Source organism: Geotrypetes seraphini, chromosome 1, assembly GCF_902459505.1.
Source record: "Geotrypetes seraphini chromosome 1, aGeoSer1.1, whole genome shotgun sequence".
In the NCBI taxonomy this organism is placed as follows: domain Eukaryota; kingdom Metazoa; phylum Chordata; class Amphibia; order Gymnophiona; family Dermophiidae; genus Geotrypetes; species Geotrypetes seraphini.
In genome coordinates this window covers 87,759,730-87,823,910 of record NC_047084.1, presented here as the reverse complement: position 1 = coordinate 87,823,910, position 64,181 = coordinate 87,759,730, and the positions used below count along the sequence as shown (strand labels likewise).

General features: G+C 44.4%; 2 protein-coding genes and 4 non-coding genes across 6 annotated transcripts; 5 read left to right on the top strand and 1 right to left on the bottom strand.

Annotated features, from left to right (window-relative positions):
* Positions 1 to 15,153: 15,153 nt before the first annotated feature.
* On the bottom strand, positions 15,154 to 20,627 carry C1H18orf32 (chromosome 1 C18orf32 homolog). Its single transcript, XM_033934726.1, has 3 exons — positions 20,479 to 20,627; positions 18,979 to 19,184; positions 15,154 to 15,631 (listed from the first exon to the last, which is right to left on the bottom strand). Exons 2-3 carry the CDS (start codon positions 19,156 to 19,158, stop codon positions 15,557 to 15,559), a joined length of 255 nt encoding a protein of 84 aa, XP_033790617.1. The 5' UTR covers positions 19,159 to 19,184; positions 20,479 to 20,627; the 3' UTR covers positions 15,154 to 15,556.
* A 3,533-nt stretch (positions 20,628 to 24,160) lies between these two features.
* Positions 24,161 to 24,226, top strand: LOC117352821. Its single transcript, XR_004537873.1, has one exon. It is a non-coding gene; the product is annotated as a small nucleolar RNA SNORD58 (small nucleolar RNA).
* Positions 24,227 to 29,256: 5,030 nt separating this feature from the next.
* Positions 29,257 to 43,766, top strand: LOC117355738 (60S ribosomal protein L17). The gene is made up of 6 exons (XM_033934715.1): positions 29,257 to 29,371; positions 29,472 to 29,512; positions 31,446 to 31,580; positions 39,876 to 39,974; positions 42,923 to 43,114; positions 43,672 to 43,766. Exons 1-6 carry the CDS (start codon positions 29,332 to 29,334, stop codon positions 43,717 to 43,719), a joined length of 555 nt encoding a protein of 184 aa, XP_033790606.1. The 5' UTR covers positions 29,257 to 29,331; the 3' UTR covers positions 43,720 to 43,766.
* LOC117352824 lies at positions 39,744 to 39,803 on the top strand. Its single transcript, XR_004537876.1, has one exon. It is a non-coding gene; the product is annotated as a small nucleolar RNA SNORD58 (small nucleolar RNA).
* LOC117352822 lies at positions 42,741 to 42,806 on the top strand. Its single transcript, XR_004537874.1, has one exon. It is a non-coding gene; the product is annotated as a small nucleolar RNA SNORD58 (small nucleolar RNA).
* Positions 43,186 to 43,253, top strand: LOC117352823. The gene has a single exon (XR_004537875.1). It is a non-coding gene; the product is annotated as a small nucleolar RNA SNORD58 (small nucleolar RNA).
* Positions 43,767 to 64,181: the final 20,415 nt, after the last annotated feature.

The window sequence follows — 64,181 nt, the reverse complement described above, 5'->3', positions numbered from 1 at the left end:
AGCAGATGACTAATAGCTCAGCAGATGACAAGCAGATGACATGTGTACTAACTTATTCAAAGAACAGCCATCAAATTGCACGTTCACTCAGGAAGCACTGGGCGATGTTAAGAATAGCTGGGACATTTAAGGATTACTCTTTAAGAATTGCCTATCGCCGCACCAGGAATTTAAAAGAAATGCTTTGCCCGTCTCAACTTCCTCAGCAACAAACTACAGAAATTGTAAACTATTCGGGCCATCATGAGTGTGGGGAGTGCTCTTTGTGTAGTATAATGGAATGTACTAATCGATTTATTAACCCAAAAGATAAAAAAGAATATATCCTTAAACATAATTCAAACTGTAAAACTCAGGGTGTGGTTTACGTTCTAAGATGTCCGTGCGATTTAATATATGTTGGTCAGACATCTCGTAAATTTTGTGTCCGACTGACCGAACATAAAAGCACCATTAAAAATCACAATCTAGGTGCTCCACTGGCGAGGCATTGCATAGCCAAACAGCATGAATTTTCAACTTTAAAAGCATTGATCATTGAAGTATTGAAACCAAATATACGAGGGGGAGATTTTAGTAGGATTCTTGCTCAGCATGAGCAAAGATGGATCAATCGTCTGAACACCTTATATCCCAATGGATTAAATAAACATATTGAGTGGCAACATTTTTATTGAATGTTATGAATGAAACAATGGGGAATGTTAATAGGCTAGCTATGGCCATTGGTTACGTTGTGACGCTAGTGATTTGTTGCCTGACGTCATCACGTAGCCGTGTTAAATAGAGGCTGTCGCCATTTCAAGTGTGACTGAGTTGACTGATAGTGTGTGTTAAACAAGTAAGTAGAATTTTTAGCCTTTAAGATTCGTAAGGGCTAACTTATAATTTTAAAAACTAATTTTAATATACAACATTTTCTTTTTGTTGTAGTAGCTTGTTGTACGTGAGAAACAGCCCTGAAGCAGTAGACAAACATTGAAGTCTACGAAACGCTGGCCACGTTGGTATCACAAGATATACGAGCTCTACTAAAAAATGAAAACCAAAAGTTAAAAAACGAAAGCTAAGTACTTGTTTCACAAAGACTAATGTTTAACAACAATTTGAAATTAGAAATGTTTAACAACAATTTGAAATTAGTAATGTATGAGTGATGTCAGTTTGGTCTCCAATGAGTGAGTGTAGACACCTGACGTATATTAGATAAATTAGGAGTAATTTTAAAATTAAAAAAAGGATTAAAAAATAAATATTAAGAATAAATAATGATACTCCATTTATAAAATAGTTAGAATATAGGGTAGAAGATATATAGGAAGGAGACCGATGATTGGAGCAAAGGAGCATACAACCGCGCTGAAATTTCGGTCTATGAAAAGCGACTGTGCGTGGGCTCCGTTACTGAGGTCTCTTCCTAAGTATAATTGAATGATTAGTGGTTTACACTTTCTCTTAAATATATGGGAATATTTAGACAATATATATTAGTTTTTTCCCATTGGGGGTTCTACTATAGTGTAGTCAATAAACCATTCCCCCCAGACAGCCAACTGTGGGTAACACTATTGAACCAATAATCACCCCCCCCCCCTTCTTTAACTACAATAAATCCCAAAAGTTGTTTCAATTCACAGAAAATACAATTTTTTCCTTCTGAGACAGCATTTAGAAGGAAATTTCAAAACAAAAGATGCACCCAAAGCTAGGACCCTTGGTCTATATGCCAAGAAGTCCTTTCTTCTTTTTTGTGTCTCTAGATATGTCAGAAAACACTCGAATTGTGGAAGCGAAAAAGGTATCATTCATACTTCTAAAGTAGAGAGTTGCGTGGGGACAGAAATCCCACCCATCCCTGCCCATCCCCGCCCGGATCCTTTCTGTCCCCACCTGTCCCCGCCAGGATCCTCTCCATCCCCACCCTTCCCCGCAAAGAATTACCTCCATCCCCGCCCGTCCCCATAAAAAGCAGCAATTACTTCTGACAGGATCATCAATTCCAGTTTCTTGTGTGTTTGCACTGCTGTTTTCCTTGTGGAATCTCTTTGGTGGAACTCTTTTTTTGTTTTCTGTTCAGGTAATTAACTTATAAACCCCCTCTTTTACTAAGGCTGACATGTCCATTATATTATATGGATGAACCCTGCTTCCAAAGCCTTCCATCCCCGTGGGAGTCCTGTTGGCTAGAGGGGAGTCCCCGTGGGCCAGAAGGGGGTCCCCGTGGGAGTCCTGTGGGTTAGGGGGGATTCCCATTCCCATGCAGACCTCTAGTCTAAAGTAAGTTCAAAGTATGGCTATTCTTATGTTCTTATAATATAATCATTCTGGATATCCTGAAAAGCAGGTTGCCTGATTGTGAGGCCACATAATAGGTTAGGAAAGCAGGGCCTGTAGAGGAGGAAAACTGTCAGACACAACCCCAAGCCCGGAGGGACTGAGCTTATATTGCATCCTTCCACAGACAGCCAAAGTCATTTATCTCAACCTTTGTTTCCATCCACAGAGCCAGCCAACAATCTAGTTATTCCTCTTTAGTCTTGCTTTATCTGTTTTCTTCAGCAATTTCCTATGTGGCACCATATCAAATGTTTTACTGACATTTTAGATGGATGATATTCATTCCTTCTACTTATCATATAAAATTATTGAATGAGTTTGGCTTGAATTTTCTTCTTCAAAGCCATGACAGCCTATCTCTGTTAGTTCAAATTGTTTTCATGAGTTTTTGTTACCTTATCCCAGTGCTTTGCTGAATATGTTGATGAGATTTTCTGGCGTCTACAAAGTCCTACAGTTTGTTAAATGGCATGCTTGCAGCTCCCAAAGATTCATAGAATTTATTTATTTATTTATTATTCGCTTATTTCCTTACATTCAAATCTCACTTAAGTATCCAGCCGGAATTCAACAACTAGCTTCTCATTCCATGTACCCCACTTCGCTCAGTCACACATAACCTCCTCACTATCCCATTTCTAAAACATATTAATATGATGCATTCTAATATCTTCTCTGTTACCGCATAAAAGAATGTTAGCTATACTTAATGCTGTAGTAATTCAAACCATTTTGAAAACTTAGAAAAATGCATCCTAGTTATCTTTCCAATTTTGGTGGAATTAAGTGTGTTTAGTTGGGAAATATGAGGTGGTCATAATGGAGAAGAGAGATAAAGAGGCCAAATTCAGATCATTAGGGAGCGCCTACACAAGGGTTTGAAGATAATAGTTGAATTATAGTGAAAGAATGGAGATGTATGCACACAGATATGGATGGATGTTGGTTTTTCATCCTCTGCAAGTGTGTGTGTGTGTGGGGGGGGGGTGTTGGAATTTAATTTCAAGGAATTCGTCTTTTAATATCCTAAGCTTTATTGTATGTTACTATATAAAATTTCAATACAATTTTGGAACTGAGGAAGTTCTTAACAGAAAAAAAATAAACAAATAAATTCAAATCAAAATTAAAAATATTCCTGTTTAATTTCTTTTGGACTGTTCAACACTTTTGGACGATAACTGTTCTTATAAGGACAAAATGACTCTCATCTACTATGGTCTTTCACTACCTCACGTTTGTCCCTTTTTGGTTTTCTTTCCTCTCATTAATGTAGTTCTATCTTACTTCGCTTCTGTCAGCGTTCGTCTTGCTTCAACTGCTTGTTGTATTAACACTCCCTAGTGATGTCCCTACTTATTAATTTTGTAACCTTGTTTTAACTTTAAATGTATCCTCTATAATAAAACCCTAAGCGCGCATGCGCACTTAGGGGTTCATAATAATAATTTTTAAAAAACGTCTAAAAAGTGGCCGAAATGGCTACTTGGACAATCAAAAAGCCTGATCGTCCAAGTACCCATAATCAAAGCTGGTTTTAGACGTATCTAAAACCAGCTTAGGCCTTTCCCCTGCCTCTAAATGGACAGAGAGAAAAGAGGCATTCTTAGAGGAGGGGAAAGGGCGGGCGGTGGCCAAGAGGTGGGCCGACCTAGACCAAGGCGTGCAGCAGGTATAACCAAAACTGTAGGTAGGTTGCCTAGTCAGCACTTATACGTTTTGACTTAGACAAAGTCAAAACAGGTCTAAGTGCCAAAAAAGGGGCCACTGAGCTGATCGTAGCTGCTACAATCAGCTGAGCAGCCCTAGCAACCTGCCTAACCCCTACAGCAATGATCGCGGCAGGAGAGTTGCCTCATCTCCCCTACTGCGATGCCATCACTCCTCTACCCGAACTGCCGTGACCTGCGGCAGGAGAGATGCTCTATCTCTCCTGCCGCGTGTTGTGGCAGTTCGGGTAGAGGAGTGATGGCATCGTGGTAGGGGAGATGAGGCATCTCTCCTGCCGCAATACATCACCCCCCCCCCCCAATAACATCGGGGCAAGAGGGAGCCCAAGCCCTCTTGCCCCACGGCCCCCCCCCCCCTCGATTACGTTCGGGGCAGGAGGGAGCCCAAGCCCTCCTGCCCCGCAATCTCTAATCCCCCCGAGTCCGATGGGGCCAGGAGGGAGCCCAAGCCCTCCTGGCCTCTCGCCCCCCCCCACCTACAAGATCGGGCATGAGGGAGCCCAACCCCTCCTGCCCAGGCGGACCCCCTACCTCCCACCACAATAAGGGCAGGAGGGATCCCAGGCCCTCCTGCCCTCGACATAACCCCCCCAACGACCACCCCCCCTGAACCCACAATCGGCCCCCCCTGCTGACCCGCAACTTCCCCCACCGACCCCACGACCCCTCCCACACCAATCACACACCCCCATACCTTTTAAATATTGGCTGGACGGACGGGTGCCAAGCCCGCCCGTCCGACAAGCCAGCCGGCTCTGGAATGGGGCCGGATTGGCCCAGGCGGCTGAAACCCTGCCCACAGGTGGGGCCTAAGGCGCCTGGGCCAACCAGAATAGCCCTGGGAGTCTTAGGCCCCTCCTGTGGGCAGGGCCTTAGGCACATGGGCCGGGTGGGTGAGGGTGGGGAGGGGGGAATAATCACAAACTAAAAATAGAAATATGTAGACAAAAGTTAAACTGAACTGCCAAGAAACCAGACTCTGCATTCAATGCAACACCACAAAAATAGTGACACATGTCCCCTAATACTGTGCAAAATATAAAGACAGTAGATGTAAATTTGAAAAAACTGATACATAACAATCACCACTTTACAAATTAACAAATAAAAATAAATCAAATAATGAGAAATATGAAAATACCATTTTATTGGACTAATCCATTTTTCAATTAGCTTTCAGAGGCCAAATCTTTCTTCAGAACAGTACAGTATACTGCTGTTATGCTATCCTGTCCTGAGGAAAGGGGTTTAGTCCAAAAAATTGCCTTATTTCCATTTCCTATTTATAAACTTTTATCAATACAATTACAATACTACTTGATTCTAAGTAAAGCAACAAAAAAAATCTTTCTACTTTTTGTCGTTTCTGCTTTAATCATCTTCTCTTTGCTCTCTTCTTTCTATACAGCACTTATCCTCTCCCTTCCATGCAACATCTGCCCTCTCTTTGCCCCTTCCACCCAGCTTCTGCCCTCTCTCTCTACCCCTTCCATCTACTGTCCACCCTCTCTCTCTTTCTATGCCCCTTCAATAAACTGTATATCTGGGGTCCCTTCTCTCCTTTGCACATGATTCATTTCAGCTTCACCCCCTCGCCCCTATGCTTTGGCATCTCTCTCTTTCTCTTCTCCTTTCCTTCCTTCCTTCCCACTCCACACCATGGTGTGGTATCTCTATTTCCTTCCCTTCCCTCCCCCCATGCCATCTCTTCCTCCCCCTCCATGGTCTGGTATCTCCTTTCATTTTTTCCTTTCCCTCCTTCCCATGGACTTGACATCTCTGGTTCCTCTCCCTTGTTTTCCTTCTCCCTTCTTTCCTCTCTCTCCCCAATTGGGTGCAGCAGCATTTCTATCACCCCCTTCCCTATGCAGCAGCAGCATTTCTCCCCCCTTCCCTCAAAATGAACATCTCCCTTGCTGTAGCTGGTGGGACATTTTGTATTTCCATCATCTTGGTCCCAGTTTCTGCTTTTGTCTATTTTCTACCAATTCTCTTTCCAGGAGTCCCATGAGCCAGGAGTCCCATGAGCCTCCATAGACCGGGGGAGCACCATGGAAGTCCCGTAGACCTGGGGGGGGGGGATCCCTGCGGGAGTCCCACAGGACCTGCAGGATTCCCACAATCCCTGTTCCCATGCAGACCTCTACCCACAACCTCAGGGCTGAACCTGTAACTTCAACCACTGCATTACACTCTGGGAGGTTTTTGGAACATTGGTTGTTGTTTTGAAATCGGGACAATTTACCAGCACCACAGTGACCCATAGGCTTTTAAGGGCGATTTTAGAGCATTTGGCCCAGAGGACATTTCACCTTTCCTCATATACCTCTGTTTCTTTGGAATCTGGTAACTCACTAATGAAGTAGAGAAAAGTAGCTCAATACTGCCACCTTTGGCCCCTATCATAGATAGCTTTTTGCTTTCCATCGCTCCTACTCAGGTTGTGTGTTTGGAAAGTTATCATTCCCTTTCATGTCAGATAGTTTAAAGACATCTGAGCTGGCCAGCAATATATAAGTTTGATTATATATAATTTTACACATTTTACTTAACCTTTCAGGCTGTTGCTGAGTAAACGTCTTAACCAGGTATATTTGTGAGTAGGATTTTCCATAAACTTTATTTGGGAGTCTTTCCTTATTCACATTCCCCATTATGCATAAAGACAGGACCAGAAGCTTTAGAAGGACTGTTTTTTGGGTGTGTTTGTTTGTTTTTGCAGGAACTGGATACCGAGCTGTAACATGTATGGCACTGTCACACTCTCTCTATTTAATAGCAGTCTTTGAATAGGAGATCTACAGCAGTGACATCTGTAATAGATTCCATATCTACTTTGAACATCAAGTTTAAGTTTATTAAAAATTTGATATACCACCTTATCATTTATTTCAAGGTGGTTATACATTTTAAAATAGGGTAAAAACAAATGATACAATTATACATAACTTTAACAAAATAAACTTACAAGATTAGACAAAACAATGACATACACGATTAGACAAACGGGTACAAGTGGAAAAAAGAGGAGAACTACAATGATTAAAGAAAAGTAAGATATAAAGGTATAAACAAAAGGGCGGGATTAAAAACAAGTAAGCCCAATACGAGTGGACTTATAAAAGATTTTTAAAAAAATGTAGAATCCTTAAAAGGACTTTTAAACTTGAAAGGCATCTTTGAAAAGGAATGTTTTTAGAAAAGATTTAAATTTCTCAAGATTGGTTATCTCTCTTAGAGCATTTGGTGCTGAATTCCAGAGAGTTAGGGGCAACTACTGAAAATATAGTGTTTCTTCTAGTGTTAATATGGTTCAAGGTTGGGATTGCTAATAAATTTTGCTCCCTAAAAAAAAAAAAATCACAATTGTAATTCAAGGCTTATGCATAGCACATGTACAAATATACATAAACAGGCAGAAAGCACTAGAAAAGAACAAAACAAAACCCAGTACAAATCCATCTAGACTGGGGGAATAAAATAAGACATGTCCAAAACATTAAAGGCATGTAATAACTTCACATTTTGAAAAGTTTTAGATTTCAAATAACAAAACAGAAACAGCCCTCTCACTCCCTACTATATAAATCCTATTTCTCAAACACCCCTCCCCAAGCCCCATGTAAACCTCCCAATATCATAAAGTAAGGATCAAACACTAGATAAAAACCTGATGCCCAGTCTTCTTAGTTATGTTTTTTTAACAAAGGATCCCAAAATCCGGCTCCATTTGGTAACAGAGCCACTCCATGCAGCCTGTAAGCGTTCCATCTCATTTAAGAATGCCGCGGCCAAACTTATTTTCGCAAAAGGCAAGTTCGATCACGTCTCCCCACTCCTCTCCAAGCTTCACTGGCTCCCAGTATACTCCAGAGTCCTCTATAAATGTGCCTGCTTAGCCTTCAAGATCCTACATGGCATCCTCCCTCCCGTTATCCCACTCTTTTGGAACTCCTCAAACCCACACCCCACTAGACCCTCACAAAAACTGAAACTGTCTTTCCCCTCTATAAAAGGTATATCCCGCGCAGGAAAACTTGGAACATCCCTCCTCTTTAGAACCACAGAACTCTGGAACAACCTCACACCCCCGCTCAGAAATTCAAGCTCCTTCCAATCCTTCCGCAAACACTTGAAAACTTGGCTCTTTTCAAAAATCTAATTACCTCCCGTTCTCTAGCATCCGGTCCCTCTCTATCTTCTTAGTCCCTCTCCCTTATCCCTTCATTGTAGTTCCTTTCCTCTTAACTTCTGTAAACCGTGCCGAGCTCTGCGCTTGCGGAGATGGCGCGGTATACAAACCTAAGATTTAGTTTAGTTTAGTTTAAGAGAAAACACATTATGGCCAAACATTGAGTGAGTTGAAGAATAGACTGGGATTTTCAATAAGCAGCCACAAGCAAGGGTTTTTTTTTTCTCTCTTGATTATTACATTATTCAACAATTTTTCTTTTATGTTCCTGGGTAATAAGTGTTCTTTCTTAATTAACTATGCCACAAAAGTATAGAAAATGCTTTGGTGACCAGGACATTGCAAAACATTCCAGATCGATTCCAAGCTGAGTAAACTTAGGGGCCCTTTTACTAAGGTGCAAACATCCAGCAGATGCATTTTGCTATATATGTGGCCAATTTAACAAGAGGAAAAAATATTCCATAGAAGCATCTGCTAAGATGTGCAATGCTTATAAGACCTATTTCAGCATGCCTGTTGGGAATCAAGACAACCTTAGGCACCTCACTGCACATGTGAGCACTGCCAAAAAAAAACTCTGGGATGGTGGGATTATCTGCTATAAAATTTCTTAGAATGTTTAATAAAAAAATAAAAAAAATATTTACATTTAAAAATTTTCAATGTTATTTGAAAATATATCATATCTGAAATATTTTGCACAAATCTCTTATATATTAATCATATGTGAAATAAATTTTCATTACCACAATTTAATTTTGTTCTTCTACAGGATGGTACAGAGGGGAAAAGAAAGCCATGAACTTTGCTATCCCACTGACCACTCAAGCAACTGCTACTTTTGCATTGTGGACCCTTCCAAACTTCAGACTGGCAAGCATGTATCTGCAATCACATATCCAATCATTCCGTCACCTATTGTCCTGAGTTCCCCTTACCCACTCTCTCAGAGAAGAGAGCAGCAGAGAATGAGGGAGATGTTGCAGATCTAGTTTACAATATCAGTGGTGCAGCTGATGAGAGAAACCCATATTATCCAAACCAAAAAGACCTCAATGACTTGATCTTGGTTTCACCAAGACCAATGCTGGGCTTTTGACTTCTACGCTCAAGCGGTGGGACTTGTTGGATGCAAATGTAAAAGTCACAGACCAAAGGAAGCGTCACCAAGCTTGTTTCACCTCCTTCACCATCAGGATGGGCTCTGCTTCTGCCACAATATGACCAGTCTGTTCGAAGCAATTGGAATTGCCTGCAAGGCTGTAACCCAAAAGAGTGGCATCTCATCCAGGAGCATCAAAGTCATGCTGTTCCATAACAGGAACAAATACCCGCTGCTTCCACTGGCTCATTCAGTGTACCTCAAAGAGGATTACAATAGCATTAAGACCTTACTAGGCACCTTGAAACATGATGAATATGACTGAGAGGTCATCGTAGACTTCAAAATGGTGGCATTCTTAATGGGTTTCCAAGGTGGTTTTACCAAGTTTCCCTGCCTTTGGGACAGCAAAGACACAAAAGCACACGACCAGAAGCAGGACTGGCCACAGCAGACCGAGTTCTCAGTGAGGAGAAACATCAAATGGGAACCACTGGTAGACCCTTGGAAAGTGCTGATACTATCATTGCATATCAATTTGGGCCCTAATGAAACAATTTATCAGAGCTCTAGATAAGTTGGCAGCCATCAAGTATCTTGAAGACATCTTCCTTAATCTGTCTTGAGGTAAAGGTCAAAGCTGATGTCTTTGTCATACCACAGATAAAGAAGATCCTATCCTGGAGTGCAAGGAATTTCCCAAGAAGCTAACTGAGAAGGAGAAAGCAGCTTGGAACAGCTTTGTCACAATGAGTCCCTGGGCAATCACAAGGCTGAAAAGTACGTGAAGGTGGATGAGAATCTGGTGAAGGATTACAGTAAAATGGGCTGTAGCATGTCTCTCAAAGTCCATTTCCTTGATGGATAATATAATGAGAACATGATGAGAGACTACTTACAATATAAGTATACAATACAAGTCACTTACAATATAATCGCTAAGCTCAAAAAACTACTCTCTGGTCATCTTCATATAACTTCAATATATCACTCTGTGATTCATATGTGCTTTTTATGACTTTATAAGAATGAAAAGATGAAATTTCAGAGTTTTCATATTTTAAATAGGTAAATTGCAAAATCTGACTATCCTAGTCACAAAACCAAAGTTTTATAGAAATAACATGTTCCATATTTTTTAGGTTTGAGCAATTAGGAAATTATACTTACTGCCCAATAACAAAACGAGGGGCATTTTCAAAACATACATCTAAGTCCGATTTGGATGTATGACGCTAGACATCCATAGTCGGCAGTAAGAAAATGCCTCTCTCTCCAACTGTCCATCTATTTTTTCTCTCATTCCATCCCTTGCTGCAAAGGGAGTGGGGAAAGAGAGATAGATCCCACGTCCAACATTTCTCCCACTCTCATCGCCCAGATCATGTGCAGCATCTTTCACCACTGCCCACTGTCAGCCTAGCTATCGCTACCATTCAGCATTTTTAGTTGGCATTACTTATGTCAGCGAAGGCCTATGGGAAATTATATCAATCTGACTCTGGCATGGGAATGCAGATAGACCCTGAGGGCAGGGAAACTGTTTTAAGTATCCCTGATATGTTTCAAGTAGCCCTGATTGAATTATGACTAGCTAAAAGATGTTAATGTCTGTTTAAGAGGGTGCTTAGGACAATGGGTCCAGGTGCACAGATCAAAAAGATAGGCTGCTTGAATGGGACAAAGAAGCCAGAGACTAATCCCATCTCCATGCCTGCAAGTATCACACCCTCCTTTATCAATTAAATTAACCATTGTTTCAAACAGTTTACAAATTCTAAACAGAAAGATACTGGGACATACAATAGTTTCTATATTCAGAATAAGATTCCAAGGTATAAAAGCCTCCTCTCTGATCTATCAAGCTATCAATCTCTGGAGGAGAGGGGTCTTGACTCTCCCTCTCTTTCTCTGTCTATCCTTCCCTTTATCTATGGAACATGAAGCTTAGACCATCCCCCTTTTCTCTCTCTCTCTCTCTCTGCCTTTCCCTGGAACTTCACGCTTCCTTCTGGACTCTGTAAGGCAGGGAAACTGCTTTGCTCTCTACTTAAATGTAAATGCTTCATTGTAATGCTTATAAATATTGCTTTTCTGTAAGACTATTTCTATAATATATTCTTTATGCAATCACCTCTGGCTGTGCCTCTTTGATTCTACTTCCTGGTGAGTAGTCAGTGAGGGAACTGAACCTGGGATCGGCGTTTGTCAGGGCGCCTCTCACTTAACCCCTACCACCATATATTGTGGGGGACACTAACAAACCTGACACCCACCAGCCCCATACCCATTTCTCCTTCTATTTTCAAAAGGCAACATAACATCGTACTTATTAAACCGCTTAACCGTAAGTTCAATGTGGTGAACAAAAGATTAAAAATAATATAACTTAAGGATGATTTAATTTAGTTCGCTAAATATTTTGAAAAAAATGATGAGTTTTCAACTGAGTTCTAAAGTGCTTGTAAGAGCAAGCACTATGCAACAGTTGCCTAAATTTTCTGTCATAGAAAGCAGCCTGAAATGCTAGTGCAAACCACCATATGTCTAGAAATAATTTTTGTTTGTTTTTTAAATCCTCGATCTGGACGTCCAAGCCATTGGGATGCCCAGATCGCCAGGACGTCTAACTTTATACCACATTTTCAACCAAAATTTCATCCAAGTCCAAAGCGCCCAGAACAAGACCATTTGGACGTGGGAGGGGCCCAGTTCTGTAATGGTCTGGCCACCCAGATATGGCGACAGAGCAATGGGACACCTTAGAAGGCACTGCTGTGATTTTCACATAAAGGGTACCAGATAAACAGAACTCCCTTCTACGTTATGGTGGTTCCCCCACAAAACCCATTATATCCATCTGTCTACAACCCCAATAGCCCTTATGGCTGAAGGTGGCACCTATATGGCAATAGGTGCCACCTATTAGAGTAGGGTTTGGGGGGGCTCACATTTTCCACCATAAATACAATGGTTAGAGTGGCTTATGGGACTTGCTAGTCTATGGCTCACTATATAATCTTATTAAGAATACATAATGGTAACCACAAAATTAAAAAACACAAAGCACACTGCACGAAGAGAAAATGTTAATTATCATTTATATTCTTTTTTTTTCCCAAAGAGGTCAAGGCAGATGACTTTAAAATATACAATTTCACCTCAGGAACAACTATTAAAATATAGACAAATATAGTACAAAATATACACAGCAGATATAAATTCTCAAAACTGACACATTTCAATCACTAAATTGAAAATAGAATCATTTTCCCTACCTTTGTTGTCTGGTGATTTTATTAGTCTCTGATTGCATTTCCTTCTGACTGAGCATCCAACGCTTTTTTCTTTCTGCCTCCTGCACGCTTCCTCTCCTCCGGACCCCATTCCCTTCCCCAAACAACATCTCTGTTCCTCCACGAATCCCAACTTTTCTTCCTCTCTCTTCCACCCCCATTGACGTCTCCCTCTCTCTCCAACTGTCCATCTGTTTTTTCTCTCTTGCTGCAAAGGGAGTGGGGAAAGAGAGATGGATCCCACGTCCAACATTTCTCCCACTCTCATCGCCCAGATCATGTGCAGCATCTTTCACCACTGCCCACAAGCCCCATACCCATTTCTCCTTCTATCACCCCTCTCCAGCACATGCCACATTTCTCTCTCCATTTCCTCCACTAATGTCCAACATTCCTCCCCTTTGCATCCCTTTCAATCTGTTCCCCTCTCCATGACCATATCCAACATTTCTCCCCCATGCATCTCTACCTCACTCTTCCATCTCTTTATGCCCAACAATTTTCCTTTCTTCCTTTCCCCATGTGCAAAGTCTTTCCTTCTCACTCACACACTCATGCCCAACAATTCTTCCTTTCTCTTCCCTCCCTTCTTTGACCCAAGTTCATGCTCCTCCCTTCTTTCAACCACATGCATCTCCTCCATTTCCTTCCATTCCACTTTATACATGTGCACCTCCTTCCTCTCTCTTCTTTTCCTCTTCATCCATGTGCATATCTTCCATTTCTCTTCAGTTTTCCTTCCCATCTATGTGCATTTCCTTTCTTCCCTTCGATGAAGCTGTCCGCGCAATGCACGGCAGCAAAACGGGTGAACAGAATGCTAGGAATGATAAAGAAGGGGATCACAAATAGATCGGAGAAGGTTATCATGTGGCTGTACCAGGCCATGGTGCGCCCTCACCTGAAGTATTGCATCCAGCACCGGTCGCCATACATGAAGGACACGGTACTACTCGAAAGGGTCCAGAGAAGAGCGACTAAAATGGTTAAGGGGCTGGAGGAGTTGCTATACAATGAGAGATTGGAGAAACTGGGCCTCTTCTCCCTTGAAAAGAGGAGACTGAGAGGGAACATGATCGAAACATTCAAGATACTGAAAGGAATAGACTTAGTAGATAAAGACAGATTGTTCACCCTCTCCAAGGTAGAGAGAACAGGAGGGTAATCTCTAAAGTTGAAAGGGGATAGATTCCGTACAAATGTAAGGAAGTTCTTCTTCACCCAGAGAGTGGTAGAAAACTGGAAAGCTCTTCCGGAGTCTGTTATAGGGGAAAACACCTTCAGGGATTCAAGACAAAGTTGGACAAGTTCCTGCTAAACTGGAACGTACGTAGGTGAGGCTGGACTCATTTAGAGCACTGGTCTTTGACCTGGGGGCCGCTGCATGAGCAGAGTTCTGGACACGATGGACCACTGGTCTGACCCAACAGCGGCAATTCTTATGTTCTCTCTATACCATAAGAAGCATATCCCTTCTCCTCAATGTCCAGCATTTCTCCACACCCATCCATCCAGCCTTACCAACCCTCTCCATTCTCCTTAACCCTCAGTCCAACATTGCTCCCTCTCCCCCCCCCTAGCAAGTCCAGCGTTTCTCCTTCTCTTACCTTCCTCCACAGGGCCCGGCGTCGGCACTAACTTCAATGAAGAGCCTTCATGTCCACGTGCTCGGAAAGTCCCGTCGGCTCCACCCACTTTGACACATTTGCGTCAGAAGGGCAATATCAATAGGGCCTCACGAGTGGATAGGCTTGAAGGCTCTGTGTCAGTTAAGCTAGCACCAGTGCTAGGCCTTGTATAGATTCCGCACTCCCTGACAGCAGCAGGAGGGTGGAAGAAGACCTGAGTTAACTTGCTGTTGCCTGGACTGTGGGGCCACCCCAGCTGACCCAGAAGGCTTCCCTCAGACATCAGCTCTGACATTGGAGGGAAGCCTTCTGGGTCAGTTTCAGCTTGAGGGGGGCATGCTGCTGGAAGAAGGGGGTTGGGAGACCCGAGCCACATACCTCCCCAAAGGGTACATTTAATGTGTGTTAAGAAACACTGCCCTAAATCATTTTTGATGATCCTTCTCTACAACTTTTCTAATCCTATTATATTTTGATATGGGGCAACCAGAATTGCACCCAAGGCTCAATGTTTGGTCACACTATGGGGCATTACATTTTTTCTGTTTTATTCTCAATTCCTTTTCTAAAAATTCCTATCATTCTGGATCAGCCTCTATGGGCTAAAGCTCTGCAAGTCTTGATTTGCAACTCTTCTTCCCCTGGCTCACTTAGCTCAGTCACTGCAGCCACAATCCTGGACTTCTTTACAGATTCTTGCAATTATGGACCTTAAACTTAGTCCCGGGTGTCATCACTGTGTCCTGACTATGAGTGTCTCCCTCTGTAGCACCTCCAGTTCTGGAAGACATGAGGCAGGAATCAAACCTTAACCTGGGGTTATCACCTTTACACGGCTATACCTAAGCCTAAGTTGTTTCTTCCCTCCCATAATCCACAGGCCATTTTATTCTCTACAACTGAATATAGATAAATCAACCTTTGGGAGCCCAGATTTTAACTGTGATACTGAAACTTAAATTACCAGAATACTTATTTAGCAGCACACATTTTAGGCACTATAAATTTGTATTTATTTTGCCAACCAAGCTCACTTAAAGATAATTATATTACTTTGAGAACTGACAACAGAGAAACAGAGAACAAGGAATGAGACAGAACTGTAGAATAAATAAGATTTTTCAAGTACTCTAACATTTTAAATAGAAAAATGCTGAACTCCTATTATCAGATGGAAGCTTGTAATATAATGACAAAGTGTTTTCATTCTCAGAATGGTATTTTTTAGTACGAAAGGGAGCAGTCTATTAAGATGTTCTTAGAACCATTTAATCAGTCTTTTTGTCTGCAACTTCTATTGGTCCATTTGTAGTTCTCCCAAAGGTTGTTCCTATGGTTTCAGGCTGAAACAAGAAACAAAACACAAATCACGGTAAGTATGTTTTTTTTTTGTTTTTTTTAATAAACTTTATTGATTTAAAAACTAAAAACAGTGCCAAACAAATAAAGAACAGCAGGTATTACATACAATGCACTATTATCTGTACAGGCAACTTATATATCATTCAAGATTTTCAAATATCATAAATTAAATAATAACATTTTAACATAATATATGATTTAAATAATTCATAGATACCTAAATGTCACCATCAGTATTTATTTATTTCCCTCCCTTCCCCCCTCCCCCATGGATGTGTATAGGAAATCAATAAAAGAAATATTATCATACCTCCATAAATTTTGTCAATGGGCTCCAAACTTTATTAAATACACCACTAAATCTCCTACATTCCGCGTTTATTCTTTCATATTTGTATGTAGTGCATACATTCACCCACCAAAAAGTGTAGCTTATTCTGTCATGGTTTTTCTAATTGCTCGTGATCAATTGCATGGCTATGCCCGTCATGATCATAAATAGACGACTTTATATTTATCTAGAGTGGGTTTCACATGTAATGTCATTCCACAAATTATAGCCTTACAGGATAGTGGAACATTTGAATCTAAAACTAAATTTATTTGTTTTTTTTACCATTTTGTTACCAGTTCAATTTTTCTGGTTATGTAAACACTTCTCCATATAATACCATTGGTTTAATTTTGCGATAATTAGTTTACTGCATCAGAAGTGTATTAACAAATGTCAGTTAAAAAAAAAAAAAGCTTATGGCAGGAAAAGTAAATATGATCCATAGTTTGTCATCCTATACAAAATTGGGCCTATGTCCTCCCAAAATAAACCAGATTCTGTAACAGACGTCCATGTTACATATACCGGTTACAGAACCGGGTTACTGTAGACGCGGCCGCTATACTTATTGCAGCAAGGGATCTCCCTGCCGTGGCTACCAATCCCACCCTCCGAACGATCACGGCAGGAGGGAGCCCAACCCCTCTTTCCCGAAGACCCGACCTCCCCACCCAAAAGATCGCTGACAAAATGGTGTCCAATCCCTCTTGCCGGACTCCCTCACCCTTCCCCGAAGATCACCATCAGGAGGGTTCCCAATCCCTCCTGCTGGACCCCTCCATGAAACCCCCCTCCCTGAAGAACATTGGCAAGAGATGGCCCAATCCCTCCTACCAGACCCCCCCAATGAAACCCCCTCTCCAGAACCTCTCCCAGGCTCACCTTGAAAGCTGGCCAGCTGGCTGGGTCTTCGCACAGTCCGGCAGGCCTGCCTTTGTTGAAATGAGGTGGGCCTGCCCCTCTCTGGCCCATCCCACAGGTTCGGGGAGGAGGGGGTTCGTTGGGGGGGTCTGGCAGGAGGGATTGGGTACCCATCTGCAGCCATTCTTTGGGAAGGAGGGGTTTTCATTGGGGGGGTGTCTGGCAAGAGGGATTGAGCACCCTCCTGCTGGCAATCTTCAGGGAGGGGTGGGGGTTTCATGGGGGGGAGGAGTTGGCAGGAGGGATTGAGCACCCTCCTGCTGGCAATCTTCAGGGAGGGGTGGGGGGTTTCATTGGGGAGGTCCGGCAGGAGGGATTGGGCACCCTCCTGCCAGTGATCTTCAAGGTGGGGGGTCAGGTCTTTGGGCAGGAGGGGTTGGGCTCCCTCCTGCTGCAATCCACATGGGTGCAGGCAGTCTTCGGGCAAGAGGGGTTGGGCTCCCTCCTGCTGCGATCGTTTGGGGGGTTAGGGGGACTGGTGGGCATAGCCGCTATACTTATCACAGCAGTGAGATCCCTTGCCGCGATAAGTGTAGTGGCCGTGTCTACTTACAATGAAGAGAGACTAAGGTAAATGTGTATAGTGAATGCTTGATCAAGGTTTCTTTGTTTTTAATAGAATTTAACTCATGCTTTTATTTCAGCATTGCTCAGCCATTTCCCTGAAGCAGCGGGGGTGCCGAGTTTACCCCGCAAAACTAAGGCATGGTCGGATATAAGTTAGAAGCAATGATGCTGACAATGGACTACTCGAGTTAAAGAGCTAAATATCTGTAAAAAGACAGATTGTTCACCCTCTCCACCCTCACTATACTACTTTATTATATTAAATGGAAAGTCAGAAGTCAAAAGCTACAATGAATTTCCTTTTTTCATATGAACTATTTTTAAATGAATTCCATTTTTGTAAATGATCTTCCTTTTTTCATATGAACTATTTTTCAAATGAACTCATTTTTTGCTAATGAACTTTTTCAAGTGAATGATTGAAGAAATGTTTAAAACACTGATAGGAATGTCATTGATGTTATAAGCTACAATGAATTTCCCTCTCTTTATATGAATTTTTAAATGAACTTTATTCTTGCAAATGAACTTCCTTCTTTTCATTTGAACTATTTTCTAAATTAACTCAATTTTTGCTAATAAACTTTTTTCAAATAAACGATTGAAGAAATGTTTAAATCTTTGATAGGAAAGTCATTGATTTAATGAATTGAATAAGAATTTGAGATGAGATATCTTGATTGAATTTGATTAGGTAATATATATAGTTTGATATGAGTTGGTCCTGAGTTTCAAAAATGGCATGCTGATCTATTTCAAGTAATATATATCCCACACCAAAATAGTTTTTGTAGTTTAAATTTAATAAGTTTTTAAGGATTCAAATTAATAACAGAGGAGACATAGTATTTAGAATTTTTGATTTATAAAAATTAATGTAATGTATTTAAAAAAAATAGAGAATTAGAATAAAATAGTTAATTTATCTATATTGGTAGGGAGGTGGGGTAATAGCCGGTGATGTTATAAGGAGAAAAGAGAGCAATGTGTTTCTCTCTTTAAGTAATCCCATTTTGGGAAACATGTTCTCCTAAGTTTGAGGCTTGTCCCCATTAGAAGTTAATTAATGTAATGTGATTAAAAGTCAACAGTCATACTATTAAATCCAATTACTTAAGTAGTAAATTTAACTAATAAGTTGGAATATAGAAGTAAAGTCCATTTTTGATATTGTGCAAATGGTTTTCAATAGTTTCTTACTTACAATGTAGGCCAGCATTTTGCTGGCCTACATTGTACGCATCTCCCGTTGACTTAGGGAGATGTGTAGGGCCGCCTAGGTTCACCTAAGACTACACAAAGCCTTAGGTGGTTTTGCGGGCCTCCCTAGGCTCCCGGAAACACCTTCAATATAGGCTGCTTGCCTGGGGAGCTTTTTTAAAAATAAAAAAAACAACAAAAACATGCGTCCTGATTGGCTGGTTAGACAGCTGTAGGACGCCTACAAACAGGATGCAGTTTACAGAATCTGGGCCTTTATGTCCATCCAGATAAAAACATCTGTACCTTGTAAATTCCATTGCAGTCCCTTTTGTCTTGGTTGCGAGTCTGCTGAACATTTTCAACAGCTTTCTTGGGCCAAATGTAGTTGATTATTGGAGCAATGAATGGGTAGAGATATGGCTCCAGGAATTTCTTATAGACCCAAAGCACAACTGGAATCACGATACAAGGAATGCACACCATGATGACAGGACTAGAAGTGATTAAGCCTACGTTTGTAAGAAGATAAAATGCATTCAAAATACAAGAGATAGTATTTGGTTCAATGTAGTACAGCAGATGTTCTTATAGTAGAAAACCACCAACATTGGTACAAAGGTCGGAAGTACATTTTCCCTGCAAACTTTGAAAGTTTGTGCACAATTTCAAGTTTGAAATTCTCACTACAGCTACTTAGAAACATCTACTGTTAATTTGTGCAGGTAGATTTTCAGAGGAAAAAAAATGCACATACGTATTTTTGAAAATTCAAATATAAACTCCAATTCCATCTCCCAAACACCTCTTTTCACTATAAGGTCCTTTTACTAAGCTACAATAAACACTAATGTGTGTTTAGAAGAATAAATGGTGTACCACAGTGTGTACTGGGGCATTTTATGTTAAATTTTGCCATGTGCTACTCACACTTCAAAAATAAAATTATTTTTTGCCGCTGTGGGCATGTCTGTGCAAATCAGTTAGTGCATCAGTATTTCTGTTCACTAAACAATTAGGGAGAAATTCTGTATAGCACACCAGTTTCTGCAGCCACCTAACAAGCAGCCGAGAATCACACACCAGCGTCCTATACAGAATTGCGTCCGGCTGAGAACTTCACACCAATGTCCTAGACAGAATCGCCTAACCACCCATGTCACAGGCGCCAGCTAGAGAATCACATTGCTGCTGAGCTGATCGCAGCAAGGGAATCTCCCTGCTGCAATCAACTGAGTGGCAGTGATATCCCCCCTGCCACAAAAATACCCCAGGAGAAGGGTCTCAGAGGCCTGAGCCAATCAGGGCCTTAGGTCCTGCCCAGTGCATCCCAGGATCCCATTTTGAGGAGGTGGCCCCAGAGACAGGAGGGAATGGGCATTCTTCCTGCTGAAAATTCTTTGGAAGGGGGGTGGGTGTTGAGGCGCCTCAGAGCATGTGAGGGCGCTTCAGAGGGTGTTGGGGGGTGTAATGGGGGCCAGACTGCCCTCTGGCAGGAGGGAGCGAGTATTTCTCCTATCATTTTTTTAAATATATATATGAGGGGTCACGGGGTAGGTCCCGACATGCCAAAACTGCTCTTCCTGCCCCGAATAACTGAGAGGCAGGACTCCCCGAAGCCGCTGGGCTGCGAGGCATCGACCGGCTCAGCTGACAGTGGCTGAGCTGGCAGAGGAAGCCGCCGGTGGCCTCGGGGAGTCCCGCCGCTCAGCTGTTCGGGACAGGACGAGCAACCAGACAGGAGTCGTGCTTAGCGTTTGTTCTTCTGAGGAAGCGCCAGGCCGTAACAGCCCCACCAAAACTCACCTCTCTACTGCGTTTTTAGCCTGTCTCCCAATAACTTCCTACGTTGGTCGGCCAGCCGCTTCTGCGCAGGCTCTAGAAGTCTGTCTTCCGGAACGAGAACCAATCGCGTGCCAGGAGGGGGGAGGGGCGCGCGCGTTCTCACGAGAGCCGCTGGTGGCAGATCCCGTTCCCAGCATGCCGTGCCCTTTCTCTTTCCTGCGCGGCCTGAGGTGAGTAAACTATGGCGTCGGGTGCCGCTCGCTCAATCTGAGGGCAATCTGCGGCATCAGCGGGCAAAGCGTTTCAGATGAGGGGGGAGTGGTGAGGCGGATGCTTCAACTATCGGGCTGTGTAAATATGGGGGGGAGGGGCGAAATATTTACGGCCGAAAAGTCTGAACAAGGCGGCGGCAGTGGAAGAAGAGAGCAGGGCCGGTGTCCGTCCGAGGTGGGAGGAGGTCTAGGATAAGTCTGACTTGGCCTAGGCGTAGGGATGTGTTTGCCCAGCTTGTTCCTTTTTACGGTTGGTTTATCTCAAGAATGGGCAGCCTAGTCGGATTTTCCAACATTTCCCACAATGAATAAGCGTGAATTGATTTGCTTGTACTGCGTCTGTTGCTTGGGAATAATTGTGCATATTCACTGTAGATATTCTGACCAAGGAAGCCCAACCCTGGTTGATTTCTTCCGATCTCTTGCTATATTATATTACAAGTGTGCTGCAAGGTATAGCGCAGGGGTGGTGGGTATCGATCATAGTGATGCAAAAAAACCCAGCCCTTAAATCTCCTTCTTTGCACCCTGAGCCTTCCTGGCAACATTTACTTCCTGGCAACATTTACTCAATAAAGAGTAGCAATTCATTACTACCACCGAGAGGTCTTCTCAGTCTTAAAGTAAAAAAATAGCGAGTTCACCAGGGTCTATCCACTATGCAAGTGTCCCCTTGAGCACACTATAGGGTTTATCCGCAAACATTATACCTTACCTATCTGGTTTTTTAGCTTTTAATTGCCTCGACTTCAAAGATATAAAAAGAGATCAATAAAGTGTTTTAATACAAATTACACAGTTCATTCAAACCCACTTTTGTTTCATAAAAGAAAGGTTCCACAACTTGATTCTTAAGTAATTTAAAGAGAAACTTAATTCATGATGTAGGCTGATATTTCATCACTTCCTTTCCAGGGGTGCCTTCACTGATTGCCCCCTTTTCCCTCTTATAATACATTAGGCTACTTAAGAGTCATTCATGACCATCATGCAAAAATCCAGTAAAATGTAGCTTGAAGTACATGCTGATTACTGAGTTTGTGTGGCTGTTACTTTGCTTTGTCTGTGGTACTACTCTTTGTTGCCTTTTAAGAAGCTATAACTACCGTATATTGCCTAAGGATTGGGCCAGCCCTGGTGCTGATCTGGAGAATGCTGTTGGTGATACCTACTCTTGGCGAAATGCTGCACACAAAACTTGTAAATTCTGGAAGCTTATTTGACAATACTTAAATAAGTTTTGCTAATTATTATCCAGGATTTTAGTACAATTTATTATTTTCACTAAATTATAATAGAGAAAACAATGAGCCTTCAAATTTTTTTTTTCGTTTACTGACTTTCTTCTAGTAGAAGATATCAAATTGAATGGTGAAAAACTCTGCATCTCAGGAGTTGGAGACTGCAATTATACAAATGAAGCCCAGGCTACATTGTGAACAACCCCCCCTCCCCCACAAAAAAAAAACAATTCACAGATACCTGTCCCCCTCCTGAGTTGGCATTTCTCTCGCCCCTGTCCCCTATCCTTTCCAGCCTGCATTTCTCTCGCCTCTGTTCCCTATCCTTCCCAGCCTGCATTTCTCTCGCCCCTGTCCCCTATTCTTCCCAGCCTGCATTTCTCTCGCCCCTGTCCACTATTCTTCCCAGCCAGCACTTCTCATTCTTTCCCCATTGTACCTCAGCAACGCTGATTCCAATTATTGAGAACCAGCTGCCGGCTCTGCAGGTTTTCCTCTTATCACAGTACCATATGTGAAGAAAGAGGAATGACCTCAAGGGTGGGAACGCAGTAGAGGGAGTCCTGTAGAGCTCATGCCAGCTGTCCGAAAATGTGCCGGTAGTGATTTGGGCTGCACAAAGGGGAGTGCCGATGTCTTGGGCCACACAGGGAATGCTGATTCTGTGTAGATCACAATAATTCATGCATGCCTATGGAATTATGCGCAAATTCTGTATTGCACAGAATTTTGCTAGAAGTAATGTTATTCATTGCTTGATTTTATTAGGTCTGGACAGGCTAGATCAGAGGTGGACAGCTTTATTGCTCAAGGGTTGTAACCCAGTTGGGGTTTCAGGAATTTCTTAATGAATATGCATGAGATCTATTTGCCCTCCCAGACTACGGTAAATGGATTTGAGAATCCTTTTTTTTTTTTTTTTTGCCTGTCCTGTTCATAGTCTTCTACTAATTTGTCCTCTGCCCCCCACCCAATCTTCAAATACAACTACTAATCTAATCTAATCTAATCCTTAAGTTTATATACCACTATTAATTTCTAGATCGCTAGCAGACACACACAGCTTTGTACAGTCACAAAGGAGACAGTCCCTTGAGTGAGCAGGAGAGGGGAGATATAGATGTTTAAATACCTATGGGGGAGTCTTATACTAAGGCGCTAGCCGATTTAGCGTGCGCTAAATGCTAATGTGCCCATTATATTCTATGGACGAAAATCGGCTAACACGCCTTAGTAAAAGACCCCCTATATGACATAAATGCGCATGAGGCGAGTCTCATTTGAAAGGAAGCTCCGGAATGAGAGGGCATAGGATGAAGTTAAGAGGTGATAGGCTCAGGAGTAATCTTAAGAAGATACTTTTTTTTTTACAGAAAGTGTGGTAGATATGTGGAACAGGCTCCTGGTAGAGGTGGTGGAGACAATGATTGTGTTGAATTCCAGAAAGCATGGGACAGGCATATGGGATCTTTTAGGGAGAGGAGGAGATAGTGGATAGGCCATTTGGCCTTTATCTGCCATCATGTTGTTATGTTTCAATCTAAACCAGGAGTGTCAAACTCAATCGCATAAGGGGCCGAAATCTAAAATATAGGCTAAGTCGAGGGCCAAATTTTCTATTAAGATACTTAGTCTTAGTAGAGGTATAGATCCTTCCTCACTGTGGCGTGGTCAGGCACTTCTGTGGAGTGCCCTGCTCCAACCTAGCTTTTACACTGGGACTGGGTCCTTCTGCTTACAATTAGTACTGAGGCAGCATGGTGAGGAGCTTGGAGCACCACTGGGACTGGGGCTGCACAGTCAGGCACTTAGATGCGACGCAGTCACCAAGGGCCACATAAAATGGCCAGGCGGGCCGGATTTGGCCCCCGGGCCTTGTGTTTGACATGTGTGATCTAAACAATCAGGCCTTACAAACAGGATGCCAGGGTAGGGGTTACAGTTAGAAGGGATGGTTAAATTGCTGGCTAGGGTGATGAGCAGAGGGGAGTAGGGTTATGAGTTGAAGGTTGTCTCAGATTTTGAAAAAGGGAAAGCATGGCCTACGCACTCGGAGAGTTTATTCCAGGCATATACAAAAGGTGGCATTTATCCAAAGTGCACATGTTGCATGGTGAATAACTTAGGACAGATGAATATATTACGTGTTGCTTAGGATTTGCATGGTGTGGGTAGGGAAATGATTTGTGGCCGCAGTGATGACTTGCTTAGGACACCTTTGGATTAATCATGAAAACAAATTGAATTCTGAGTGGCTACACTTCTCTTGAAAGAAGACTGGTAATGGGAGGTCTAGTAGTAAACCTGCATAAGTTTGACCAGTTTGAAGTATCAGGAGGTGGAGAAGACGTGGCAGTTAAGGATTAGCACAATTTGATGCGAGGAGAGTGTGGCGTAGTGGTTAGAGCTACAGTCTCAGCATCCTGAGGTTGTGTGTTCAAACCCTGTGCTGCTCCTCGAGACACTGGGCAAGTCATTTAATCCATCACTGTCCTAGGTGCATTAGATAGATTGTGAGCCCACTGGGACAGGGAAAATGCTAGAGTACCTGTATGTAAATCTTATAATGGTCAACAATATCTTGCATTCAGATACCACATGGGAAAAGAGTGCCACAGGTTTAATTTTTAAAAGTGGAGATAAGATCTCAGTGTCACAGTGGATTTAATAAAAGATTCAATCCTCCGGACAAAACAGCTTCAAAAAGAATTTTGAAGATACAGACACATCCTCGGTCTAGAAAAACTCCGCTCTATGCAATCTTTCCTTACTTGAGTAAAAATATTGAGGTCTTTTCTCCACTTTTAAAAATTAAACTCTTTTCCCATTGTTATGTGGTACCTGAATGCATGATATTGTTGAAGATTTAAGGAGCATTCTATTTGATTGTTTTCTCTACACAAGCGACCTCGGGCCGCGTGGGAGCCCTGCTCCGCCCCCCGAAACCACAGCGACTCACTGCCTTTTCAAAAGCAGCTCCTCTGCCACCGGGAGCTGCTTCTCTACACAAGCGACCTCGGGCCGCGTGGGAGCCCCGCTCCGCCCCCCGAAACCACAGCGACTCACTGCCTTTTCAAAAGCAGCTCCTCTGCCACCGGGAGCTGCTTCTCTACACAAGCGACCTCGGGCCGCGTGGGAGCCCTGCTCCGCCCCCCGAAACCACAGCGACTCACTGCCTTTTCAAAAGCAGCTCCTCTGCCACCGGGAGCTGCTTCTCTACACAAGCGACCTCGGGCCGCGTGGGAGCCCTGCTCCGCCCCCCGAGGCCTCCTGCGGCCCTATTTTTGGTTTGTTACTTTCCTCAGAACAGCTCCATTGATTCCGGAGCCGCCCCAACACAACTTGACCCTCCGGTTGCAGGGAAAAAGCTTCGGGACGCGTGGGAGTCCAGCTCCGCCTCCCGAAACCCCCTGCAACCCGAACTCTCCAGTGCTTCTCCTCAAGGCAGTCCCACCGATACTGGGAGCTGCCCCAACGTGAGATCGTCCTTCAGTTGCAGAGAGAACCTCGGGCCGCGTGGGAGCCCAACTCCGCCACCCGAGGGCCGCTGCTTCTCATCACATCTTTATTCCCGCCAAGTTTTGCTTCCCATAACTTTGAGCTCCACCCTGACTTAGACAACTATCCCTACTCAAACCTGTCCAATGACTTCTCCCTTCTCTCTTCACTGTCCAAATTTGCCAAGGTTCACCAGACCCTATCCATTTGTTTTTTGTTCTGCTACTTAATTGTATCCACCTACTGTTTCAGTCTGCCAAAGTTCCCCAGACTTTATTGACTCTACCTCAGCTCCAGTCTACTAAGGTCCCCAGACTTTCTTTTTCAGCTACTCATCCCCACTCAGGATCTCCAGACTCATCTCAACTGTCTTGTCCTTGCATATTTACCAAGACTCCCCAGATTCTATTCAACTGTTTTAGTCCTGCCCAATCACCCTGCTCTCCCCTACTCCAAACCTCCGCTTTATTTCTTACCTCCCCCCCCAAAGATCCTCAAAACCCCCACCATGAAGCCTCACCTATGGATCCTTTTTCTCCTCATCTGCTCATCCTCCAATATCTCCTTCTGCCTGCACCCACCCCCCCCCAACTTACTGAACTCCATCGCTGTCAGCCCTATCTACCCTGGTACTAAAATCCCCACACTTTTGCGCACCAGAAGTAACCCCTCCAAAAAACCCCCTCGAAGTACCAATCGCGCCTCCCTAAAGCCCATACCCCCTGCCAACCTTCCCAACCATACCTCAGACTCTCTCACCCCAGTCCCATCTCTATACTGTAACGCCAGATCCGCATGCAACAAAACCCAAATTTTGAAGGATCTTCTTGAAGATCTTAACCCCGGTTTCTTATTCATCACTGAAACTTGGATCGCAAAAGATGATATATTCTCTCAAAATGAACTCTGTCTTCACGGATACCAAGGCCTCTTCTCCCCTAGAATTAACCGAAAAGGAGGTGGCCTGGCTCTCCTCCATAAATCATTCTTCGACGTCCAGCTCCTTGAAAAGGGTTGCCATGCTTCCCTAGAATATATGCTCGCCTCTGTCAATGACGAGCTCCACCCGCACCCACTAGGCATCCTGCTTTTATACCGCCCACCTTCATCCCCCTGGAACAAATCCTCCGACCTCGTCCTCGAATCCATTACAAATGCCTTCCTCAAATTCCAAAGATTACTAATCATTGGGGACATTAATCTTCACATAAATGATACCACCAACAAAGATGCTATTGATCTCAACAACTTCCTCACCTCTTTAGGCTTCCCCCCCTTGGCTCCCTCCCCAACCCATGAAAAGGGGCATGCGTTAGACATCATCAGCTTCATTGACCTCACCGAACACAAAACTTTAATCAGCGACACTCGCTGGGACCCCGTCCCTTGGTCCGACCACTTCCTAGGGTCTTTCTGCCTCCCCATTTTCATGTCCCACCTCGAACCCCCCTCCCGTTCCCCCGATACTATCACCTTCCGAAAGAAAATTACGAGCGACCTGTTCTGGACCAAACTTCTTAACCTACTCACCACCACCCCCAACCCTTCAAGCCCTGAATCTAACTGGCACAATTGGATCACCCTCTCTAAGACCACCTACCACTCCCTCGCTCCCCTATCCACAAAAACTGTCTCCTACTCCCGCAAGGCCCCCTGGTACCTTCCCTACCACAGACAACTAAAGCAGCAATGCCGATCACTGGAACGAAAATGGAAAAAATCCAATTCCCCCACGGACAGACAATCCTGGAGGGCCTCCATTAGGTTCTATAACACCGAATTAAAAAAATCAAGGAAGAACTACTACGGCAACAAAATCTCACGCTCCAACAACCAAAGCAACACCCTGTTCAACATCTGGCGTTCCATATCCTCCAAACACGATTCCTCCCCACTCCCCTCTTCTCCATCCGCGAACGATCTAGCAAAATTTTTCAATGAGAAAGTGTCTACCTTACGAAGCTCCTTCCCCCCCACACCCGATTACAACTCTTTGATGCCCACTACCCTCTACCCCAACTTAACCGAGGTGAACCATATCCCAGCCGACAGATCCTGGACCGCCTTCGAGCCTGTTTCCGACTCTCAGGTCTCTAAGCTCTGCCTCAAGTTAAAAGCCTGCAACTGCTCCTTGGATCCTTTCCCCTCCTACCTATATGAGAACATTCCAGCCCAGGCCATCTCATCTCTCACCAAAATCTTAAACTCCGCCCTGCTCTCAGGCCTGTTTTCTACAGAAATGGGACACATTTCCCTGTCCCCACTTCTGAAAAAAGCTGATCTCGACCCCTCCATCCCTTCCAGCTATCGCCCAATAGCTAATATCCCACTCCTGACCAAAATGCTGGAATCCATCATAGCCACCCAACTCTCATCCTATCTCGAGAGATTCTCCATTCTCCTACCCTACCAACATGGATTTAGACCCAACTACAGCACTGAATCCCTTCTAGCCTCTTTAATCTCAAAGGTCCAACAACTTCACTCCTCCAACAAATTTGCTGTCCTTCTCCAATTTGACCTCTCCGCAGCTTTCGACATTGTCCACCATGACATACTAATCCTCCAACTTTCTGAAATTGGCATAAATTCCACTGTCTTAGATTGGTTCTCAACATTCTTACGGTCCCGTTCCTACCTCGTTAACATGAAGGGTTCCTCATCCTCCCCTTGGAAACCGATCTGTGGAGTCCCGCAGGGTTCACCTTTATCCCCGATTCTTTTCAATGTCTATATGTCCTCCCTGAAACTCCTCCAACTTTCCACCTCGGAGACACTTTACACCTACGCCGACGACATCCTCGTCCTTATTGAAACCGACTCTAACCTCACCAACCTCTCGGCTAACATCTCATCCTGTATAACAAGTCTACAATCCTGGGCCCTCACTGTTCAAATGAAACTAAATGAGGCCAAAACAAAACTACTTTGGCTCGGCCCAAAACTGGATCATCTACCCTCCCACATCCCACTTTCCTCTGGCACCAATCTGCAGCTTGAGCACTCTAGCAAAGTTCTGGGAATCATCATTGACTCTACACTGTCCTTTAACGACCACATCAACTCCCTAGTAAAAAAATGCTTTTTCAATCTCCATATGCTAAGAAAAGTTAGATCCTGCTTCCACCAACAACATTTCGCCGTCCTTGTCCAATCCATCATTCTATCCCGACTCGATTACTGCAACTCCATCTTTCTAAGCCTAACAAAGAAAAATCTTCTCAGACTTCAGCGGATTCAGAACACCGCAGCTAAATTAATCTTCGCAAAAGGCAAATTTGACCACGTCTCCCCGCTTCTGTCTAAGCTTCACTGGCTCCCAGTCTTCCTCAGGGTCCGCTACAAATGCGCTTGTCTTACCTTCAAATCTCTTCACGGCATCCTCCCTCCCCTCTTCCCACTATCCTGGCTCTCAAGCACTCACTCCTCCAGATCCACTCAGAAATTCAAACTATCCTTCCCTTCTCTAATTGGCATCGCCCATACAGGAAAACACGGTACATCCCTCCTCTTCAGGATCACTGAGCTGTGGAACAGCTTTACGGCCCATCTTCGGAGTTCGACCTCCCTCCAACATTTCAGAAAACATCTGAAAACCTGGCTTTTCACCAAAATGTAACCACTCCCTCCCTCTCCACTATTCTATGTTCCTCCTCCGTCCTTGTTCATTTTATCTCTCCCTCCTTCCATTGTAGTTCCTCTTCTTTATTTTTAATCCCTGTAAACCGTGTCGAGCTCCACTTCCGTGGAGATGACGCGGTATATAAACTCAAGGTTTAGTTTAGTTTAGTTTAGTTTAATCTTTCTCATCTTTAATCTTATAATGGTTACATTTTTAACTTCCTGCAGGTAATCTCTCAAAAATGGTCCGCTATTCTCTCGATCCAGAGAACCCCACTAAATGTAAGTAAAACCACTGTTACTAGCACGTTTCTGTGCACTTATATAAAATGATTGTAAGAAACAGGAACTAAACACTTTTTCTTTTGCTTAAATTTTGAAGCATGTAAAGCAAGGGGTTCCAACCTTCGAGTGCACTTCAAGGTATGCCATTGGCTTTTTTTCTTCTTTTTTTTAATTCAATAAAGTTTCTGTAGCTTGTGATTCCTTTTAAAGCAGACCAATAAGAAGTTATACTTACCTGAGGTCTTGCAACCACAACTCAGTAGAATGCTCTACAGTGTTCCCTCGCGAATTTGCGGTTCACGGACTCACTAATTTGCAGTATGCTCAGACCACCTCTTCCTGCGTTTCAAAGCAGCTCCTGATTGGTATAGCCTGACTTTAGTAACAAGAAGAGGAGGTCTGAGCACACCGTGAATGATTTTCTGCACCCGCCGGTACCCCAGCTGCCCTCTCCTTGCTTTTGACAGGCACAAAACCGCATTTGCAGGTGCTCCTGGAACAGCATCATCTTTTCCTTCCTCTCCTTCTCCCCAATTCTTCCTCTTTCCGTTCTCTCCACCACATGTACAGCATCTTTCCTCCCCTCTCACCCATCCCCTTGTGCCTTCCCTCTACAGCATCTTTCTATCCCTCCCTCCCATCCCCCTGTGCAGCAGAACCCTTATACTATGCACAACATCTTTCTATCCCTCCCTCTCATCCCTCGTGCAGCAGAACCCTTTCCCAGCTTCTATCCCTCCCTCCGATCCCTTGCCCAGCTTCTATCCTTCCCTCCATCCTAACCCTTGTGCAGCAGCCCCCACCGTGCAGCCGAACCCCCATTGACCCTCCCATCCTTCCATCTCTCCCTCCCATCCAAGCCCCGCTGACCTCGAGCCCTACATACCTCCCTCCAGAGCAGTGTCGGCAGCACTCTAAACAGGCTGCTTTGTAGCCTTCTCCTGCCGGGGCATTTCCTCTGCCACGTCACTGATGATGTAATCACTAATGCGGCACATGGAAGGCCCTGGCAGGAGAAGGCCGCGAAGCAGCCTGTTTTAGAGTGCTGCTGATGCTGCTCTGGAGAGAGGTATGTAGGGCTTGCGGTCGGCAGGGCTCTTTTGGGAGGGGGGAAGCGCTTTACCGGTGAATCCAGGGTCTAGGGTTTATTTGGTGGGTAGGGCTTTATATTAAGACCTACCCCAAAAATCATGCTAGGGCTTATTTTCGGGGTAGGGCTTGTTTTCAGGGAAACACGGTATCTCTACATTTTTGGGCTAAAAAGTGATTGTATGATGAAGTACTTTGTAGTTGTAGTCGATTTTGCTTAAAGTTTTGAATTTGGGAGGAAAATGCATTGAAAACAGAGAAGCCACATCTCCAGCAATGCTATATGTGTTCAGTAAGTGTAGTAGACTCTGGTTTGGGTAGTGTGGTTCAAAGTAGGGCTTTAAATAAATAGAAGATAGGTAGTTTGGAGTAGAAAGGACAGTGTTTCCCAGGTTGGTCCTGTGGCGTACCCCCTTTCCAGTCATGTTTTCAGGATATCCAGAATGAATATGCATACACTTCCTCCACTGTATGCAAATCTTTCATGCATTTTCATTGTGGATATCCTGAAAACATGACTGGCAAGGAGATACTCTAGGACCAACTTGGGAAACACTGGTATAGGTTACAGAGCAGAATGTAAGCAGATTAGGCTAAATATTTTGTGTTAATTTTGAACATACAGAAGGATGTGATACAGAACAGGTGTGTCAAACTTAAGACTAATAATAGGCCATTGCAGCAGTTGTGCATTCATTGATGGGCTGCACTAAAATATGTATTTGCTCTCCCTATTTCCCCATTACAATTACTTAGGAGCCAAATTCACATTTATATAATTAACCAAATGTTAAATTTAAAAGATAATATAACTCGGGTTGCACAGAACTACAGGCCATATGTTTGATACTCCTTATCATAAAAGTTACTGAATTTGAAGATAAATTATATTTAGGTTTTCCAGTTTTGTGCTGCAGCTTTTCATTGCATGTTTATGATCATTTCATGTTTGCATTTCCTATGGCTGGTCTTCCTTTTGCAGAACACTCGTGAGACTGCCCAAGCTATCAAGGGCATGCACATTCGCAAAGCTACTAAGTATCTGAAAGATGTAACCTTAAAGAAGCAATGTGTCCCTTTTCGGCGTTACAATGGAGGAGTTGGCAGGTGTGCTCAGGTAAAGTGTTAAGAGTATACGAAATCAGTTTAGTGCTTATTTCTCTAGTAGTTTTTAAGTCGAAGTAGGGAATTGGTTTTTGGGAGAGAGGTAGAATCCTTGGTTCCAGTGGTGAAAGGATCCCCTTCTGAGTGACCAATAACCCACCCCACCCACCATCAAGAACATCCAAATAGCCAAACCCATTTGCCTATATATTTTTTTTTTCTTCACCTTTAATCTACTCTACACAAATTTCTCAACCCTTGCCTCATCTCCCCACTGCTTTCCCTGTGCTCACCGTCAGCCTGCTTTCTTCCCACCTTTTTACAACCTACACCATCAATCTTAACTCACTTTGTGATCAACCCACAGAGCAGAATTGGATACTTTCTGCTCGTGAACTACCCTAGCAAGTAGAAAGGATTGTGAGGTGCTATATACATCGTCTCTCCCTTGGCTTCAGGGCAGATCTCCGCCATGACATTGTCCTTGGGCTGGCGCAAGCCAGTAGAAAGCTCATGGGAAGGCCCACTTGGTTTACATTGATGATACTTTTCCATTTCAAAGGTGGCTAGCAGGCATTCTTTAGCACTCTCCAGACCAGTAGAGGTTAACTTTACGATTGGGTATATATCTAATCATGACCAGCAGGTGGAGACTGAAAACAAAACTTTGGGACAGTATATCCTAGCCCCTCCTCTCTATTTCCCTCAGTCTTCTTTCAGTCTCCAGCAGGTGTTGAGTGATCTGTACCCATCTCCCTTGGTAGGGCTGTTGGAATTTGTTTAGAGGTTTATTGTCCCTGTTTTTAGCCGGACGGAGCTTGGACGGACTCTGTTTGGGGGTTCGTCCGACCTCGGGGGTGTCAAACCCGGCGGGTCACGAGCGGGGTCCCTCCCCCCACTTCCTCCACCTCCCCATATTTTTTTAGAGGAGCCTCAGCAGTAAGCCTTGCCCCCTAAATCAAGCAAGGCATATTGCTTCGAGAGCCTGTGGAGTCTGTTCTGTAAAAAAAAAAAAAAAAAATCCTGAGGTAGTGCTGGTCTGGAGGGTTGTATCCCTTTAAGAAAACTGTATTTTACTGTATTTTTTCAACTAACCGGCACTTTTTTACAGCTAGGTCGCGTATGGAGCAATGAGCACTTCTAAAGGGAAAAAGTGCTCATTGTGCTCCAGACGCGAGGCACTCGCGGCCGGCCTGTGCAAGCGGTGTTCAGGCCGGTGCGGTGGAGGAGCTCCGTCGGCAGCGGCTGCAGGCGCCCAGAGCTCCCCGCCGATGGTGCCTCGCGAGTCGGCAGGGAACGGTGGAGAAGCCCGGTCTTCTCCGTCCGCCCACGGAGGGATTCCCCGAGCCGCCGACGGTCGGGTTTTAGAGGATTCCCTCTCAGCTGATATTTTGACAGCTGATGCCGGCTTGCCTGTTTTAGCGGCTGAGACTATTCAGGTCTCTCAGCCGCTGCAGGCTATGGAGGGAGCTGTTTTGGCGGGAAAGACGCCATCTTCTCTGTCTGGCCCCTCCATTTTGTCTTCCACCTCAGGTGACCTTCCCCCTGTTTTGGCTAAGCAGGGGCAGGTTTCTGCTGGGTCCCCTGCTGTGGCAGGGAGTCCCTTGGGACCCTCGGGGGGTTTTTCCCCTGATTTTTTCTTTTCATTATGCAAAGCCTATTTTCAGGCGGCTGGGGGTCCCGGTTGCGCCCAGGGGGTCTCGGGGGGTGGGGTTTCCTCCGCGCTCCCTGCGGCTTTGCCTCTCTCGTCTGACGTGACGTCCCCTCCGCCGCCTCTCTTGTCCAAGCGTCCGCGGGTGTCGTGGGACGAGGATTTGTGGTCGGAGGAACGTGTCGGTCTGGAGGAGGACCTGGACCCTTCTGAGGAATTCCAGGACCCTCTGGAGGGGACGGAAGCTGGCGGCGGGTTGTCGGGTTTCCCGTTCTCCAGTGACGAGGCGTCCGTGGTGCGCCTTTTTCAGAGAGATGAGCTGCCTGACCTTATTCAACAGGTTTCTTCGGCTTTGCGTTTTGAGGACGCGCCGCCGGAGACTCCGCGTGTGGGGGACCCTCTGTTACGAGGGATCCGTTCCGTTTCCCGCTCTTTTCCTATGCATCAGGATATTCGGGATATTATTCTTGAGCAGTGGAAAACGCCGGAGACGCCGTTTCGGCTGGCGCGCAGCATGGCTCGCCTGTATCCCATTCCTGAAGGGGATCGGGCTACGTTAGCTTCGCCAGTCGTGGATGCGGTGGTCTCGGCTATTTCCAAGCGGCATACCGTGCCTGTTGAAGGCGGTTCTGCCTTGCGGGACTCTGAGGAGCACAAATTGGAGACCATCCTTAAGCAAAATTTCCAAGTCTCTGCCTTTGGGGTCCAGGCGGCTATTTGTGGGGGACTGGTCGCTCGCGCCGTGTTTCGGTGGGCGGAGCGGGTCTTGGATCGAGAGTCTGACGACTGGTCTCTGGTGGATCAGGAGGTAGCGAAGATTGAGATGGCTGCCTCATTCCTCTCGGATGCTCTGTATGACTTGGTGCGGATCTCGGCTAAGTCCATGGCTTTTGGCGTGGCCGCAAGGCGTGTGTTGTGGCTGCGCGCTTGGGCGGCGGATGCTGCGTCCAAAGCTAAGCTTACTAAATTTCCCTTTCGGGGGTCGTTTTTATTTGGAGAGGACTTGGATAAGTTGATTCAGACTCTGTCGGACTCGAAAGTTCCCCGTTTGCCGGAGGACCGTGCCCGCCCGGCGTCTCGGGGTGGTGCGGCCCGGGGGCGTTTGCGGGAATTTCGCAAGTATCGCCCTGGGCGTGGGGCTGCTTCTTTCCAGTCTCCGGGGTTTTCCCGGGGTCGGTTCTTCCAGCGCATGCAGCCCTTTCGGGGGGCCCGTCGGGGGGCAGGGAATCCCTCCGCCGGTTCCCCCGCTTCCCGTCCTGCACAATGACGCCTTGCCGGCGCCCCCCTTGGTTCCGGTGGGGGCCCGGCTGCGCGACTTTTTTCCCAAATGGGCCGAGATCACGTCCGATCAGTGGGTCCTGGAGGTGGTGCGGGACGGTTATGCCCTGGAGTTCGCCCGCTCTCTGCCGGATTTTTTCCTCGCTTCTCCGTGTCAGACTCCTGGGAAGACGCTGGCGTTTCGCCAGACCCTTCAGCGCTTGCTAGATCTCAGGGCAGTAGTTCCAGTGCCCCCCCCGGAGTGGGGCACGGGCAGGTACTCCATTTACTTTGTGGTGCCCAAGAAGGAGGGGACTTTTCGGCCCATCCTCGATTTGAAAGGGGTCAACAGGGCTCTCAAGGTTCCCTCTTTCCGTATGGAAACGCTGCGGTCGGTCATTCTGGCGGTTCAGCCGGGGGAGTTTCTCACTTCTCTCGATCTGACGGAGGCCTACTTGCATGTTCCTATTCGGACCTCTCATCAGCGTTTCCTGCGCTTTGCGATCTTGGGTCGGCACTATCAGTTCTGTGCGCTTCCCTTTGGGCTGGCCACGGCTCCCCGGACGTTCACCAAGGTGATGGTGGTCGTCGCGGCAGCCTTGCGGTCGGAGGGCATCCTGGTACACCCCTACCTGGACGACTGGTTAATTCGGGCCAAGTCGTTGCAGGAAAGCTCCCGGGTTACGGCTCGGGTGGTGGAGTTTCTCCGGTCACTGGGCTGGGTGGTCAACCTTTCCAAGAGTCGGTTGGTTCCGGCTCAGCGTCTGGAGTACCTCGGGGTGCTGTTCGACACCTCCTTGGGGAAGGTCTTCCTCCCAGAGGCCCGGGTGAGCAAATTGCAGTCTCAGATTCGCCTGCTTTTGGCGTCCCGGTGTCCTCGGGCGCGAGATTTCCTCCAGGTCCTGGGGTCGATGGCGGCGTCCCTGGACGTGGTGAGGTGGGCGCGGGCCCACATGCGTCCTCTCCAGTATGCTCTGCTCCGGAGGTGGTCTCCCCAGAGGCACGGGATGGATGTTCCGGTTCCCCTGCGAGGCTTGGCGCGCTGCAGTCTGCGTTGGTGGCTCCGGACCCCTCACCTAGTTCAGGGGGTGGGTCTGGATCTTCCGCAGTGGACGGTGCTCCTTACGGATGCGAGTCTCCTGGGTTGGGGGGCCCAGTGTCTGGGTCACTCAGCTCAGGGAACCTGGTCCACGGAGGAGGCCTCCTGGTCGATCAACGTGTTGGAGACCAGGGCGGTCCGGCTAGCGCTGTTGGCTTTCCACTCCCTTTTGTTGGGCAAGTCGGTCAGAGTCCTGTCGGACAATGCCACGGCGGTGGCTTATGTCAATCGTCAGGGGGGCACCAAGAGCACTCTGGTGGCGCAGGAGGCGGCTCGGCTCATGGTTTGGGCGGAGTCGCATCTTCTGGACCTCTCGGCCTCTCACATTGCCGGGGTAGAAAACGTTCAGGCGGACTTCCTCAGTCGTCACTTCTTGGATCCGGGAGAGTGGTGTCTCGGCGCCGAGGCGTTTCAGTTGCTAGTGCGTGCTTGGGGGCAGCCCCTGATGGATCTGATGGCTACAAGTGGCAACGCCAAAGTACCCCGCTTCTTCAGTCGTCGCAGGGACGGTCTGGCCGAGGGTCTTGATGCTCTGGTCCAACCGTGGCCAACGGAGGGGCTGTTGTATGTGTTCCCTCCGTGGCCATTAGTAGGCAGAGTACTGCTTCGCATTGTTCGCCATCCGGGGCTGGTGGTCTTGGTGGCTCCGGATTGGCCTCGTCGTCCGTGGTATGCGGATCTGGTGAGGCATTTGGTGGCGGATCCTCTTCCTCTGCCTCTCGAGTGCGATCTTCTGACGCAGGGTCCCATTCCCATGTTCGACCCGTCTCCCTTTTGTCTTACGGCTTGGCTCTTGAAAGGGGCCGCCTGAGTAAGAAGGGATATTCCGACAAGGTGATCTCTACACTTTTGGGGTCCCGGAGGCTTTCTACCTCTCGGGCTTATGTACGGGTTTGGCGTCTTTTTGAGGAATGGTGCCGAGCGCGGGGAGTGGTCTCCTTTCGCGCTTCTCTGCCTAACATTCTAGAGTTTTTGCAGGATGGCCTGGATAGGGGCCTGGCCTGGTCTTCTCTTCGGGTTCATCTGGCGGCCCTGTCGGCTTTTCGGGGGCTGGTGACAGGTCAGCGTTTGTCAGCCATTCCTGATGTGATTCGCTTTCTTAGGGCGGCCAAGTTGATCAGGCCTCCCATAAGGCCCTCGATTCCCTCTTGGGATCTCAATCTGGTTCTCTCTGTTCTAGTGCGCCCTCCTTTCGAGCCATTGGATGGCTGTTCGTTGAAGGACCTTACGCTGAAGTCGGTCTTTTTGGTGGCCATTACTTCCGCTAGACGGGTGTCTGAGCTACAGGCTTTCTCTTGTAGGGCTCCCTTCCTGGAGTTTTCGAAGGAGCGGGTTGTTTTGCGGCCTGTTCCTTCCTTTCTGCCGAAGGTAGTTTCTCCTTTTCATGTCAATCAATCGGTGGTCCTCCCGGTCTTGGGTAGTCGGGAGGGTTCTTCTGAGCAACGACAGCTGCGCAAGTTGGATGTCGGTCGGGTCCTCCATGCTTATGTGCAGCGGACCCGGGATTTTCGGAGCTCCGATCATCTCTTTGTGCTTCTGGCGGGTCCTCGTCGGGGGGCTGGCGCTTCTAAGGCTACTATTGCGCGTTGGATCAAGGAGATGATTGCTTCCGCTTATCTTCTGAGTCAGAAGCCGGTTCCGGAGTTTCTCAAGGCTCATTCCACTAGGGGTCAGGCGGCTTCTTGGGCTGAGTCGTCGCTCGTGCCTCCGGTGGATATTTGTAAGGCTGCGGTTTGGTCCTCCTTGCATTCATTTGTTCGGCATTATCGGGTAGATGTTCAGGCGCGTCGGGACGCGGTGTTCGGTGAGCGTGTTCTGGTATCGGCCCTTCGGGGGTCCCGCCCGTGAGAGGGACTGCTTTGGTACGTCCCAATCGTAAAGTTAACCTCTACTGGTCTGGAGAGTGCTAAAGAAGGAGAAATTAGGTTCTTACCTGCTAATTTACTTTCTTTTAGCTTCTCCAGACCAGTAGAGGTCCCCACCCTGTCTGTTGTTGTTGTTGTTGGGGCTGTTGCGCGGGCAGTTTTTGGTTTTTGCTGCGGGTTCTAGTATTTTTCTAGGGCCGGGGAGAATTGAAGAACAGCGGCTGTGGCTCGGCTGGCTTAGCTGGCGAGCTGTGGGGACCTTCTTCCTTCGGGAACTTCTCCTCTGCATTTTCCAACAGCATTTTTGGGTATGTTATTTGTTACTCCTTTCGGAGTATTGTTTTTTCTCTCTGTTGTTTTCCAGTTCTTGGTTCTGCTTGGCTATTCGGCAGACTGAGGGAAATAGAGAGGAGGGGCTAGGATATACTGTCCCAAAGTTTTGTTTTCAGTCTCCACCTGCTGGTCATGATTAGATATATACCCAATCGTAAAGTTAACCTCTACTGGTCTGGAGAAGCTAAAAGAAAGTAAATTAGCAGGTAAGAACCTAATTTCTCCTTCTAGCTGTTAGAGCTGGGTCCTGTGGGAGTGGGATTTGGGTGCCATCTGATGGAGGATTGAGTTGGAACTAGCTATGTATAACAGAATTAAGGGTAGCACAAAAAGATTTTAACAGCCGTTGAAAAAGACGCGACTTCTTAGCTCTGCGGAAACTAAGAAACTGAGGGATCATTTGCCTTACGTCGGGCGGGAAGACACTCTTAATGCGTGGTTCGAGCTATCGCAAACTTTCTAAAGTGGCGATGCACTTTTAAAGTAGTCTGTACCGGGGCTCCTTTGGTGACGTCACCCATGTGTGAGAATATGCTGCCTGCTTGTCCTGGGATAATAAATGAAACTCCAATATAAACTGCAAAATATAGAAACAAATTTCAGAAGGAAGATAACTACTACACATGGAAAAATCTATCAATTCCAAATTTGGAAAACAAAATGTGGTGGTTTCAGTCATTACAAATCTATTTCAAAATACATAATTTTCTAAAATCAGGCTTAATAATGATTACACTGACACACAGAAATCAATCCGAGTGACAGAAAATCTAAACTAGATAGGTCATAACATTATTCTTCCTAAAAGAGAAAAAACAGTTCACTTCCAGTTTGCTACAAGAAATATTACAACAATGTAGGAAAGGTACAAAACCTTAACATTGTTAACCTACTAGGGAAAGATCTGTAATGTATGTATAGCGCTGCATATACAGTGCATTATATTGCTGTGTCTAATATAGAGAGTTGCGCAGGGACAGAAATCAAACCCGTCCCCGTTCCCCCCTGCTAGGAGTCAAACCTGTCCTCACCCATCCCCGCTGGAATCAAATCCGTCCCCGCACATCCCTAAAAAACTTCAGAAATAGTTATTTCATTTAATTATGCTACTGAATTAAAGGCTGTGGTAGAGACCAATTTACAAATAAGCAAAGACACTTTATTAATTTGGAAATATTAATTGGGATAAATACATACTTTGTAAATGAGTTTCTACCAGAGCCTCTATTGTAAATATAAAATAGAAATACTCAGCTGAGGAGAGGACCCCCAAGCTTTCAGCTGAGGACTTCCTCTGCAGTTGGCCAGGGATCCCTTTTGCCAAGCTTGGCAGGCAGCAGTTGTGTCCCTGAGTCACAGATGCTGGCACCTCAGTGGCTTATGGATGCTGCCAGAGTCTGTGTACCTATGTGCTGAGATCACTGCCTACGTGACAGAGACTGTTGCTGCTGATTCATCGGGACTCGGGAGCTCAGCTCGACGCCGGACCCAGACCTGAAATTAGGTAGGCCTCGGGATAGGAACTCCAGGTCCATCCCCGTGGGAGTCCCGTCAGCCTGGGAGGGTCCCCCATCGACCTAGGGGGATCCCTGCGGGACCCGTTCCTGTGTAGACCTCTGACTCAACTGAAAGTGTTGCAGGTGTGCTGGCTATAGATTTTGTGTGCTATATAGTTGGAGTAGCATATTTGCAGGTTTTTGTGTTGCTTCATGATATCTGGCAGAGGAATTTTGTGTTGCTGTTGCTTTTAGAATCTGAATATATGTTTTGTATGACAGTTGAGAAATTCAAGACTGGTGTGTTGCATGCAGCTTTTTGATATGGAATAGGCAAATTTATACTAAACTTACAGTTAAACAATTTGTTCAGCTATGAATTTTAGTGTTCGGTGTATCACATACATGAATGTTATCTGCCAGATGTATCACAGCAGATGAAAGGTTAAGAACCACTGTAATACAGTGATTCTGGTTGCAGTGATGACTATCGAGACACTTGGAATAACTATGAAATCATCATTTTCTGAGCAGCTATTTTTTAGCTCAGAAAAATTAGTTTCTTATATTTGGGGGGAAATTGCTACTGAATCTCTTTGTCTTGCAGGCTAAACAGTGGGGTTGGACACAGGGACGCTGGCCTAAAAAGAGCGCAGATTTCCTGCTGCACATGCTTAAAAATGCTGAAAGCAATGCTGAGCTCAAGGTATGCTGAAGTTGATGCTTTTAGGTGTTTTGTTACTTGGCTTTCCCAGTTTAAGCTTGTATTTCCCTGCCCAAGATGGCTTATGGTCTAGGACCGTAAAGGGATAAAGTAACTTGCTCAAGGTCACATAACATTAGTGGAGGACATGGGGGAACCTTGGCTTTTATCTCAGGGGTAGGCAACCTGAGGCTTGTGTGGCACACACGGTCAATTGTTGCTGGAAAGGATGTCTGAGCCCTCATGCTGTCTGAGCAGTGGGGAAGTAGGCAGCGTTTTCAGCCACTCATGCCGGTCCTCCATGCATGCTCGGTTCATGAACTGAGCACATATATAACGCGTTCTGAGCTCTTTGGGGAGGATGAGATATAAACATATGGGGAGTGCTAGCATCAGCAGGCAGATATGCACCACCAGCTTCCTTACTGTTCAGGCAGCATGGGAGCTCTGGGATTCTTTAGCTAGTGGGTCTTAGGCATCCTGCCAGCCAAGTTATTAGTTGAATATGGTGACAGCAGTGAAGTGGGGGAAGGGGGCAGCGAAGAAATGCATGGTGGAACATAATTGTTCATTGTAATTAAATCTGATTTACCTGGTTTATCTGATTCTAGCATTTTGGCTGATTCTGTACTGGTCATTTCCTTTTTGATCTATACACTTATTGTAGAGAGTATCATTTGTTAAATCAGGTGACACTAATGTGTACATGAATATTCTCAAATTCATTTACTTTATAATTATAATGTTTTCTGGTTCCAAATGGGTTTGGGTTTTTTTGTTAATTGAAAAGGAAATTTTCTTGGTAGATTTCTTGTAGAAAAGCTTGGTTTTTATCTATAGCATGCTGCAGATGTAAAAGGTTAAAAGCAAAATCATATTCAAATCAGATTTCATTCTTGGGATCTGCTGGTAGAGTCTTAACCTGCCAGAATGTAGAAGGAACTCCATAGCCCTGCCTGTTATGTGGAATGGTGCGCAAGCTTGTGTATATGTTAGAAAAGGAAGAAAAATTAGGGAAAGGAATAGGATGGGACAAGGGAGAGAGCAAAGCAGTGGCATACTAAGGTGGGGGGGGGGGCGCACCATAAAGGGGTGCTCCATAAAGGTGCAGACCATAAAGGGGTGCTCCTTTGGTTGACGTCACGATCTGGGAACTTCACTGCTCTGCCTCGGGCGTTCCTCTGCTGGGTCCTGCCTTCGCAGAGCCATTTGGGTGTATGTCAAGGAAGGTTTAGTTTATGGGGTGGTGATGATTGAGAGAGCTAATGGCTCTCTACTGTTGGTAGGGTTTGGGTTGGTGGTTGTGAGAGAGCTAAAGGGGTCTACAGTGGAGAAGGGTAGTTCAGAAAGAAAGCCCTGGGAATTGGCAAGTTGCAGAGAGAGAGAGAGAGGGTTATGGAAATGTGTGTATGCCAGGAGAAAGGATGGAGTTATAACTGGGGAGAGGGGCTTTGCTTAGGAGGAGGAAGGTTTTCCACTGGAAAGGCAGCCTTTTTAATCAGGAGGGGATTGGAGCACTAGCAGTGGCACTATTACTGAGAAGGAGATTCTCCAACATCTCTGTTGGTAGTATGAGGGGAGTGTGTGGCGCAGTGGTTAAAGCTACAGCCTCAGCACCCTGAGGTTGGGGGTTCAAACCCACGCTGCTCCTTGTGACCCTGGGCAAGTCACTTAATCCCCCCATTGCCCCAGGTACATTAGATAGATTGTGAGCCTGCCGGGACAGATAGGGAAGAATGCTTGAGTACCTGAATAAATTAATGTAAACCGTTCTGAGCTCTCTTGGGAGAACGGTATAGAAAATTGAATAAATGAATTTAAAATGTTGGTCTGACTTTTTTTTTTCATTTGTGTGGGATGGGGGGAAAACATGGATTGAGAGAGGCTACTGCTTGCAGTGAGAGGAGAGATTGAGAGTCTACTATTGTGGGTGGGGGGTCCAAAGTTGAGGCTGCTGCTGGTATGGCTGGGTGAGTGTTGGAGAGGCTTTAGGCTTGTGGGTAAAAAAGCAGTGGGAAGATGTTAACGCTGCAGGGGGCTAGTGGGCAGTGGTGAGAGGCTAAGGTTGCAACTTTAATCTCTCCTCCTACCCCAGCAACTGCAGTCTAAAGCCTGCCTCCATTGCCAGATATGCTGTAGGGAGAGCAGAAGCCTTTTATCTGCTCCTTCCCTGCTATTACAATGAAAATGAATGTGCAGTTTTAAAATTGTATTTTCTGATTGTCTGAAAGCCTGAATGTGCATAAATAATTCTGTTTGTTCCAAGTCTGGCTTTTAGATATTTGGGCTGTTTTCTAGAACCCAGGAAAATTTGTCAAGGCCTGGTTTAAAATGCATTTTCTGCTTTCTCAGTATTTCAGTTGAGTGAGTTATCTTTAGGATATAAAATATTTTGGAGAAGAAATGTCATTAATAATTGGAGATAATGGGTAGACTGGGAGACCCTCACAAGAAACAGAACTCCATGCGAGGCAGTGGTTAAAGCTACAGCCTCAGCACTCTGGGGTTGTGGGTTCAAACCCATGTTGCTCCTTGTGACCCTGGGCAAGTCACTTAATCCCCCCATTGCCCCAGGTATATTATATAGATTGTGGATTGTGAGCCCGCCGGGACAGACAGGGAAATTTCTTGAGTATCTGAATAAACTCATGTAAACCGTTTTGAGCTCTTTTGAACGGTATCAAAAATTGAATAAATAAATATAGGACATAATTTTACTTGCTTATATACATAGTCCCTTACCAGAAGTGTAATAAGATGCTTTTTGTGTGGCAATGATGACTGACTTAGGACACCTTTGGAATAATCATGAAAATACTCATGTGTCTGAGCTACCACAGTCTCTTCAGCATCTCCCTCGTCTTGTTTTTGGCGGTACAGTTTTCTTTTTACAAGTATTAGAAGTGCATACCATCACTGTTCATCTTATGAATCTTTTGTGTTTATTTAAGGGTCTTGATGTTGACTCCTTGGTTATTGAGCACATCCAAGTCAACAAGGCCCCTAAGATGCGTAGACGGACCTACCGTGCTCATGGCCGCATCAACCCTTACATGAGCTCACCCTGCCACATCGAAATGATTCTCACAGAGAAAGAACAGATTGTTCCCAAGCCAGAGGAGGAAGTTGCTCAGAAGAAAAAGGTCAGGCAAACCTGAGACTTCTGTTTTGCTTTAGAATAAAAATTTCACGATTTGAAAGGAAGGAGTTGTGGTTGCCGTGATGACCATCTTAGGACACCTTTGGAAAACCCATGAAAAGAAACTATTTGGGCTGAGTAACCACAATATGTCAGTATGAGCAGATGTCAGAGGAAGGGGGCAGCTGTCAATTCTAGTCTCTTCATGGAAAAGTGGTTGAGAACCTGCACATTTTGTTAATTAGTTGGAGGCTTTTTATAGTAGAATTTGCTTATAAACATTTATTTCCAGGGAGCAAGATTTTTTTTTTTTTCTGTATATTTGAATGATTCTTTTTGAATATAATTTGCTCAGCCTCATTTGTAAAAGATTAAGAGCAGTATAGCTTGTTCACTACTACTGTAATCTCCAAACTTGTTACCATTTAGAAATAAGTACAGTGCAGTTACTTGCAATGGGAAGAAGTTGTGCCTAAGTACAGTATTAATACTTTAACTGCTCTAACTTCTGTTTTGTTTCTTAAGGCAGATAACATTTCAGATGGTTCCCTTCTCTTTCAGATATCTCAGAAAAAGCTGAAGAAGCAGAAGCTTATGGCCCGGGAGTAAATCCACATGTATATAAATTAAAAAAGAAATTACAGTTTCAGAACTCATTGTGTTTACGTGCTTTTATTTTACAATTGTTTAAGTCTGAATCAAGTGTGAAACTATTAACACGTCAAAAGAAAAAAAAAAACCTTAAATCTTGGGAAGTCAACAAAGAGAAAGTAGAAGGTTCTACAATAGACTAATACTGTTGGAATGAGTAACTTTAGGTTCTCTTTCATGTCCTTTCCTTCAAAGATGGGATGTAATTCTAACTTTGTGTGTTGTGTGGTTTCCCACATTATCTGTCAATTTTAGTTAACAAATGTCAAAGCAGTTTAGAATAAACACTAAGTCCCAAACAATTTATATTGTAGTCCTAAAATAGTCCAGATAAAAATCGAATACATAACATGACACACTAAAAGTATAGAGCTGCTTCAAATCATAGAAAAGCTGATATTCTAGGTTTAGAAATGTTAAAAAGCCAGGACCAAAATTTTCAGCAGTGGCAGTTACTAGTTTAATTAAACTTCAGTATCAGCATTTCATTTAAATTTGACATTCCTATACTGATACTACTATCAATTTGATTCAGGCGTGCTATTCAGCAGACCCAAATGAATTAGAAATTCTGTATAGTGGCTGAACATTGCCAGTGGATAGATATTTGGTTACAGCCACTGTTCTGGCATCCCTCTGCCCTTCCACTGATACGGATAGTTGCTTGGTGGTTCTGCATTTTTAGCCCGATATTATCAGTATAGGGACTGAAAATAATGGCAAGGGAATTTATATAACTTATGTTTACTAATTGGTAAATGTAGCTTATGCACATAACATGTAGATTATCTTCAGAGACTTAACACGGAGACTGAACACTGTGGTGGACCATGGTTCAACCACACGGATGAGAAAAAAATTGGGCTGTTTACCACTGGAATGAGAACAAGGCCTTTTATTGTCCCGTGAGAACAGAAAAAGGTCTTGCTTCCCTCAGTAAAAATGAAAATTGCATCCAGGTCGGTATCTCCGCAAGTCCAGCAGTCCCCCCCTCCCCCCACCAGTCGGCACACCTAAACATTCCTCAACTCCCCTCTTGGCCTGCGCCTGTTTTACCTTTAGCCTCAGCCGCTACACAGAACAATCCTTAAAGGCCTGCACCAAAGTCTTCCTTCTGCCGAGTCCCTCGCTGATGGTATTTCCGGTTTAGCGAAACCAAAAGTACTGTCAGCCAGGGACTCGGGGTGCAAGCCTTTGAAGATTGTTCTCTGTGGTGGCTGAAGCTAAAGATAAAATAGGCGCAGGCCGAGAGGGGAGTTAAGAAACATTTAGATGCCAACTTGCATTTGGGGAGGGGGGGCTGCTGCTATGGGCCTGGTTTGGGGGGACTGAATGGAAGGGAGATATAGGGGCTGGAGCTAGAAGGAATGGAAAAAGGTAGCGGACCCATGTGGGTGGGACTGGGACAGAGGGATAGACCTGCAGTGTGCTAGACCAGGGGTAGGCAATTCCGGTCCTTGAGAGCCGGAGCCAGGTCAGGTTTTGAGGATATCCACAATAAATATGCATGAGATAGATTTGCATCTCAAGGAGGCAGTGCATGCAAATCCATCTATACATATTCATTGTGGATATCCTGAAAACCTGACCTGGCTCCGGCTCTCGAGGACCAGAATTGCCTACCCCTGTGCTAGACTCATGTTGGGTGGGGGGGAGGAGCTGAAGGGAGACAGATGTTGGCCTTGCAGGGAGGAAGAGAGAAGGGAGGGGAAAGAGAAGATGCTGAACCAAGGGGATGAAGGAAGTGAAATACTGAACACAGTAAAAGGAAGAAGGAAAAAGAACGAAAGACATTGGTGTGGAATAAGATAGGGGAGAAGCTGGACATAGGTCGATATATGTTAAAAAAAAAAGGTTTAAAAAAAACTTTTCTATTTTGTGATTAGAGTATATCAGATTTGAAATGTGTATCCTGCCAGAGCTGGTATTAGATATGACTGGGGACCACAAAGCCCACTAACAGGATGTGCCTTCTTCAGCTTCCAGGGGGAAGTTGCCCTAGTTGCATTACCATAACACTATTCCTGCCATATGTGACTGCGGTATTTTGTTAGCATGATTTTTCTATGTAGCATTCTGTAGTAATTTGGCTTGTTCAATTTTTTTGATAGTGGAGGAGATATTTGTGAGCGGGAGAGGAGACGGGTTTTGATATATATTTATTCATTCAATTTTCTATACTGTTCTCCCAGGGGAGCTCAGAATGGTTTACATGAATTTATTCAGGTACTCGAGCATTTTTGTCCTCTGTCCCGGCAGACTCACTATCTGTTTAATGTACCTGTTGATCCTTGTTCTGTATTATATGTGATTTATAAAATGACAATTGTACATAATATTCTTTTGATACTTTAATAAAATAAGTTTAATATAAAATCATAACTATTAGAGGCTTGTGGGGATGGGGACAAATTTTTTTCCCCTCATTATTCTCTAGGGTAATCTCTGTGCCTTTGTTTGGGATTGTACCTGCTGCTTTCTGCAGGTTACACTCCTCTATGTTTTCACCCTATCTTTGCTATAAAGGGATCCTACCTTCCACTGAGAAGGCATTCCAGGTATCCACCTACCTTTCTATTGAATAAGTATTTTCTTTTTTATACAGCTATAGCTTCATTTCATGTCCTCTAATTAATTCTGTAGCTTTCCCATATTTGAAAAACGTGTGGGTGGTTGGGTTTTTATTTTATTTGAAAAACGTGTGGTGGACACCTGGAATGCGCTTCCAGAGGGCGTAATAGGGCAGAATACGGTACTGGGGTTCAAGAAAGGATTGGACAATTTCCTGCTGGAAAAGAGGGTAGAGGGGTATAGATAGCGGATTACTGCACAGGTCCTGGACCTGTTGAGCCATCATGTGAGCGGACTGCTGGGCAAGATGGACCTCAGGTCTGACCCAGTGGAGGCATTGCTTATGTTATGTTCTTGTATCTCCTCTAGGGTATACATATTTTATTTATTTATTCAATTTTCTATGCTGTTCTCCTAAGGAAGCTCAGAACAATTCAGGTACTCGAACATTTTTCCCTGTCTGCCTAGTGGGCTCACACTCTTACCTAATGTACCTGGGGCAATGGGAGGATTAAGTTACTTGCCCAGAGTCACAAGGAGCAGCATGGATTTGAACCCACATCTCCAGGGTACTGAGGAGCTTTAACCACTTCGTCACACATCTTCCATCAAATTTCTTTGCATATGTCTTCTGTTGCAAATCTCGTACCATTTTCGTTGCCTTCCTCCGAACCATTTTGGGTCTTTTTATATTTTTAACAAACTATGGCTTCCAGAACTGAATGCAGTGCTCCAATTGGAGCATCACCAAAAGATTTCTGCAACCAAAATACATCCTTCTCTATTTCTTTCCATTATAACTTAACTTTATAAGCTTTGTTCACATTTCTAATTTTGTAGATCACTTATCATGTCTGCTAACTTTGGGGAGTCTACTCTTGTAAATTTTTGTCATTTGAATAGCCTGCAATTGAATCTTGATTTTTAGTCTTGCTTTTTTTTTTTTTTTTTATATAACGTATTTGTGTTTTTCTTAATTTACATTATTTATATAAGATGTTTAAATTGTTGACAGCTGAATTAAGTATTTGTGGCTATTCCAGCTTTTTGCTATTATGTTATATGCATTGAGGCGTAAGGGTAGTAAGCAGAATATAAGAATTACACTATATTGTATGTTCCAAAACACAAAATGTTTTTACCTAACCCTAAGCAATATTATGCACAAAGAACATTGATCAGAATTGGCCAATGAGGTACACAACTACACTTCTCTCTCCATATTCGCTGTGATAGAGGATTAACAGAACTGCAAATACAGAAAAACTGCAAATAACATGGTGAGAGACCTGGCCTGTTCCTGAAGGAGAGGCAAAACACGGTGAAGAAAGTGCTGGGAATCAGCAATTTCTCTATACAATCTGATATAATTTTGGGGGAGAAGCCAACAAGCTAAAAAACATGAATAATCGAAACCGCGAATGCTGAAACCACAAATACAAAGGGAGAAGTGTACTCTTCTAAGTGAATTCCATTTATTACCATCCTGTTGCTAAACTGATTTATGATCCAGTTCACCACGATGTTGCTCCCCAGCCCTCAGTTTATTATAAGCCTCCTATTTAACAATTTCAATAATAACAATTTATTTATATACCACAAAGCTGTGAAGTTCTATGCGATTTACATCATTTAAAATACAATTAAAGTTGAAGATTAGAGAGTTAAGAACTAATGGTTAAAAACCCTAAAAATCTAATAATTACATAATATAAAATTTTTTACAAATTAACTGCCTAAATACTTCAAAAATAGATGTATTTTTAGATGTTTTCTAAATTCCCCATAAATTTCAGTAAGAAGGAGCAGTTGATCTATCAAGTCTTTGCTGCTGCTTGATATGAGAGAAGATGCTGATGATGTTTTTAAGTTTGCATCGTTTAACAGGCAGAAAAATAAAATTCAAATGTGAGCTTCTCTTATGTCTCTCTATTGTAAAAGAAAAAAGTTCATTTGTATATTTAGGAATCAAACCAAATAGAACCTTAAAACAAAAGCAACCAAATTTAAATTTCACACGCACCTCCACTTGCAACCAATGCAACACCCGGTAAAAGGGTGTCACATGGTCATATTTCATTAACCCAAAAATTAACCTGACCACTGTATTTTGATGTAGAAAGCCTTTCAGGAGAGCTGTCCTTCCAAGGAGAAGTCTGGCAGGACTTCAGAAACCACACGAGGGAGCAGAGGCCCCCAGGGTGCATTTACCTCTGACTACATCTAGCCAGGCTCTTAGAGATCTTTCAGAGGGGAGATTCAGATGATATGGATCATCGTTTCAGGATGTGCATTCCCTGTTGTGGGATACAAGGTTGCATTCAGGTGCTTGGAGTCTATGATAACTCTTGATCTCACTGTTCGCACTTATTTTAAACCCTTGGATCTCTGGAACCTTATCACTGATTCGCTTTGGGAGTTATACTTGGATGCCCATCAGGTCCCTTCTGCTTCCTCTGTCATGAGTGGAGTGAGAGCTCAGTCTTCTTTGTTCCCCTGGCATCCTGACATTAACATTTTGGTCAAGGACCCCAGTGGGGTCCCTTAAAGTGGTAAGGACTATGGCTTAGCTGTACCCTATGACACAGGAATGTCACCAAATGTTCGTTCAGCCCAAAGTGGATTCCTTGGTGGTGCAGGTTACTAAGCGCGCCTCCCTTCCAAGCGAGGATGGAGTGGTGTGGATATGCAGGATCACTGAGTGGATGTGAGGCTTTGGCTTTGGGAATCAAAGCTGCCACTGTGGCATCCTTTGTGACCTATGCCTGCCATACCAGGTTACAGACTCTTGAGCGTGAAAGCGATGAGCCTTTGTCCCAGCTCCTGTCAGGAGTGGATTATGTGGCTGATACTCTATACGACATCATTAGGGTCATGAGCAAGGCTTTGGCCTATTCAGTCTTGACCTGCAGGAGTCACAAGTGGCTTATGAGCTGCGAGTTGCCGACCCCTGCCCTAGGGGGTTGGGTTGGTGTGATTTCCGGGCCTTCAGATGATATTGCCAGTTCTCAACAGAACCTTTGAGCCAGAGATCAACACTCCAGACAAGGATTTGGAGGAGCCAGGTGCCCCCAATCTTCAGGATCCTACTCCACAACAGCTCTCAAAAAGTAGTGATGTCAAGCTGTTAGCCAATCTTCCACACATCGGCAGGAGGTTATTGGCCTATTGGGGAGCATGGGCAGAGATCATCACAGTTTGCTGAGTGTTGGACATTTTACAGGAGGGGTACAAGCTTGAGTTCTTTCATCCCCTTCTGGACCTTCATCTGGGCTCTCCAGCTGGGAGACTGGAAAAAACTGCCCAACACACTAAGCAACAGAGAAACAGTTGCTGGATCTAGAAGCCAAAAAAGCCCGCTCACAATATACTTTATAGTGCCCGAGAGAGACTCAGAAGTCTAGGCCGATTCTAGACCTCAAAGCAGTGAATGCAGCTCTCATGTTACCATGTTTCCAAATGGAGACGGTGAGGTCAGTGGTGCTGGGAGAATTTCTCACCTCCCTAGATTTGATGAAGGCCTATCTGCACATTGCCATTTTTCCGGAGCACAGGAAGTTTTGGGTGGTTCAATGTGCTGGAGCAATACTTTGACACTTAGGAAACCGCACGAGGGGGCAGAGGCCCACAGGGTGCATTTATCTTGCAGCCATTTGGGCTGGCCACGGACATTTACCAAGTTAATGGTGGTGGATTTCTTTCGTTCTGTTCTTTTGTATTACTCTGTTCTTAATGTAAACCAAGTCGAGCTCCAAATTGGTTGATGACCTAAGTTTTAGTTTAGTTTATACAAATCCTTCCTTACATAGACAATTGGCTAATCAGAGCCCAGTTCAAATTTGAGGGCAGACTAGCAGTTTACTGAGTAATTCAACTGCTGAAGAAGCTAGGTTGGGTGGTCAACTTTTGTAAAAGCCACCTGAAGCCAATGCAGATCTTGGAGTATCTAGGAATCTGGTTCGACACAAGGAAAACTGTTTCTCCTGGAAGCCCGCAGAGAGCAGCTTCTGCATCAGATACAGGAGCTTCAAAGGAAGTCTGCTCAGACAGACTGGCATTATCTGCAGGTACTGGTATCCATGGTTGCATTCATGGACATAGTACCCTGAGCAAGGAAGCACTTGCATCTGCTCTAGAATGCACTTCTCTACCGATGGTGCTCGCAGTCTGCATTGTGGAAGCTTGTCACATTATGGCCCAGTCTTGTTACTGGAGGTGTTCCCCCTTGCATCTCTGCATGGGTGATCCTCACGATGGATGCCAGCCTATTTGCCTAGGGAACACATTGCAATGGCATTTGGTTTTGGGACGCTGGTCCCTTTCTCAGAGGAAGTGGTTGATCAAACACTTAAATCTTCAAGCCACCTGCTTCATGCTTCTGGCAATCGGGAGCATGCTATAGAACAAAGCAGTACAAGCTCAGACAATGCAACGCTGATAGTCTATGTCAATCGCCAGGGGGGGCACCAAGAGTATTGCTCTACGTTTGGAAGCCCAGATGCTGTTTTGATGGGTGGAGGCCCATCTTTTGGTACTCTCAGTGGCACATGTGGCAGGAGTGGATGCTGTGCAAGCGAATTTCCTCATCCAGAAGCCTTCACCAGTATGGTGAATCTGTAGGGGTACTCAATATTTGATCTAGAAGACTTTTCGGTTCTTCAGTCGAAAATATGAGCCAAGAAGCGAAGACCTGGACACTCTGGTGCAACACTGGCCAAAGACAGGTTTTCTATATGCCTCCCCTCCGGGGGCCCAGGAAAGGCCAACTTCTGCGCAAGATCATAGTGCACCAGTGGCTGGTGATTCTAGTAGCACCAGACTGGCTGAGAAGGCAATAGTATGCAAAGGAATCACTCAAACTTTCTGGTCATCCCTGGCTGTTCATGCAGGGTCCAATTGCCCCTGCAGGATCCAGAATGCTTTGGTCTTACAGCATATGGCTCTTGAGTGTGTACTGCTAGCACATAAAGGCTATTTGGATTGAGTGGTCTTCATCTTTTTAAGGCTACTATGACAGCATACCTTCCTGCAGGAAAGTTGGGAAAAAGGCCTAATTGTTGACTCCCTGAAAGTTCAGATTATGGGGCTTAACTGTTTTGGACCTAGGATTTCTAAGAGCACCATAACCGCACATCCAGATGAGGCCAGGTTTTTGAAAAGTGCATCATGTCTCCTCCCTCTAGTGTGTCAGCCTTTTTCCAACATGGAATCTTAATCTGGTCCTCTTGAGCGCTAGCGTGAGTGCCCTATGAACTTTGGAACTTGTTTCCTTGAGATTCCTCACTGGCAAGACAGTGTTTTTGATGGCGAAAGCCTCCACATGAAGAGTGTTGGAACTTCAGCTTTGTCCAACAAAAATCATTTTCTCAGGATTTTGGAGTCTATAGGGAAGTAGGATAAAATTGGGCTTTGTTACAGTTCAAGCCTGGTCTGGACAGCTATTTATTTTTTTAAAGAGAATTAAGCTGTCAGCTTTATTGATCCAAGCTGGTGTACTGAAAAACATTGCAACGTGGAGCTGGATTGTTTATTCTAGATGAGATCATGGGACAGAATAATTGTTGTGGAAGGTCATTTAGGTCGTGATGATCTAGGATGATCCTGCACACCCATGAAAGTGGTCAGAGGGCAGGTCTGCTGAGACTCCCCTTTAATGAGCCTATCGGAGAATGGGTTGTGTATGCTTAAGGTGACCTGGCCTTTGCATCATAGGACCAATTCCCATGACTTAATCCTCATCAAGATGGACCAGTCAAGAATTGCCAAGCTCCATTACTTCCATGTTAGCCTGTCAACAGCCAATGACCGGACTTACCATTAATGGCTATGGAGACAAATCCTTTATAACAATGGATTTCCTGGACATGAGAAAGAACTGGTGGTATCCAGCCCTGAAGAGGGACTGGAAAGAAGTGCCATGAAGATAAACCTTTATTAGAGAAAGATTTGTCAACTAATATGGAGGTTGGAGATAAGTGATATGATAAAGATGTAAAAGATTATGCCTGTCATAAGTATTAAGATGTTTGTTCTTTGAAATATTTTCCTCAGTCCTTTTTTGGAATTTAACAGCCTCGATAATGTGGACTATAATATGATTCAAGGAAGGTTTTTCCTTTGTTCTTTTTTTATGTTTAGATTTATTAATCTTTTCACTTGAATCTATATGCATGTAATTTGTTATCTATGTAATGGATAATGAAATAATTAAAAAGAAGAAGGGTGCCTTGCTGGGAAGGGGGGGGGAGCGATGACAACAACAATCTCTTGCTGGGCAGAGGTGAGAAATGCTGCTACAGTGAACTTCTGTTTAAATCAGATGCTTTTTAGAGCAGTTCTAGTCTGACAGCAACTAGCAAAGTTCAAGTTCATTCACTAAACAAGGGGGTAAGTTTGAGTAAATATGTAGTATTGACTGGAAACATTAAATATACCATTTTAGTGAGACATATTGTAAATTTCTATATATTTCTTTAATCTGACCTCAAGATTGTTGATGTGTGTTGCTATTGATATGAGCTAAATAAAGCCAATTTTAAATCCCAACTTCCTCTCATATATACATATAAAGCATAACACTGAGAAGTAACATAGTAGATGACGGCAGATAAAGACCCGAATGGTCCATCCAGTCTGCCCAACCTGATTCAATTTAAATTTTTTAATTTTTTCTTCTTAGCTTTACCCAGTACTGTGCTTGGGTTCCAACTGCCGAAATCTCTGTTAAGACTTACTTCAGCCCATCTACACCCTCCCAGCCATTGAAGCCCTCCCCAGCCCATTTTCCACCAAACGGTCATACACAGACCGTGCAAGTCTGCCCAGTACTGGCCTTAGTTCAATATTTAATCTTATTTTCTGATTCTAGACCCTCTGTGTTCATCCCACGCTTCTTTGAACTCAAGTCACAGTTTTACTCTCCACCACCTCTCTCGGGAGCGCATTCCAGGCATCCACCAACCTCTCCGTAAAGTAGAATTTTCTAACATTGCCTTTGAATCTACCACCCCTCAACCTCAAATTATGTCCTCTGGTATAAACAGCCTGTTACAGCAACTTCAAATGATCCAGAACACAGCAACTTGACTGATTGGATTTTAAAAAATATGCCATATCGGACTACTATTGCAAACTCAACTGGCTATCTACAAATACAAGAATTACCTTTAAAATATCCTGCATTTTGTTCCACACCAACAACCCAGAACAAATAACTCACCTGTTCTCTAACTCCAACTTCTCTTTGACTAGAATCTACACAACATGCACCAACTGGTCCTCTCTTCACACAAAGGAGTCAAATTTAAATATATTCTCTACACCCTATTCACTTATCTTGCCACTAGAACTTGGAATGGCCTCCCCACCAACATAAGGACTGAGCCGAATTACCTCAATTTTTGAAAAAAAACAAAAACCCAACAACCTGAAAACGTTTTGGTTTGACAAATATCTACAATCCAGCAATAAATCCCCCGCTCTAATTCAAGAACGTAGCACAACTTCTCGTTAACTATCCTTACAGCGCAGCATCATCGCACACCAAGTCTTATATCAAATCCAAATATGGACTCCACTTCTCTATGCTGAACTCTTACTGTAAAGAACCTTGAACTTGTATCTGACTGCCTATTTATATACATGCTAACATACCTAGCAAACAATGGAACGGTAAATGAGTCTGTACGCTGTAAATACTTTGTAATCCCACCTGACCCTCCAAATCAAAACATGTAAATGTAATTCCCCATAATTTTGTTTGGGTCTCTTTGCTTGTACAACACCTAGAACCTGTACTGGATAAGAGCAATACTGATAACAAATGAGCTGCTGCCATTGTGTGCTACTTGCAATGCACACAGTAGTTATGATGGAGGCCCTAAATATATGAGTAGGGAGATGCAAATTACAATAGACAAAGGGCCCCTTTTTCAAAGCCATGGTAAATGCAACTAAAGCCTGTAGGAATTGAATAGGCTTTGGTGTATTTACTGTGGCAGCCTCACTACTGCAGTTGTGTAAAAGGGGCCTAAAATGTGGTATCAAGCTCTGAAAGTTTGGGTAAACTGGAGACAAGCAGTAAAATTAAGAGCATTTTTGTTTAGCCAGCAGATGGCAGTGTAACATGGATATAAAAGGAGTTGAACACTGAGGGGAGAGATGTATGTAAAGTGGAAGGAGAGTTAAAGAAGCTGATTCAGGAAAGAGGGGAAGGAGGGCTTGTTAGAAGAGAGGGAATGAGACCTGAGGATTTACAAATTTTATTCTTTTCCACTCCTATCATATCTCAAGTAGTGGAATGGGATAAAGCATTTGAATCTGGCAATTAGGTCTAAAGATTGTGAATTGCCTAATATCTAAAATTAATAGAAAGAGAAGCCTCTAACCATACATCCTAGGCACAAGTGTGCACAGCCTACTTTCAGAGCTTTCCAGATTATAATCACCTATCAAAAAGGGGGTGGGGGAAGAAGGGTCTGTTAGGACTGATATGTTATTTTGTAAATAGTATGTGTTATAGTCAACTCATAAAATGTTTGGTGAAACTACATTGTGTATTTTGGGAACACCTAAAACTTTCTTTTGGCTAAACCTGTCTTGCTTCTTGTGACTTATTTACAATTTAAGGTAGTGGATTGCTTGTAATATCACATATCTGCAACAGTATTCACTGTCAAGTTCTTTAATTTCCATATTTATACAGTTTAGGGGGTGAAGAACTTATGTGCACAACAGAAGAGCAGGGCTTGGGTGTGATTGTAATCCGCCTAGAACTGCAGGGTTAAGGCGGAATGAAAGTCACTATTGTAATGTAATGATCTTAAGGTGGCCAACCAGGTAGAAAAGGTGACGGGGAAAGCTAAAAGGATGCTAGGTTGCATAGGGAGAGGTATGGTCAGTAGGGAAAAGGAGGTATTGATGCCCCTGTATAAGACTTTGGTGAGACCTTATTTAGAATATTGTGTACAATTCTGGAGGCCGCACCTTCAAAAAGATATAAAAAGGATGGAGTCGGTCCAGAGGAAGGCTACTAAAATGGTATGTGGTCTTCATCATAAGGCGTATGGGGACAGATGTAAAGATCTCAATCTATATATTTTAGAGGAAAGGCAGGAGAGGGGAGATATGATAGAGTCATTTAAATACCTACATGATGTAAATGCGCATGAGTCTAGTCTCTTTCATTTGAAAGGAAGCTCTGGAATATGAGGGCATTCTATGTTTCTTCCCATATGTTCTGGCATCTGTCTCCTTCCCTTCCATCTCTCCCTTCCTCCCCCCCCCCCCAGAGGGAGGTGGAAAGAGGGCATTATTGTGGCACGTGGGCATGAAAAGAGCAATGGGTTGGCAGGGCAGGATTAATTCTTCGAGGGCCCCTAGGCCTATATAAAAAAAAGTTGGAGCTGCATATTTGAAATACAGTCAAAACTTCATATATTTAACCAGCTGTGTAAAAAAGCTATGCATAATTAAAATACCAGGGATGCCAATTGCTATGCCAGCTGTAAAAAGTGCACAGTTAAAGAAAACGAGAAAACATTTGTTATTTTTGTTTTGCTTTCTCTTATTATTTTTAGCCTACTTTTATTCTCTTTTTACTATTTTATGTTATATTTTTTCTTCTGATTTTTTTTATTTGGTCTGGCTCAGTTTGTTTGGTTTTTTTGTTCCTACTGTTCAGTCTGGTAGCTGTCTGGCCGCTGACTCCAATGGTCAAGTTGGCCCTTCTGCCTACCTGCTGTTGTTCTGAGATGGCAGCCCTTCCACCAGCTCTTCTTCACCGGTCTCCTCTGCCGCTTCTTCCGCCCATCCAACTGGGTTAGAGAGGAGCCACGGGAGCGACGTCGGTGCCGCTGTTGGCAAGCACAGTTGGCGACTGGGTTTAGGGAGAGCTGAGCATGTAGAGAGCGTGTAAAGAGAGAGTGATAGGAAGGAACGGGAGACACGAAGGAGCCAGCCGGATACCCCCGCTGCCTACAAGCAGCCGTCTGAGACATATCGCCATCTACCACCACAAACCATCCAGATATGGAGCTCTCCCCCAGCCCGTCTTACAGCCACCGGTGCTCACCCAGTTGTAGCCATCACAGCTCCAATGAGAGCAGAGAGGCCTCGCCTGCACTCTGCGATCTGCAGTGTTGATGATCTTACCTGCACGGGGGGGGGGGGGAAGGGCATTGCCAATTGATGCTGGGGGGTGTGCCCGTTTTGAAAAACAATGCTGGGGGGGGGGCCGTATGGGAAAAAATTAAAAAATTTTAAGTGGCCTGTTTGCCCTCCTTCAGCGAGGCCCCTATACCATTTCGGGCCCTAGGCATGTGCTTACTGGGCCTATTGTTTAATCTGGACCTGGGAGTTGGCACAGAAGGAGCAGGGGCAGAGAGGAGAGTGTGGGGTGCCACCCCCTCAAGCACCTCCTACCCTCGCTATGCTACTGCCTCTTCCTCTACCTCTATGCATCCTGCATCTTCCCCCTCTCTCCACTTCAACCATTGTCTGCTCTCTCTCTCTCTCTTCCATATGGCATCTGCCCTCTGTATGCTCTTTCCATCTCTCCCCCCCTTGGCATCCATCTTCTTCCCTTTCCTCCCCTCCCCCTATGCTCTGGCATCTCTCTCTCCTTCCCTGCCATCTCTCTCCTCCCTCCCACTAGTGGTTTTTACATCCCTTTTTCTCCTTTCCTGTCCTCAGATCTGGTATCTCTGTCTCCTTCCCCTGCCCCCCCCAATAATCTGGCATCTCTTTCCTTCCTTCTTTCCCTTCTCTTCTACTCCCCATGATCTGGCATCTCGCACTCTCTCCCCCCCCCTCCTTTTTTCCTTTTCTTCCTTGGTCTGTCTTCTCAATTTATTTTCTACCTCTGTCTAGATTAAATTCTTTCTTACTACCTAGTTCTCAATTTCCCTCTTTTCATTTGTCTACCTACAGCTTGCCACCTCTTTCCCTCACCCCCTCTAGTATCTTAGCAACTCTATCCTCTTCCCATCCAGCTTTTTTTTCCTTTATTCCCTCCTTCCATCCAGTATGTGCCCTCTTCCCAGTGCTGTAGTAAGGAGGGGGGGTGGATTGCCCTGGGTGCTGTCTTATTGGGGGCACCTCTCTGTCCCCCATGCCATGCTCATGCCCTCTCTTCCCCACCCCCATACCTCTTTAAAATCTCTGCCAGCATGAGCAAGTACTCTAGCCTACGCTCGTGCTGGCTTGGCTCCCTCTGAAATCACTTCCGGGTGACAGAGGGAAAGCCAACACGAGCAGCATGCTGGAGAAGCTGCTCATGCTGCCAAAGATGTAAAGAGGTGCGGGGTGGAAAGGAAGGGTGTCAGTGTGGCGCGGGGGCATGGAAAGATCAGGGTGACATGGAGGGTGTGGGAGCACCACTGCTCCAGGCGTCTCCTAACCTTACTATACCACTGCCTCTCTTCCTTTATCTCTTTTCATCCAGGATCTTCCCTCCTCCACTTCCATCCATTGTCTGCCCCCTCTCTCCACTTCCATTCAGTGTCTTCTCCCATCTCTTTTTCCTCCCCACTTCTTTCAGCATCTGCTCCCCTTTCTCTCCCCACTTCCATCCAACATCTGCTCTCCTTCCACCCCACCCATCAGCATCTGCCCCTTTCTCCCTCCACCCTACTTCATCCAGGATCCTGCCCATTCTCTCTCTCCACCCCAATTCCATTCAGTATACTGCCCTCTTAGATGCAACCATTGTGGGACCTTTGTGTACCACGCCGCGGTTGCTAGCTTTGCTCTGGAACATAGAAATGACATCACAAGGGGGTGGACCAGCAGCTGTGGAGAGGTGCATGAAGGTTCTGTGATGACTGGATTATTTCTGCTGCTGCTAGTTTGGGAAAGCAGCAACAGAGTAGGGTGGGGGATCCTTGTGCCAGATGTGCACCCCCTTAGTGCTTGCACCTGGCACTGACCACCTCCCTCTTGGTAGGACATTGCCTCTCGATTTTTAAATGTAAGCTTTTCAATATTTTTTTTTTTCACTTGAAAGGCTTATAGTTAGGCACAGAAATCAGGCGCCAATGTGTACTCTCACTTTTGGGTTTGCTCTGACCTCAGACTCTCACACATTTGTTTCTTAGTATCAGTGCTCAGAGGTGTAAATTACATGAGCTTCCTTCCAATTTTGTAACAAGTCAAAACTGGCATCTTTTACACAAAAAGTCATAAGTAATCCTCTCTTCAAACTACAATGCCAGCTCCAAAGAGCAGGGCCTGTTTGTTGGCGTTAAGTCCTGATCATCAGCTCCTAAGTTTCCTGTCACTGTCTTGGTGAAAAATAGTTACTTGTGTTATTGGGGGTAGTCTGTAGATGGCGCTGACAGCACAAATGTTCTACTTGCAAAAGCATGAAATGACAAGACAGGCACATTGCATTAACATTTATTGGGAACCATCCCACCCTCTCCTTCTGTAAGTCAGTCCAGTTGGTCTTCCTTTCCTCCCTGGAGTGGAGGAGCAGCCTAATGGTTAGAGCAACTGCCTCAACCCCCTTAGGTTGCGAATTCAATTCCCACTGCAGCTTCTTGTGACTCTGGGCAAATCACTTATGTCATTGTCCCAGGCATAAAATTAAGTACCTGTCTAAAAGTATGTAAACCACATTGATTGTAATAACATACAGAAAAAGCAGTATATCAAGTCCCATCCCCCTTTACCAAACATCTACCTCTGGAAAAAAAAATCATTGCATCATTAAAAACCACATTCTTAATTAATGACCCATTTCCCACACCCTGGTTAAAACGCTCTCAGATCTGCTTCTAAGTATTATTAACTTTAGTCTTTTGGCTCTTTCTTGACACTTTGGAAGATAGAAACATAGAAATTGACCCAAGTTTTCTTTCAACTTACAACTTACCTATTTTTAGGGGAAAAATCATTTGCTCTCAATCCAAGACAATCAGGTTTCTGAGCACATCCCAGCACAGAAACTTTGATAACTTTCCTCCTGAAAGAGATATGTTCCCATCTCAATAAACATCATATGATATTGGCAGTGTCATTTGATGTAAATGCTGTTTTCGATCTGGTAGGCCATCATCTTCTGCTTCAACATTTGAAATCACTTGGGCTTAGAGATACAGTCCTATCATGGTTCAATTCTTTTTTATTATTATTATTATTTATTAAGATTTCTTCATATTACAATATTAGAAATCATCAGGTAATTGGCAATAAAATAATTTTTAGAAATAAGGAAACAAACTGAAATATTCATCCCATCAAGCCCACACCATGGGGAGAGGAAGAGCATAATAGAAAACATTAGGAAGAGCATAATAGAAAACACTAGGAAATATTTCACTTATTTAGCAGGCAAAAAAAAACCCCAACCCCAGTTAGCCTGTAGGAGAAAGATAAAATTATTTTAAAATTCTCTCTGTCTTATTCAAAAGAAAAGTTTCTAAATGACTAGGATCAAAAAAAACATGTCAGCTTCTCCTGTGACCAGACACTTAAAAGGAAACTTTAAGAAGAAAGTGCCTCCTCCTGCCAAGACTTTAGGTCTCAGCAGGAGGAAGGCTTTACATCAAATTTGAGTTTGTCTGGACCCATCTGGAAAAACGGAAGCTGACATCATACAATAATATTAATTAAAAAAAAAAAAAAAGCTTTCATAATTATCCTTTTTTTCTCCACTGATGACAAAGTAATTAGCAAAGTGGATCTCTTAGCTATAGGTTCCTGAGTATTTTCCAGAAATTTTCTAAGATCTTAGCTATCAAGAGAATTTGTATTATCAATCCCTTCCTCTTGAGCAATTTCTCTTGTACCACATGGAATATAATAGAAACATAGAAAGATGACGGCAGAAAAGGGCTATAGCCCATCAAGTCTGCCCACTCTACTGTCCCACCCCATTAAGTCAGAGTGCTGCTCGACCCACGTAGAGATCCCACGTGGATGTCCCATTTATTCTTAAAGTCCAGCACGCTGGTGGCCTTGATCACTTGCACCGGTAGTTTGTTCCAGTGATCCACCACCCTTTCTGTAAAGAAATACTTCCTGGTGTCACCACCAAATCTCCCTCCTCTGAGTTTGAGCGGGTGCCCCCTTGTGACTGAAGGTCCCTTAGGAAAGAATATGTCGTTTTCCACCTCGACATGACCTGTGACGTACTTAAATGTCTCAATCATGTCACCCCTCTCCCTGCGCTCCTCTAGAGAGTAGAGCTGCAACTTGCCCAGTCTTTCCTTGTATGAGAGACCCTTGAGTCCGGAGACCATCCTAGTGGCCATTTGCTGGACTGTCTCAGCTCGAAGTACATCTTTACGGTAATGTGGCCTCCAGAACTGCACACAGTACTCCAGATGAGGTCTCACCATGGTTCTGTACAGTGGCATTATGACTTCAGGTTTACGGCTGACGAAGCTTCTATTGATACATCCCAACATCCGCCTTGCCTTGGATGAGGCCTTCTCTACTTGTTTGGCAGCCTTCATGTCTGCACTGATGATTACTCCCAAGTCCCGTTCTTCTGAGGTCGTAGCTAGTGTTTCTCCATTCAAGGTATATGTTCTGCATGGATTTCTGCTGCCGAGACGCATCACCTTACACTTCTTTGCGTTGAAGCCCAGCTGCCATGTCGAAGACCAGTTTTCCAATGTGATCAGATCCTGTGCCATACCATCCGTGAGATCGCTTTCACCTACTATATTACACAGTTTGGCATCATCGGCAAACAGCGCTACTTTACCCTGAAGCCCTCGGGTCAAGTCCCTTATGAATATGTTAAAAAGGGATGGTCCCAGGACTGAGCCCTGCGGCACTCCGCTAGTCACCTCCGATGTCTTAGAGAGGGTGCCATTGACCACCACCCTCTGCAGTCTACCACTCAGCCAATCATTGACCCATGCCGTTAGTTTCTCACCTAACCCCATCGATTTCATCTTGTTTAATAGTCTACAGTGTGGGACACTGTCAAACGCTTTACTGAAATCCAAGTACACTATGTCCAGAGACTCTCCCGAGTCTAGCTTTCCTGTCACCCAGTCAAAGAAGCTGATAAGATTGGATTGGCATGACCTGCCCCTAGTGAATCCATGTTGACAGGGATCCCTCAGATTCCCCTCATCTAATATCGTGTCTAATTTCCCTTTAAGTAGAGTTTCCATGAGTTTACACACTATTGATGTGAGACTTACTGGTCTGTAATTCGCAGCCTCCGCTCTGCAACCCTTTTTGAGCAGAGGAACAACATTAGCAGTTTTCCAGTCCAGGGGGACTCTCCCCGTACTTAGGGAGAGATTGAAGAGCATGGCTAACGGTTCCGCCAAAACATCGCATAGCTCTCTGAGCACTCTTGGGTGCAGATTGTCCGGTCCCATGGCTTTGTTCACCTTGAGTCTTGACAGTTCTCTGTAAACATCAGCTGGTGTGAACTCAAACTTCTGAAATGGGTCATCCATGCTTTGCTTTGCATCCAGCCGAGGCCCGTGCCCTGGTGCCTCGCAGGTAAAGACTGAACAGAAGTAATCATTCAGTAGTTTGGCTTTATCGGAGTCAGTTTCCACATAATTCCCGTCTGGCGTTCTAAGGCGTACTATCCCGTTTGTGTTCTTTTTCCTGTCGCTAATGTATCTGAAGAAGGATTTGTCCCCTTTCTTGATGTTCTAGAACATTGAGATCACAGGATCAACATCTATTAACCATTCCTTCGTTAAAAATCATTAATACAAGACGTCTCACTATTTTTTCGGTGACAGCCCCTCAGTCCTGGAATGATCTCCCAATATATATAAGAGAAGAAAAGAACCTCGAAAAATTTAAGATTAAGCTCAAAAGTTTCCTTTTTAACGATGCTTTTAGTGACAAATGATCTTTTATTATTTTTATCTATCTTTTTTATTGTCTTTTTCCCCCCCCCTATGTTTTTACCTTTGTATTTTGAATTTAATATAAAATGTAACCATTAATGAATTTTCCTATTGTTTCGATATAATAAGTAACAACTTAATTTTTATTTTAAATTGTGTTTGTTTTTTGTAATATTGTCTATTTATATATTTTACCTATGTTTATAATTTTTAGGATTATCTTGTACATCGCCTTGAATGTAGAGTAGGCGATTAATCAAATTATTTAATAAACTTGGAAACTTGGAAACTTGGTTCTTCGCTAGAGTTTCTTCCATACGAAGTTTGGCTTCCCTGATTGCTGTTTTGACCGCTGCAGACTTTGTCCTGTATTCAATGTTTGCTTCTTTTTCCCCGGTGCGTTTGTATGAGAGAAATGCTCTTTTCTTCTCCTTGACGAGGTATGATACCTCATCTGTGAACCATTGTGGTTTCCTTTTTCTTTGTTGTTTGGTTACCGATTTTATGTAGCGGATAGTTGCCTCATGAAGGATCGATTTCAAAGTTGTCCACATAGCTTCCACATTATCAGTTACTTCTTGAACCTGTAGCGTCTGGGAGACGAAATCTCCCATTCGTGCGAAGTCAGTGCCTCTGAAATTGAGTACCCTTGTTTTTGTTTGTGATCTAGGGAAGCCTTTCTTAAGGTTAAACCATACCATGTTATGGTCACTGGTGGCTAGCGTCTCTCCCACCGAGACGTCCGAGACGCTTTCCCCATTCGTAAGTACCAGGTCCAGGATGGCCTGGGCCCTAGTGGGTTCTGCTACCATTTGTTTGAGCCGTACTCCTTTCATGGACGTTAATATCCTCCTGCTATCACAAGTTGTCGCTGATAGTGTGTTCCAGTCTACATCAGGCATGTTGAAGTCTCCTAATAGAACAGCCTCCCCCCGTAAGGTGATATTCTCAATGTCTTCAATTAATTCTGCGTCCTTTTCCTCTGATTGTCTCGGAGGTCTGTATACCACACCAAGGTACAGGCATTTTTCTCCACCTCTGGCCAAGTTCACCCAGATGGATTCCCCAGTATACTTGACCTCTGTGATCCTGGTTGTCTTAATGTTCTCTTTGATATAAAGTGCTACCCCACCACCTAACTTACCCTTTCTATCTTGTCTAATCAGGTTGTATCCCGGTATGGTTATATCCCACCCATGAGATTCTGTGAACCATGTTTCGGATATTGCTACTATGTCTATGTCTGCATTAACTATTTCTGTTTCTAGTTCTATAAATTTATTCCCTAGGCTGTGTGTGTTGACATACATAGCTCTCCACTCTGTCTGTTTGCTGAGCTCCTGTTGTGAGCCACCCATTTGAGTCAAATTGTCTCCTAGCGATTCGTTTGCAATAAGGGTACTTACCTCAGACCTAGAAGCGTAATGTTGGTTCGCTACATCAGGATTCTTACTCACTGCTCCGGTGTAAAAGTGGGTACCCACCCCCGACTTACCTAGTTTAAAGCCCTTCGAAGTAGGCGGGCTAGTCTGTGTCCGAAGACATTCTTACCTCTGTTGGTCAGGTGGAGTCCGTCTGGTCCCTGTAGTCCCTGTAGTGTCTCTTCATGATTCAGGAATACGAAGTTCATCTCCTGGCACCATTGTTGTAGCCAAGCATTAACAATATCCTTATCATCTAAGACCAGTTGTAATACTTCTTTTATGTTAAAAAAAAAAAAAAAAAAAAGTTCCTTAGGAGAGGAAAAATGAGTCACTGGAAAATGCAATAATCTCAAATTAGTTGCTCTTGACATATTTCCAAATGCTTCTAATCTCGAATCATCAAATTATCCCTCATAGCAGAAGCCTGTGCTGATTGACAAGGTTTAATCTGAGAATCCATTTTTCCAAGATTTTTCTCTACCATATTCAACCTAGAGTTTTGTTCAGTAAATTTAACTGAGACATCCTTAGTAAATTTACTAAAACTTCGTAAATTATCATGCAACATCATATCCACCTTAACTATTGCTTT

Excerpts from the sequence above, each read along its gene's own strand:
- LOC117355738 (XM_033934715.1), top strand. The coding sequence starts at position 29,332 with ATGGTCCGCTATTCTCTCGATCCAGAGAACCCCACTAAAT. Across the intron at positions 31,581-39,875 it reads GAGTTGGCAGGTGTGCTCAG|GCTAAACAGTGGGGTTGGAC; the intron begins GTAAAGTGTTAA and ends TTTGTCTTGCAG. Across the intron at positions 43,115-43,671 it reads AAGTTGCTCAGAAGAAAAAG|ATATCTCAGAAAAAGCTGAA; the intron begins GTCAGGCAAACC and ends CTTCTCTTTCAG.
- C1H18orf32 (XM_033934726.1), bottom strand. The coding sequence starts at position 19,158 with ATGGTGTGCATTCCTTGTATCGTGATTCCAGTTGTGCTTTGGGTCTAT. Across the intron at positions 15,632-18,978 it reads ACTGCAATGGAATTTACAAG|CCTGAAACCATAGGAACAAC; the intron begins GTACAGATGTTT and ends TTCTTGTTTCAG.